The sequence below is a fragment of the Merops nubicus genome, unplaced genomic scaffold (assembly GCF_000691845.1).
Source record: "Merops nubicus isolate BGI_N331 unplaced genomic scaffold, ASM69184v1 scaffold11378, whole genome shotgun sequence".
In the NCBI taxonomy this organism is placed as follows: Eukaryota; Metazoa; Chordata; class Aves; order Coraciiformes; family Meropidae; genus Merops; species Merops nubicus.
Genome location: NW_008625151.1, coordinates 7,586 through 79,674, shown reverse-complemented (window position 1 = coordinate 79,674; position 72,089 = coordinate 7,586). Strand labels below are relative to the sequence as shown.

The window sequence follows — 72,089 nt, the reverse complement described above, 5'->3', positions numbered from 1 at the left end:
GCCTCTTATTCTTTCACAGGATATCAGTCAGAAGAATCTAGCTTCACCTTCTTTACCCCCTCTCCTCTTTTCCACTTTGATAAGATCCCCCTGAGCCATCTCTTCTATGGGTTTAACAACACCAGCTCTCTGTCTCTCATCTGCATCAGATGCTCCTTTCCCTAAATCATCTTCATGTCCTTCACTGAACTCCCTCCAGTATGTCAGTGTCCTTTTTGCATATGGGGGAGCCCAGGACTGGAGTGGAAAAAGGGCAAGGTGCCTCCACCTGATGACAATGCTTTGCCTTATAGAGCCCAGGACACTGTAGTCATCCTCTGCCACAATGGCGCGGTCTTAGCTCATGGTCCACTTGTCCACAAGGGTCACAAGATCTTTTCTGTAAAGCTGATTTTCAGCCGGTTGGACTCCAGCTTGTGCTGGTGAATGAGGTTATTCCATTCCAGATGCAGGACTTTACATTTCCTCTTGTTAGAAATCTTGAGATTCCTATTGACTTATTCCTCCAGACTGTCAAGGCGTCTCTGAAAGGCAGCACAAGCATTTAATGTGCACCCTGCCCTTTTATCCAGATCGTTAAGTGAAGATGTTAAACAGTATTTTGTTCCAGTATCCTGTCCTAGGAGCACACAAATAGTGACTACTCTCCAGCAGGATTTCGTGCTGCTACCCTTTGATCCCAGCAGTTCAGCCAGTCTTCAATCCACCTCACTGTCTGTTTATGTTGTCCAAGCTTCATCAGTTTGTCTATGCAGATATTATGTGAGACAGTGTTGAAAGCTTTGCTAAAGTAAAAATAAACAATATCAGCTGCTCTTTGTTTTTGTCCCTCTTGAAAACAGGAGTGTCTTTGCTGTCTGCCAGGCCTTAGGAATTTCTCCTAAGAAATTTCTCATCACTGGAGATTGCCATTTGGCATCAGAAAGATAGTTGTCTCATACACTCTAAATTATCTATAACAAGGTGTCAAATTCCCAATCCAAAAGAAAATATTTCAGTTTTGACACAAATCTGTATGAATTAACTACCTAAAAAGGCTTCCTAATATTCCATCATTAGGCTAATACAAGCATCTTAAAGATATATATATAGTGTGTGAACAGAGCAAAATACTTTTCTAAGGTAATATCAGTAATAAGTTAATAACTTTTTAATAAATTAATAAATTATTTTCTTCCCCTAAGGTAATATCAGTAATAAGGTAATAACAGCAATATCTTCAGTATAACTGATTTCCAGTTCCTGCATTTTTTTCCATACCTCTGTATCTGTTCATTTTCTGGCTGCTTCCACAATTGGAGTTCAAAAACCATCAATTACTCTGGTGACACCAAGGAAATCAGCAATGATATTGCTAGTCTTTCAGAGAGATATATATTCTTTTCCCTGTTGAAATTCTGTGATTCCAGTAACCCAATAAAATATCCCACCATTAAGAATGGGGACCTGGCTTTGTCAATTATTGTATCTGTATATCAGCTCACTTTGTAAGTTCTACCAGACAAAGTTTTTTAGAATATTTAGGATATATCTCAATAAACACTCAGACACATCATCAAGTTGCTCGACAAATTATCATACAACACAAAATCTTTGTTCGCCAGCTCACTTTTAGACAGAAACAAAGGGAAAGTACTGTGACTTAGCTCAGTCCACAAAGAAAACAGCTTAAACTGAGACTCATGCTATGGGCTAAGACCCACTTACATTTGCTACAGTTCAGCTGTCAGACAATAGCATGTTAATATACCATAACCTGATCTTAAATCGAGGGTAATAGAGCAGCACTAACAATATTGGACCTTCAGCTGTGCAGAAGATAAAAAGCTTTCACTACTGGTTGAAAGTCTTGCTTATTTTTGTGCCTTCTGGAATATTTTGTGGGGAAGGAGGTGTCACCCGAGATCTTTAATTAGCTAGAAGTCAGTAACTAAAGTAATAGCCTGGATTGCCTTCTGTACCACAGAAGAGTAAGATTGATATTGCCTATACTCATGCAAAATATATATATATATAAATATACCCATCTTAGAAATTTACAATGGCTATGTATTGATTTGAGAGAAAATACTGCTCCCAAAAATATTTACTTTCTTACTCTTAGTTCCTTTTCTTTCAGATGCCCATGCAAGCCTTTATGTTGAGGTATTATTGAACTATAGCATCTCTGTGACCTTTCTGGATAACACTGTGTAGTGTTCCCCACAACAGAAAATATTCCATACACGATCAACATGTTGCTAGCACAATGTAAGCCAACAAACACATAATATATGAAGAGTCCTAAAGTCATGAATTGTTACACATATCTAGATCAATGAACCAGTTCAATTAATTCTGAATATTCATTTACCGATTTGAGAGGATACTAAATGTATTAAAACACTTAAGTTCTGTTTGGCTAAAATTTCGCACAGTGGTAGGTTAAACCTTTTCAATGATCTCAGGATTAGCTTTAGCTTTCAAAGCTCATACAAAAGAAAGTTCTACAGTTCTTTCATCTGAGATCTTATTTTCTTTAGGATTATAAGATAATGCATCTGGAGCAACATTCATTCATCCAGGTTTGTGGTTTAGCTGAAAGTCAGTCCAAAGTCCTGTAATCATAAATGACATCTGACTAAACATGCACTTGGGTCAAGTTTAGACCTCAGCCACTATAAAGGGCTGTGGTTAGCTAGCATGCTCAGCTTGAGATCTCCCAAACAGAGGGGTACATGGTCTGTCCACACCAACACAACAAAAGTTGAAGTTATAATATAATGATATTGACTATAACACTGTTCTGTTGAGTAAAAAGCATGAGAAGTGTAAAATGGATGACTGTATCTGTCCAAAATGTAGATTCTGGACTCCCAGTAAATACCTAATGCTGTTACATAACATGCTATTGTTAATTTGTTTGCTGGCTATTTTTCTTTCATGTTGGATTTGATTAATAATTTGGCAAGCCTTTGAAGACACACTATAGTATTTTAAAGCAACATAAAACTACAGTCCTTGCTGTCATTCCTTCTAGGTTAACTATACCACTGATCCCATATCTCAATATTTCCCCTTTATCTAACAAGATTTCAGCTATCACTTCTTCAGTAGTCATATCATACATATCGGTCTTCCATTATGATTTGGGGTTCAGAATCTTAGTATTAACTGAACAAGAAGAAGAAGAAAACATGACATTATATAGCAAAAGAGAAAAAAAAAAAAAAAAGTGCCGTAAGTCCACTACAGAAAGAGTAGAAGAAAAAACTTAGATAATTTTATTTAGGTTTTGTGTTAGTTTGTTTTGTTTTTTTTTTTTTAACAGCTGATTCAGCTTGACTTTGAAGACACTTCTCAAGCTATTTCTACACTTTTCTGCTTCTAATAATGTGCATTTCTTCTGAACATGTATATTTCCTATTCCTTGTACGCTATTTACTCGTCCTACTTTTTAAAAAGTGGTTCTTTGTATTATTATATTTACAACTCTCTCCTACTTCTTCTCCCAGAGCATGTTTTTAACTGCCTCCTCATCCCTTTGGCTCTACACTGAAAGTAACACCTCCACTGTTGATGGCTAGGTCATGTTCTTGTAACTACCCTCAGCTGTTTGTCCAGGTTTTCTTTCTAGAACTTCAATTTGTTTGTTCATTTTTCTATTGGCCACATGTGGAAAAGTCTGTAATCCTGAACAATTCATTTACTAACCATATCATCTTCTGTCTGCATACAATTTTCACTTAGCATTCTTTTACTTTCTTAAAGAGAAGTTTTGAGTTTGTTTTTTGGTTGGTTGTTTTTTTTTATCCATTAAGCATTTCCTCAAGGTTTTTCTGGAAGTTGGTCCAGCACCCATTTATAACAATTTTCAGTACTTTAATATTTGCTAATACTCCAAATAGAGATTCACATGGAATAAGGACTGCCCAGGCAGTGTGATTGAGAATCAGAACTTGTTTTTCCCTTAACTTCTGTTTGAGTTCCTCATTCTGCTGGATGTAAAACAAAGTGAGTTTTGAATGAACCATTTCAAGAAATTTATCTTACCATCTTTGGAAGGAAAAGAATCCAGTCTGCCATATGGGGTAGATGTATAGAGGTATATGGGGCTGGATATTTTAAACTTGAATGATACAGAAGTATATATATTTAGTGAGATAGAAGTCTTCCTTGTAAAAATCGGTAGCTTACAGAGTTAAATACCAGCCATCCAACATTAAGGCTATAAACACATACTTTAGCTCAAATTCTCTATCTTTTCTTGTCAGTATGATTAAAGGCTCAGATTCAATGTAACTGCTGTCTAAGGAACTTTAATTTTACTTTGATGAACTGACAAAAAATAATTTCTTTAATGTTAATCCAAAGGGCACAATGTTACAATGGGTTCCTTGTGATACAAAAACGCATGAAAATCTGTTCTTATCTTCAGAGACCCACACTAGCAGCCACTACAATACCCTGCCAGATACAAAGGTACATGCACTGGATTATCAACACTTGGTAGCTGTTACTATGGTGGAGAGAGAGGCATATATAATTTCTCATAATGATGACCGTAAAATAATAATTGGCTCAGAATCAACTGAGGTAGAACAGGGAGCATATGAAAATAAGTAGGAGAACCTAAGGCCCTGCACATCAAGGACATTATCTCCTATCAGGTGTTGGGGGAGTGTGAGGAGTAGAGGATTTTGATTTCTAGGTTCTACAAAATTCACTGCTTTTGTCTCACTGTTCTGTCAGAGATTGTCTGGACAGATGCACATGCAGCATTAAAATCTTTGTCCAGAGTAGGGCTATACCACTGCAATCATTACGAGGGAATTACAAGTTAGGAAGCTTGTAGCAGAAATGAAAAATGGAGTTTGTCTTCATGATTCTAGGTCAGTGCTATAATATAGGTGTACCTTTCAACCCCCTTTCTACCTTTCCTCCATAAATACACATACATACTCCAGAAAGGTACATAACCTCATTTCCTGTGGATATGTACATAAAAATATAGATAAATATTACATGTGTTATTTGTTTCCTCTGATATTTTCTGCCTTGATTCATTTAAGAAGAAATATAACATGACAGGAGCTGGACTCAAAGGAATTCATCATGTTATACCGTCACTGGAATGAAATGTTTCTTTCTCCTATCCCTGGTTTCCATTTTCATTCAAATTGGACGGAAGAAACAGCCCTAGCAGATTCAGCTCGTCAGCTATATTGCTGGTAAAAATCTGTTTGGAAACCAGATTCCTCCACATGAAAATGTGTGTGTTAATTAGCCCCTTTTGTGTCAGCCTGTTTCTGAGCCAAGTCTGAAGAGTCATTTGAGGGCACTGAATGTCTGTTCTGAAGAGAGGCTTACGTGATTGAGAGTGTCATGACCACTTGAAAAACTTTCTTCAAGGATGAGAACTTTTCTGTTGGCAACATGTTATCAGGAACATCTAGTCCAGAACCATCAAGGATTTTTCTGTTTATTTTAAAAACATACAGACACTACAACTCCTTTTGGTTGTAGTGATACAGGGAATTGAGGGCAGGAGAAAAAATGCTCAGAGGGAGATTGATTTAATGAACTAAATACATTTTATCATGAATAAGTGCCTGGACTTAAGTGCCACAAAATTACCTATCAACTCCTGCTCCATCTGTAATGCTCTTAAGCACAGCACAAAGCCAAGAAATACAGCTATGGCTTATGGATTTCAGTCCCTATGAAGAAGACTGCCAATGATCAACTGAGGGGTGATGGTCAACCTATTAGCAGCAGAAAAAAAAAATAAAGTCATGGGGTATCTGCATGGTACATGCGCATTTTCACTAAATGAGTGGACTTAAATATCTTCCCTTTTTGGCCTTTGTGGGCAACAAGGACAATGCATTCCAAACCATCCTGACTTCATTGGCTCATATAGGGCCCAAATTCTCTGGATTAAACTGGAGTAAGCAAGGAAAAACTAACCAATTTCCTAACAAAACCAGCAAGTTTCTTCATTCCCTTCCCCCACCCTAAGTCCATAAACTCACTCTATCATTCCCACAACTCTTGTCTCAGAGAGGAACAAGGGTTATTTTTTCTTATAACCACCCCAAACTGCATTTCTGAGAGGACACTACTTCCTTCCATTCTCAGCAATTTCAGAGGCTGCCAGAGGCTGCCCCTCTTCCCAGAAGTCACGCACAAAGTCAACAAGCAGTTTACCCTCTAACTGTTTTGATGTTGGCCTGCCTTCCAGCAATTCTCAGTTGGCACATAGTCTCCTGCAGACTATAATCAGCTTGGCACACGTTAAAACAGCCATGCCAGGGCTAGGGCCAGAACGAGTCAAGTCAACTGCTGAGTTGCAGTTACAGTTTGTCTTGTTACAGTTTCAGCAGCACACTCAAGACCAGATTCCCCAACTGTGCACATTGTTTAGCACTTCAAATCTCCTTTATGTGAAGCTGAGAGCACTGTAGTTTTAATGTCAAGAAATAAACCTTGAGAGAGCTCCCCTCCAGCATGGTCTGAATTCTTTACACAGCTTAGATGATCTGCGCTCTTGTCAGCCCACCCCAGTATTCCAAATCATCACCCCTCACATGGCATTGCCCATCCTGCCCCAACGTCATATCAGACTTCTTAACCCCCATAACTCTACACAAGATATGTGCCTTCCAAAACCCTGCTGAACAAACCAAACTCATAAGGCAGGCATTTTTTTCTTTGGAGACAAGATGTTCACAAATAGGATAAGGATGTGATCATGACCTCAGGGAAAAGCAGGAGGAATTGGACTACATCATTCCTTGCTAGGGAAAATATAATGAATCAGAGAGCCAGGTCTACAGTCAGGAGGTTGCAGATAAAGGAAGTGGAGCATCTCTCCTATCTATACGGCCACAGTCCCCTTCCCTCTGAGGCACAAGGACAGCTTTGCTAGACAGGATCACCATTCAGCAAAAGTAAACTGTCAATGCAGACTGAACTGGCTACAGTTAATAAGATTAAACACAGAGCAGCACTACTCCAGCTCAGCTCACTTGTCTGTTTACTGCAATTCTATACATACACAGCACCACGGAGTCCAGTCAAATAATTCTGTGCACATGACCAAGAAAAGAGTGCAGAGGGAGGATCCAGGATATCCTCAACACTGCACAGTAAAGTGACTAGTAGGTACAAGTTTCTCAAATGATTATTGACAGACATGGAGAAGGGGCTCTTCTTGACTCTTGATTTAGTTTTTTGTAAGGTAGGATGTCTTGTTTGCAGCCATATACAAGAACTGTGATAACTAACATTTTAAAATGAATATTCAATGGAGAATTCAACAGTATGTGACAGAGAAGGTTAGTGATACTCACTCTTTGTTCATTTTCTTCCACAAACACTTGTTGATGTTAGGGGAACCTTTTTTTCCTAAACGCTTCAAAAAAAGATTGTCACTACCTGACTCATATTTAAATTTTCTGATTTTCCCTGATCAAACTGCAAAGATTCATTAACACTATGAAAATATCCAAATAAGGCACCCCATCAGGGGCATGAACATGTCACAATGCTTCTGTAAAAGTCAACATTTAATCTGACTGTGGTTAATATGGGTAGCCTTTTTATGTAGATTCTGACTCTATTGGCAAAAAAAAGCATTCTGCCTTTTGTGAGGGGGAGTGTTTGAATTTAACAATGGGGGGGGGGGGAATTGTCTTTCAGGTTTTACTACTTTTTAAGACTTTTTCCTCCATGTAAGGCTAATAACATCTCATTAAACTGGAAAACAGAAGTGACTGTTACACTTAAAAAAAAATGGTTTTGCTGTTTACAGAAATATTCTATTATTTTGGCCTAATGCCCAATATATGTTGACACAGATGGTATATTTCCCTTACCTTGCAAAAGCAATATCTACCAAGATCAAAGTCTTCACTGCACTGGAATAAACAGTGACAGTCCCTGCTCTTCCTACAGGAATTCTGAAGAACTCTGCAGTCCTGAGTGATCCTTATAGCACTCTTCACAGTGGCAGTCCACCTGCTTCATAGGCAATGCCTTTGTGCTTTGAAAGAACCAGAGGAAAAATCAGCAGATACGTAGCAGCTGTTCCACGCAGCTAAATTCCTTTTAGTTACATCATGTGGCAGTACCAAGGACGTTCACAATGCATGCCCAGAATGACCAAGACATAGCTGGCCAGAACTCTTATGCTCTTGGTGCAAAGAGAAACTGGGACTTGACTAGAAAGAGCACTGTCCAAAAGGACACAGTGCTCACAAACGCATGTGCTTTACTTCTGGGCAATAGGTTCACCTCCTTCCACGGAGCTTCCTGCCTTCTTCTCACTCTTCTCCAACCTTGTTAGTCATGACTAATCAGAACATATAGTCACAGAAGGATCAATGGCAATGTTGAAGGGGAACAGTGAGAAGGCTCCTTCATGGAAACCTCATGATGGGCCAGAGTGTTTGCGGTATAGGGCAAAGAAGAGAGCAAATATCCTTTCAGTAGGTGCTACAAGAGACTGTATTGCAAGGACATTCTGTGAACACGAAAGGTGTGATTGCAAATCATTGGATATTCATTGTGGTCTTGTGAATGTCCTCTGCCTGAGGTATCCTTGCTGGGAAAGTCCTCCAGAGCAATGTGAAGGAACTGCATAACTGTAGGAAATATAACTTCCCTACTTTACTTTCTTGAGCTTGTTCTAGTGCAGGAGAGTTTCTGGGCCATTGTACCTTTTCCTAATTTATACAGGGAGGAAAAGTTCCAGAAAAAGATATTCCTTGCAGCTCGTTGTAAAGAGTAAAGATATTTTCCAGATACTACTGCAACAGAGATATATAAATAATGTTTCACCACGTCCTAAGATCCTGATTCCTTTTTTTCCTAAAGTTATAACCTGTAAGATTAATGTTTATTTAACATTATGGACAAGCCTGGACATACCAATCTAAAATAAGTCTAGGTAAATGAGCCCATGTTGCTGATAAGGAATTGAGTATCAAGTTTCTTTTGGAGGAAAGTTTGAAATATAAGCAATTAATAAATAATTGACTGGTTTTGTTGATATAGATCACTTAATCTTACAGTTTATCAGAAGTCAGTCATTTAATAGTATGTGTGAATCTATGTGTGGTTTGCTTTCTTTTTCCTTTTGATACTTTTGGTATTAGTTCAATTTCAGAGTTGCCACTAATTTACTGTAAAAGATCTGTTTGACAATGAGAGAAGAAGTTGCCAGCCATGCCAATTATAGTGATTTTGTGGCATGGGACTTTAGGCCACTGGGAACTAAATGCCCACGCCAGAAAAAGAAAATGCTTTTCTAGAAATCTGTTTTTTTTCACATTCTTACAAGCTATGGTTTGCTAGTATGTTATCTAAAGAAAGATTATGTTTGCATTAGGACTTTTCTGAGTATCTGATATTAAGCAGGAGCAGAGAAGAATTTTTAAAATTTGTTTTTTCCTAGGAAAGTAACATCTGGAACCAATAGTATTTAACTGATTATCATTAACACAATTGTGCTGTGTTCTCAAAAAGCTATTAAAAAGTGTTAACATGGTTACATCATGAACTTCAGCTGGTTCTTATAACACATGAATCAACTCAAACCAGAAGGGCTCATATAATGCATATTTAAAATACTGTATTGTAAATCATGATTTTGAGAACATTTTCATTAATATTAGGATTATTTACCAATTCTAGCAGTTAGTTTGAGAACAGAATTCACTACCCATGTCACACTGAACAGTATTTAAGAATAAATATAAACATGTTTACAGTTCTGTAGGTAGTAAGCCACCAGTCAGTTTGGATTGAATAGACAAAAGCATAATTTTTTTCTTTTCATCAAACCATTCTGTCTCACCTGTTATTCGGATTCTACTTTAAAAAAAAAATAATCACACATTATCAAAATTGAGTACAGAATTCATTACTTTTGAAATAAATTAATAAATATTCATAGTCAGTATGAGCCTTGAAGAGTCTGTAAAAATGTTAAAAATGTCTCCCTGTACAGAACTCCAGTGGAACAGGACAGCTTTTTTTTTTTTCCCCCACTATGCACAGCATGATGTATCAGTGCAAGACAGGAAGGAAAGAAAAACATAGCCATCTGTAACTGCAAGGATAAAATCAGGGACCTAGGACCCATCATTAACATCTGCTAAAACCTTCTCTTTTGGCAGCAACATATGTCTTCACATCTTAATGGAGAATAACAGTATCAGCTAAACCATTTCTTTCAGAAGACAGACCTCCTTGACAAAGCTTCCCAACTAAATCATGAGAACACCTCGGAGAGTCTGTCATATATAGTAGTATGATAAACAAAGGCTATGTGCCTGCTAAGCTACAAAAGGACTTCATGTCTTTTGAATGAAGACTGCTGTAAACTTCTCAACTCACCTGACAACCATGAAAGCCCTGTAGTAGTTAGTACACAATGCATCTGGATCATGCCAAATCTTTTTACATGCAAGATCATGTAACGGTTCCCTCTGGCGTGATATAGACACATTAAAATTATAGGAGGCTGTTTCCCAGGCAATAATCAATGAGGTTCCTGTGACTATGAACAGTGAAACTGAGAAGCACTTCTAAGCTTCCCAGTTGAAGTGCACATCTGTCCACATTCTGAGCCGTGAGTCAAGACCCGAGCATGCACCCTTTGTTGCTGTAATTTCCAAAGAAAAGTGGTGCCTAGGTTGCAGTAAAGTGCAGACAGAGCCTCCAAAACCAACATCCCTGGTAAATACGATACTGACCACAACAATACAGGTTTTCCTGTCTTTGGGCACTATGTGCCATGTGCAGCCATGGAGAAGCAACAGTAATTTTACTAAATGGCAGTGAGGTACCACTTTTGTGGCAGCAGGAGTAAAGTATGAGCAAAAGGAGTGAGTCTTGTGCTCAAAGCCCAAAAAATGATATGTTTGCTGTTCAGATGGATGTTTTCAAGACTGGAAAGTGGTCTTGGAAATGCCAAATGTGCCCATTCATGTAGCCTTGAGCCTGTCCTTTTATTAACCTGTAATTGCACAACCACAGAGTATTCCCCCTGCGTAATTCCTTGTTCATTCAGGGAAAAAAATGAACATACAGTGTGGTCTGATGAAAGGGTTCAGGCGCAACTGTATATCTTTTATTTTTCCTATAACGTGCTGGATTTTTCAAACATAAAATTCTTTTCTTTAGTTTAGAGGGGAGGGCATGTTATTTTTATCTTGTAGCAGTGTTATAGATTCTTCTGATGGAAGAAATACTGGCAATACAGACAAACGTTCCAGTAGAGAACTGTTTCAATATGACTAGCATAATATGTATCACAACAAAAATAGACAGAGAAGGACCTAACATACTTTTGTTTCCATATAAGTAATACATATGGAGAGAGAGTGAATAAGAAGAAAATTATAAGAATTATCATAAAAATTAGAATAAAAGAAACCTAGCACAAGTAGAGTGCTATAATCTTCTACAAAGAGATTCAAAGAGAATTTTTAAAAAAAAAAAAAAAAAAAAAGAAAAAAAAAAGAAATACAACTGATTCTAAGCCACTATGTTCCAAGCTTGCTAGAGTTCATGGTTCCATGGTTAGGACACTCAGTTTTAGTGTTTCTAATACTATATAAAAATATTCCAAGTATACATGACACAAAACTCATTGTGCCTGTTAAAATTTGCTCAAGTTTTGACAGGTTAATTTTGTATCTGCAGTCTTTATGCCAGCTCACATAACAATTGCCTGCACCCCTCTAATATTTTAGGAATAAAATAACACGTCTCCTTCCGCGACCAGCAAAACCACATCAATGCTGAATTCAGCTCTGCCTTGTTCAGCTGAAATATGATCTTGTGTTCACAGCTGATTTAGCTCAGACTTGTGTTTCAGAAAAGAACAGGAGTATATAGATCCGGTGTTAATGACTATAGATATATTTTTTTAAATCTGTTGAAAGTCTGAATCATTCACCAAAAGACAGATAAGTATAAAAAAAACCATAAGCATTGCAAAGTATAGGTTGATACTATGTTTGTGTGTATGTTTTATTTTCTATCAAAAGACAAAAGAAGGAAAATAGAAATTTATAAAGAAAACCTTTTAAGCCAAACAATAAGCAAAGACTTTTTGTTCCACTGATAAAACCTGCTATGGAGTCTACTACACTTTTTGAATCTTAGGGGAGTGTTTTGAAACACTGATGTTGTTTGGAAGCATCTCAAAACTGCAACAATATTCTGTTCTTTACCATAATGATGACGCTGTTACCCATAAAAAAAAAAATGTTTTGGACAGTAACATTTTTCTAATGAAGCAATACTAATCTTTGGTCTAGAAACAATACTATATAACAAAAAAAAATGCAAGTAAAACAATGATTTAGCAAAGTAAAGATGTAGCTGCAAAAGTAGACACAGAAACAAGAAAGTTCTGTTTAAATAAATAACACAGACTATGAAGTAAATGCGTTCTCTTTCTCTTAATCTTTTTTGAGAAAACCTAAAATTCTAAACAATGAAATAACTTGGCTTAAGACTTTTATTTCCCTTTATCATCTAAACTTCTAACCAATGATACTTGTCACAGAACTTGCCCCTCTTTAACAAAGATAAAGCATGTTTTTGTACTTCTTTGCATGTTTTTTTCATGTTATAAACAGTTTCATTTCCATGATTTTTTATTTTTTAAAAAGATCTAATATTCTACAGAAGTAAGAAGGAAAAGAGGTTAAGTTGCAACAGAAAGGGTAAGATTCAAATTGATCTTACCAATTTTAAATGGTAACCACCTATCAGCACCAAAAGAAGTCAAGTCAGCACTGCAGTGGCTCATGAGCACTGAAAAGCAACCTACACATCAGCCTCTTTGCCATCAGGTTTTTTTCTGTATGTAGACATGGCTCAACCATAGGCAGGTTCAGAGACTGGAAAAAAGTTTCACGCTAATGAATCTGCTTTCAGAATCAGAACCCTATTCTGCAAATCAGCCATGTGTACATATTTAGAGTAAAGATCATTCATTAAATTATTCCCTATACATCCCAAGTCATACATAGCTAGCCATTGGTTTCTGCAGCCTCATAGGACATTATTCCCTTTCCAGTTAAGCGTAGAATGTGTTGCGTTGAAAGGGACCTTTAAAGGTCATCTAGTACAACACCCCTGCAGTAAGCAGGGACTTCTTCAACCAGATCAGGTTGCTCAGAGCCCTGACAAGCCTGACCTTGAATGTCTCCAGGGATGGGGCCTCCCCCACTTCTGTAGGCAGTCTGTTCCAGTGTTTCACCACCATCATAGTGAAGAACTTCTTCCTAAGGTCCCATCTAACCCTACCCTGCTTGAACTTAAAACCATTGCCCCTCATCTTATCTCTACACACCCTTGTAAACAATTCTTCTCCAGCTTTCCTGTAGGCCCCATTCAGGTGCTGAAAGACTGTCATAAGTTCCCCCTGGAGCCTTCTCTTCTCCAGACTGAACAACTCCAGCTCGCTTTGCCTGTCCTCACAGGAGAGGTGCTCCAGCCCTCTGATCATTTTTGTGGCCCTCCTTCAGACCTGCTCAAAAAGGTCCATGTCCCTCCTGTGCTGAAGGGTCCAGAGCTGGATACAGTACTCCATATTTCATTGTTTTCAGATATATTACTCCTCACTTACACAAGTTTAAATAACAGCATTGCTTCCTTAAACAGCAGAGTAATGAATTATCAACTTTTTTTAGACTTTAATAGTATCTTATGAAGAACTACCATTCCAGAAGTTCTTTGACAAGAACACTTCTGAATAGTGTAAAAGAAAAAATAAGAAAATAAGTAAAAGGAAGCAACTGTTGGGAATTCTTCCAGCTATGCTTAACACTTTTAGAAGATGACAGAGACAGAATATGCACAGGGCTAATGCAGTAACTTGTCACTTCCTATAAACATACAGAGATGGTTTTTGCCCACAATGATGTTTTCCAAAAAATATATAACATATTCACTCTGCTTTCCCTCTATGAGTCTTAAAGTACATTACAAAACACTTCAGAATTATTATTCATGTTTCACACTTCAGAATTATTATTCCTGTTTCACAGACAAGAAAATACAGAACTGATAAGAGAAATGGCTGAAGTGGCTCACAGCTATCCAGAGGTAGAAATTATAATAAAAACCAAGTTCAACACAATCGTATCTAAGATCTCTTAGAGATTAAAGATTTATCCTTCTTTGTTTTAATGAATTCACATACAGGATGCCCTGAAATCCCAACCCACAGATTCACAAAATCAGTCTCAATAGCCTAAGCCACCACTACCTTTCAGAAACATGAAAACATATCCAATGAGAAAATGTTATCAAAGACAAAGCAGATGAAAATAGGTTAAAAATACTTCAAGCTTACTAAGCAGATATTATTCAGGGCCACAGAATCCATGCATCAGTTTCACTCCTATTTTACTAAATGCAGAGCCTTATTGTGCTATACTCTAGCATACTTTGTATTTCAAGATGAAAAGAGGGAAAGGAAGTCTGATGTAGTCATTTGATCAGAGAATATCATTTAAGATGATAGCTGAAGAGATGTTTGCTGTATCCTAGGGCTATAGTAAAGATTGAGGCCTGAGTTTTAAATAAACAGTTTTAAGTTTTTATTACAGAGAAGAACTCATGAATCAGAACCAATATAGCTTTTATTTGGGGAAACTTTGGGATTCTCTGGGTTCTTCTTAGTTCAGTAGTTAAGTGAATTATTCAGTATTTTCTTAATGAAAGTATAGTTGACAAAAAAATGAAAACAATTAGGTGAGTTTGTTTACAGGTTTGGCTTATTTTCCTCATTAGCTTTTAATGTTTCGAGGAAAGTAAGCCAGAGTATCAGTGTAACTAAAAGATCAAAATAGAGGTGACTAATGTATCTGTAACTTCTATTTGAAAATAGAAATGAAAATGTCAGTGAAGGGGTTTGGTCTTTGAAGGTGCAGAACATATTGGCTTTAGTCCACCAAACACTGTATAAATTTTATGAGATAAGCCCCTTATGTATAGTAAATCATGGGAGTGAAAAGAATTGAACCCAGAAGAAAGTCTAAAACAATGCATTAGGAGCCAGATTAATTTTACATTAAAGAAATTAAAAATGAACTAGGCAAATGTTATTTTTGTTTAGAGATATCTTATTTCTTCTCCAAATAGTGTTTGTTTATAAGTACAGACTTCAGAAAGTATTCCTTATTGTAACTCATACAAAAATTCTTCAGGCCAAGATAAAATAAATAGGCATTTTTTCCCATATGCTCACAGTGTTTGCTTTCTATGGAAATACACAACCTGATCATGACAAAATTGAAAGTATTTAATTTGTTCTCTTTTACTGTTATTTCTGAGTCAGCAAACAAAAAAAAAAAACAAACCACCACCCAAACCATAAGCATTAACATTCATGTGTCTAACTTATGGAAAACACAAAATACCACTAAATATATCTCTAGACTTTATTTTATAAAAATCTTTGATCACAAATTAACCCTGAGATGACTCAGGAAAAAAATGCATACATTCCTGATCTCTACATTTCATCTAAATGTGGAGGTAAAAGTTTATTAAATGAAAGTAATATCTAAGGCCATTTATTTTCCTTCCTGTGACACAGATGTTTAAGCGACTCATGTAAATCATCATCTACAAGTTATACACATAGCACATAGGCTGGTAAGCACCAGCCTATCACAGTTCTCACTTGTTTTGCCTTCTTTCTTTTTATGTGAGCATAGAGCTTATGCAGAGATAATTTTCAGTTTTCTTTCTTTGTTAATTCTGACTTTTTGCTTCTTTTAGGAATAAGAATGAAAGCAACTTTTTTGGACCAAAGACAATCTATTCAGTGCTTAATATTGGGAAAGGGAGAGCAATACTACAGACAGCTGAAATTGGGAATTTCCTGTTTAATGGAAAATTCTGGTATTCTCATTCAGACCAAACTATTTCAAAATTTTCCACAAAACAGAAATTGAAAATAAATTTTAAAAAACTCAAACATTGTTTGAGTTTTTCAGTTATGTCCATTTGATCTTACTTTTCATATTTTGTACTTTTGTTTTACCAGTCATAACTATGTGTCATCTCTTGCCACTTAATAATAATGATTAATTTCCATAATATATTATAATAAATTATTTAAATTGTGAAAACAATATATCCAACTGTTGACACATATTTCATCAGAGTAGGAAAATAAAAAAACTGGGGAATAAAAACCACTAATACAAGGATATTCCAAATGGTAGTTAATTTAACTTATGACAAAAATGAAAAATATAGAGCATTTCATTTTATTCATCACAGCATTTTAACCATACACTTTCTTTGTATCCTAGTTGCAAGCAATAAAGTCCTCACCTTCTCATGGTTTTAGCTAAGCTACTGTTTTCACTCCACACAATGTGAAGTAGTCAGTACTTTCAGTTTACGAGTCTATGATTTAATTCTGACCCATTATTAACACCGATTGTTTCTACCACTACTATCTATAAGCTGTAATTCTGAACTTAGGTTCTCACACATCCATCCTGCTCTTGAAACACTCATGTTTTTCTTGATTAGTGAATATGAAAGGTTTCAATTTATTTGATCATGAAACTTGCACTTTCCCTGTTTTGCCCAAGTGAGAAACCAACTTTAATGACACCACTTTCTCCTTGGTGTCTCCTCAATATTGCTAACAAAAGTTCAAATTGCATGCCCTCATCCTCCCAAACAGATCTGTTACTTGTTTTTCTGTGTAGTGATGCTGCTACTTAGGCCACCATGAGAAAAGGTGTTTGGTGGTTTTTTTAGAGTTGAAATGAATTAATAAAATTTTTTCTTTCTTGATTTCCTAACATTTAACTTCATGAAAGGAATTTCCACCGGATACTTGACTTATTACTAACTTCAACGTAACATTCCATATTAATAAAATACACTCTCACCCCTTTCTCCAATGTTATTTCCTAGAAAAAAAATGCCAAACTTCTCCAATAGTAAACACATAATATTTTACAAAAGATTCACTGGAGACTATGAGTTAAACAATCATTTGTGTGTTTCAGGGAGTAATACTGACATTGTAAATAAAATTTTACCTTATCCAAAAGTAAAGAAGATCATTTATGAAGCAAATAAAAAAAAGACATCTCCAAACAAAAAAAAAGCTTAAGCTGGAAGCTAAGCAAAGTAGAATACAGAAAATACACAATCAGATCATGCTGAAATTCAGTGAAAATTGTTGTGTTCTTCACTTTAAAACCTCTTCACAAATGGATCACAAAAATAGTAAATGACAGAGGAATTCTATTTATGAAGAAGCCAAAGGTAACACTCAGGCCAAAGGCTACACTTACAAGAATCCCAGATCAGCATGCCAAAAGAAGGCCTTATGGTGGAGTTCAGTTACCTGCAGGTGCTGAAGGCCATTTGAGATGCCCTAAAGTACGTAAGAAATCTATATGAGGTCAGTAGATAGGAGAGAGACTTATGGGAAATCAGTATCACTCTTTAGTGTAAGCTGAGGGCATGCATTATATCCCACAGCACTAAAAAATTACACTAGATGCTTAGATTAAGGCAAATTAATAAGGTCTTTAATGTCTAATATCATGACTGGAACTCAAAAAAAGAAGGAAAAAAAAGCTATAAAAAACTCCAGCTCTCATTGGCCTAGAGAACTGAATTCAGTGACCAGTCAGTAAGCTAATGGCACGCTGATAAGACATCAGTCCTTCAAAAGGCTCTTCTGAGAGCACAGGAGACACATTACCCATGTCATTCAATATAGCTCAGTCATCTGTTCATACTGTATGAATCTTACTGCATCTGTGCAGGATGAACATCCTAAAAACAACATAATAAAAGAATTTTGCCTCTGCTATTTTGATATAGCAAAGAACAGCTGCTCACCAGTCACTGTGTTTATTGTCTTCTTCCATCCTGTATTCCACCATGCTCTCAGGCCTGTCACCCTCTCAGGTGATATCTATAGTGGCTCTATCTTGGCTCCAGAAAACATAAGCCAAGTGTAAGAGAAGAAACAACAGATATAAATTAAAAGTAACTGCAAATAGGTAAGAGTGATTTAATATAGAAGAAGGCAAGAGGATAGCATACTGATTGCCTCACTGTAGTTCAGATTTTTTCAGGCAATGTGGCAACCTTCCTACCTTCTATGGAAACAGAGATAATATATTAATTAGGATAATTGATAACATACTTTTGCTAACTGTCTTCTAGGAAATGGAGTTCTCCTTGGGAAAACTGACACATGAGCTTGACAGCATTACAGCATGTCAGTGATATCATAAGAGTGTATGTTGCTGACTGCATGTCCCAGAAAGAAGGATATGTCCATTTGCAGGATATATACAGGAAAGACTTTATCACCCCACTTCAAAGACTATAGGAAAGGTATGAGGTGGCTAACAACAGGAGGAACAAATAGATCAATGTATTCACTCATGGTACACAATGTAGCACAGAAAAGAGCAAGCCAACCAGGAAACCAAGTCATGGGGGAAGAAATAAGCCAGGTCATCGGTCCAATTCCAATTATATAGTAATTGACATAGAAAAGTGTTATTACATACATAATCCTCTTTCTGCCCTGGTCTCAATCCTGTCCCACCATCACTGGGAACTCTACCTGTAGTGACCAGTCAGGTAACCCTTCTACTGTCTAGGGTTTCCTACATACTACACTCACTGCATAAATAAGCATGCCTATTCACTACTAGCAGAGCCAGCTTTTATACTATTAACTTTAAAGGCAGGGCACCTGGTGTTAATGTCTTAATTAGTTTTCACCCAAGGTTGGCCAGACCCTGAGAGAAAACCAAGAGAAAGGTCTCTCTTGCCTGGTTGTGGGCATTATTCATATGTCAACTCTGATTCAGGGCTTGGGATTTAGACCTCAGCATTTCAGAGTATTGAAGTGCAAAAGATGAGCAATAGGACACATAAATTCCTGTTTATCTATTTCACATATCTCGTATATATCTTTGTGGCTATTATATCACCGCAGGTGGTACTTAAGAAGCCAAACAAAGATACATAAATTATTGTCTTTTAAATCACCATAGCTATATACACTCCATTTTTTTTTTTTTTTTTTTTTTTTTTTTTTTTTCTGACCTGGACACTGTTTGTGAGTACTTTGATGACTGTCATACATTCTGTAGTTTACAGGTGCATTTTGTTCAAGGAATGTATGTAATTTCATAAGCACTCAGTCATAAACCAGTAATCATTCAGTATTTTATTCTAAATGGTATCTAAAGTGAAAGCCACTATATTTAACAAGGGAGAAATGAACAAATCTCCATTTGTTAACAGACTACTATATTGGCTAGAATATTATCAGCAGGATAGAAGCTATACTTTAGGAAAGTAGTGATTCCCAGGTCAGTTTGTTCTGAAGAATATGTAATTTTCTAGAAAAAAAGTGGAATTACTTGTGAGTGAGGAAAAGTACTACACTAAGTCTAAAAACCGCTACCAAAATCTCTCTTGAATCCATTCTGTTTTCCTGCTTTTTCACAATACCACTTTAAAACATAGATTCAAAGAAATTTAGGCTGGTTGGATGGAATGATAAGAGTTCAGAATGGTTCCATGGAAAGAAGCAGGATTAGTGCTTGTGTAGAGATGCTACAATTCTCTGGCTACCTTGAAAGCCGAGACTTGCACATTCTACTGCATGTTGCTCTTGTGACCAAGAGCACCCTGGTGAAACCTAGAGGAAAAAAAACAGTGAGGAGGGAAATAAAGATTCAAAGCTCAGGCAGTGTGGAAGTGATGAATGAGCGGACTCCTGTTATTTAGGAGGAAAAAGGTAGAAGTATGCATCCCCATCTGTAGTACTGTAAAAGTCAAAAATAAAGAACCTCAGAGCTCCAACAATTTATCTTCCTACATTCTTCTATTAGGCTGGTGAGATACCGATACATGTGCTATGAGTCGGAGCAGACAATGTCAAGCTATGTGTAGAATCATGCCTCTGTTCAATGGCCTCTGAAATGCAAAGGGAAGAATAAAAGAGACCAGAATATTAAAATATAGTACCTGCAGTAGAAATGTGTGTTAGAATACTTGAAATACAGTATTGCCTGAACTAAATGAGCTTACCTCATAGCTTCCTGTGATTCTGTAATTATGCTACATTAGAAGAAATTGTTTCTAAAGATTAATCAGTTTAGCTACCTATACACCGTTTAAAACTGAACAGAGCAGAGTATTATACATTCATAGAGGATACAAATAACCGAAACTGTCTTTTCTGCCTGGCAAGCACCATATAGTTCAAGGTGGATCTAAATACTGAGAATGGACCTGGACTAACATGATCTCAGTTGCTATTTTCAATAATAAGTTGCACTAGCACCTCAGCATGCAACTCTTTAGTGGAAAGGAACAGGTTCAAAATGCAGTGCTCTGAAACAGCTTTTAAGGAAATCATGCACTCTTTGTCACATATATTTGGTCTCTGGTGCTGCAGTCTTGTTTAATTCTCTACATTTAAATGACACATTCCAAAACCAAAGGGTAACAAGCACAAATTGTATCTATAAAGCAGCATCACAACTTTATTCTCAATAGCTAAATATTGAAATGCAAGCATACATTATAAATAGAAAAACAGCTGGCTTGGAGCACTTTGCAAGCCACTAACACAGTTGAGGGATTTGAATGACATCATAACCCGTGAGAGCATGTTGCTGGCCAGCTGGTGTTATTTATAATATACTCATAATTGAGGAAAAATAAAAATGAAAAAGTTAAGTATTGTAGAACTAACATAGTTGAATTCTCTCTTTCCCGGTGTCATTTAATTTGTTATCAAGAGTAATTATGAAGGTTACTACTAAAAAGGGGGAAAATCACTTTATAATTACAACACCACATTTAAGACAAACGTCGTGGAAGCCCCTCAAACTGGTTACTTGTGTTAGTACATTCATAGTACTGTAAATTCTAGGAAATGGTATGACTTCTCCTGCCTGGCTGATGAAAGATCTCAAAGCTATTTTTCCTTATTTACAAGTAGTGCTCAACAATTCTGTTATTTTTAGCAAATTACAAACTGCTATTTTAGGGTTAATTGCACAAAGAGTTGGAGGTTTTAGTTGTTACTCAGCGTATAGGTGTGCCAACTTTAATAACACAAAGATGCATTAAGAACAAAGTAGATAATCAACTGCCTGTGTTTCTATAGCATATAAATAAAATACCTGTGCCTTTATGCATAAATAAAATGTGTACATATATGCAAAGGTATGCATTTATACAAACACTACCTTTAAGTGCATAGGGTTTTATTTATTTGCAATGCAGACACACATACATATAAATAAAAATACACACATAGCTATCTGAAAGTTAAACAGGATACATTTTCTTATTTTCCATGGCAGCAAAAGCTTTTTTGTCTGCTAACCTCTCAGTCATTAATTCACATTCTTTTAAAGGGAAAAAAATATGCTTCTGTGCTCTAGTTTTAAAATGCAAAGGTATGATGTTATTTGTCACCATGCCCAAAAAAGTCCTTACTCGGTAACTTTGCCAGAAGAGGGAGAGAGAGAGAAGGCAAATGCTCCCCCAGCTGTTTCCTGTCTACAGTGTCTGTGTAATGTAGATAAATGTGAGGATTTTCTCTAAATCCCTCTTCTGTTTGCTAAATCTCACTGTCACTGCTAAAATCAGAGCAGATAGAGCCTGCGCAATGGAATAAAGTCCTCAATATTGAAATGTGACATTGCTCTCAACATCTCACATCTCTCTGGATTTCTTTTTTCTCATCATTACTGCTAACAAATTCATTTCCAGACTTTGCACTTTTAAGAAGCAATGGAAAAAATCAACAGTCTTTCAACACAATTAGTTAAGTGCTGCTTTTGTGATTTCTTGAAGGTAAATCTTTATTACTATTTCAAATATGTTTTTGTTTTATTTTATGGTGTATTGTCTGCTTCTAATTTTAAGAGTATTGTGCAATTTACAATAACAATATTTTAGAACTAGAGAATTATTTATAAATTGCTGAACAAACAATTTTATGTGATCTGGAAAATGGCTGTATGTAAGAGTTGGAATTACATAGATAACTGTAAGGGTAAACTATTGCAGATACATGTCTTAAATTTCACTTCTATTCAGAGAACTTTGCAATATTTCAGTTATGTCATTATTAAATGGTCCGATTACATCATTGCCTATATTGTTAATTAATGCTTCTGAAAACAAGAACTTTTATCTGTTTTCTGCAGGTGCAGGTTTTCACAAGAAAAAAAGGTATTATTCACATGTTAAGTTTCTGCAGTTTTATTATGGACAATTATAGATGAAATGTTTGTGCTTTCATAGGGAAACTTTTAAGGGATGTTGTCACTGCAGCAATTTTATGGCAGCACTGTAACATTTACTCGGTTTTTGGTTTCATAAATTAAAAGTAAATGTGAAGTTCAGTTTGTTTTCTACATTAGAAACCAGCTGCGACTCTTGCTGACCTTGCATATTTGTGTAGCTTAAGCAATTGTACATAAAGAAAATGGAAATTCCCCTACATCTTCATCTCCAAGTTTTTCCTTGCAGGGAGGGCTGTTTCAGGGAAGTTTGCATGTGAAGTTTCATGTTATGACTCTGTAATTTCTACACACTAATAAAAATTGTCTTTAAGTAAATTTGGCTTCAGGAGGTGCACTGACCTCTGTTTCTGTCACTTGGCCCCAGTTCAACTTTCCATTGTCAGAAAATTCACATCCGTCAAGAACTTTTTTTCTCTAATATTTTGCAAAGACACTTATGCAGTTGACAGAATTCTCCTGCTTTGATTGTTTAGGGCCCAATTATTTTTTTAGAGTGTCTTACACTTACAACACACTTATCTCATTCTTTAATGTGATTCAAAACAGGAGGTCTGTAATTGCAATGGATGAAACCATTTTCTTAATGTATAAATGGGCATCCCTTACAATATACTTGAAGGATGAAGATAATTTTTTTTAAAGTATTGAGCAAAGTACTAGGAGACATAAAAGCAATGTGTTAGTTCCTCAGCTGGTGCATCCTGCCCAGCTTCCTTGGAATTAATGGGACATACTGATTTAGATTCGGATGTAGCCCAGGTTCCTTAATCAAAGTTAGCAATATTTAAACCTTGATCTGTTCTAGAGTATATGTGCTTTATTTCTATATTAATTACTAGTGAATACTGTTATTGTATACTAATTACATACTTCTACTATTGCTTGGTAATAAGGTCCTACCTCTATATAGCAAAATGTAATCAAATGTAACTTAATTTTTTTCTACAGTATACACTATCGATAAAAATGTTGCCACCTTTAAGATACTTATAATTATTGTACATGTTCTTGTCCATTAATAAAATGAACAAGCATTGACAAATTCTTATGCACAATGTGTGCCAACTGATTGTTAGATTAAGAGGAATTATTTAAAAGAATTTGGAAGGAGAAGAGATGTAGAGTGTTCATATATGACATTCCTCTGTGGTGCCACTCTTCTGGACTATTAAAAAGAGGAATGCAGCAAAAGCTGGTTATTTTACTGAAAAAAGAGGAAATTCCAGCTGTGAAAATATGGTCAGTCATTCTATACAACTAAAAGAAGTGTTTAACCAGGCTCATCCTGAACCTGTATTCGATTTCCAAATGTAATTAGATGCTTCAATAAACCCCACCCACATGCCAATGACTTTTCTTTTACACTATCAACTTTCTAGTCAAATGTGGGACACTGCAAGTACCCTGCTCGTTTGTAAAGAACCTGAAGCAATATTGGATTACAACTTTGTATTTTCTTAAGAATATTCCCCTCAGACATAAATAGGAACTTTGATTTTATCACAAATGTATTGAATCATCTCATATTATGTTTAATTAAAATGATGAAGCAAAGTTAAAGTTTTAAACTGTGTTTTGGACTTAGTCTTGATGAAGCAGCACTTAATCTAACGTATAATTGATAGAGCCCTAGAAACATGTGAGTCTTTGCCCCAAAGTTTTTACTTGTTTGAAAGTTCTTGACTGTTTTTAAATTTGGACATGAAGTTAGAAATTCTCTGTGGTTTATACTGTGCAGCCTTTTTGGCTTCCACTAAAGGAAAAACAGTAGATAATCTGTTTTGTTGTAGTTCAGTGCTGATATTTATCTGAAAATGCAATCCAGCTGAAAAGTCTTGAAAAATACAGAACTGTTAAATGTCTAAGATTTATGTTTATTTCTGGGCCAAGTGTTATACAGGAACAAATTGTTAAATACATAATGTTCTTGTATTTATAATGTCTCTCAGCCTTCTCAGGCAGTGTGCTAAACAGCTTTTTGCTTTACCTCCTCAGGACTGTGAACCATCTTAAGCAGCAGGTGCATCACATTTATCTTGGAAATTCAAAAATGTGGCAAGGGAAAAATAAAATTGATTTTGATAAGATTTGGAATCACTAAAGGAAATAATGCGTCTTGTTATTGTCATGCATTTATAATCTGATATTCCCCCATCTGCCATTGAAGTCACATCCATGAATTAAAGATTGTCGGGTTTTGCATGGCAAAATTGACTAAAGACTTTTGTGAATGGGAAAATAATTATTCTTTGTTTTTATGCTAGATCATGGGATTTAGATTTGTTTATTATTTTCACAGTGGAAGTATCAGGAAAAAAAAGAAGGATAATTCTGAATTATTTATATATTTGTCTCTTATTCGGCTTTGACTTAGTTGACATATGGGACTTACCCAGCAAGATGCTTAAGATCCCTTGCCAAGAAAATAAGAATTCTTAAAAATTATTGACTAGAGAAGGCTCAATACCCCACTGGATCAGATCCCATATGAACAGACAATAGACAATTTAATTGTTTTTTTTTCAAAAGTTCAGTGAAAAACTAAGATTAAATGGTCCCTGTAACTGTGAAAGAAACTTTAGGCAAGATTAACCATTTTACTCCAATTACTTTGCACTAGTCTGCTAATACAAAGCAGTTTTAAGCCAAGGCTAACTGTATGGTCAAGAAAGATTTGTAACTTTTTACCTGACTTGAATACTAAAGTTAACCTTGAAAGATACTGAAATTAAATGCAGATTTACACCTTTTAAAACTAACATTTTTGGCAAGCGATGTTCATAATATGCATTCAACACATTCTCCACCACAAACTTGGGTCTCCGGATACAAAATATAAATAGCTTTTCCTAGTATTTAAAAAAAAAAAAATGCTATCTTCTTGGATGCTGGGTAATATCTTCGGTTGATATAAATTGATATAAAAGAAAGTGGATAAATGGAACGGTGCAAGTTTACACTCATTGAGGATTGGCCTTTTTTCAACCTTAAGTCCAGGAAAAAGATAGTTTGTAACCAAAAGTAAATGAGAAAAGAATTGTCTCCTCTGTGCACTCTGTGCACCTCATAGCCAAACCTGACTATGAAAATATAAAAGAGGTCTGTGAAAGTATAGCTAGCTCCATCAAGTAAAAATATAAATCCTTAACACTCCCACTGTTACTCCTCTCAATTTTTTGAAAGCTTCCAAGGTTAACTTGCACTAGCAAGTTAACAGGACTGTAAGAACAATTAAATGCAGTCCCCTACCATAGAAGGTCCCACATCAACTCTTGTGTAACTTTGGCAAGCCCAACCTTGAAACTTTTATAGTTTTGTCCTCATATATCCCTTTTTAAGGTGGCTGGAGAACCATGGAGTACTAATTAGGAACTGTTTTCCTGCTGGGCCAAATTTGCTTCCATGCAGTTTACAGACATTTATTCCTGTGCCTGTGATGTTCTTCAGTTTAAAAACCTCTTTTCTGTCATATGCCACCTCCATCTTCCGCAGTGCATTGGCAGGCAACTGTCTTATTCCCTCTTAGCCTATCTGGTCTCAGATAAAACAATTCCTAGTCTTTCCCTGCCTTATTATTCTGGGCTTGCAATTGCCTGTCTAATGCACTTTTCTTTCCTGCAAAAGCAGGAGGAACCATAAATCATAGATACTACAAAGTCCTCTAACTATGTGGAAATGTGAACCAAGAATAGTCACCAGAGGAAGCAATCAGTTTACAAAATACATGGACTAGAGTATGCAGACAATTGCAAAATTATGGTGAGGCAGTTCCTGATACTGTGTTTATTGTCTAACAAATTATAGTACGTATGCATTCTCAACTCACGGGAGTGCAGGAGTCATTTTCTTTAGGACTTGTATTGGGAAATTCTGACACTGCTTTTGCTTCCTTGGCAGGTGAAGATGCACACTGTGTCCTACATTCATTTCTTCTACCTTGGCCTGTGTTTGCTTACCTTAACCAGTTCTGCTGCTGCTGGCCCAGAAACACTCTGTGGTGCTGAGCTGGTTGATGCTCTTCAGTTTGTGTGTGGAGACAGAGGCTTTTATTTCAGTAAGTCAACCCTTTCTCTCATTAAACTGCCAAACTTTTCCAGGTAATCCACTGGAGTTTGCAACTACTCTAAGCAAGTTTAGAAATTATCAAGCTGCCAAGTGTGACCAGTATCCTCTATCTTGGAGATACCCAAGTCTTCAGTGACCATGAATTCTCAGTAAAGAGTGAAGCCATGCCTGTGTTCAGACTGAGTTTCTGACAAATTCTCCTTTTCTAACATTTTAACCATGTTACTGGTTTTAACCCCTTTCTATCTGCTTCTATTCCACCTGCTGTACTGCTGCTTTTTGATGACATGTCACTGAAATTAAATGAATAAAAACTTGTACTAGACCCAGGGTATTTATGAGTATTGCACATACCTGTTACATCAGACTACTCGTGAACAGTTTAAGTACACTTTGTATCAAAAACACACTAAGCTTCAACATCTGATTTGAAAAAAAAAAAAAAAAAAGCTGGAATGCAGCAAGCAGAAAGTTACCACATCCAAGTATCCACATGCCTTGTCAGTTAAATACAGGTGAAGGAAAATTCATGCATGGTGAGGTAATAAAGATTAACACCAGTACAGACAACAGCTAAAATTAAGTCTGCAATACTGTGGATATGGTAGTACTCAACTTCTTGGAGCAAGACCTACATTTCGGAAATGAATGTCACAGCATTTTTCCCTTGCTATGTTTTAGATTGTGCAAAGCAGTAATTAGATAAGTAACTCTTCTCTTACTACTTTCTTACAAGTACTGTCAAGACCAAGAAATACAGAACTTGTAAATAAAAGAAATCTATTTCTAATTTTCACTTATTTGCTACTCAAATAACATAAAGTTAATAAAACTTTTAGCTAGGAATATATTCATTGAAAATACACAAGACTTTGTGCTTTTAAGGCCTCTGAAGTGCATGTTTACTTTTAATAATAATATGTGCTTGTCTGAAGTTCCCTCTCCTTCATGGCCTCAGTTAGCTTTCCAAACAAGAATAAAACTAAGAAAAGGAAATATGGTGTGGTTAGGCTATAAAGACAAGAAATTAAGTGAAGATGTGTTTTTTCTAAATATTTTTGTTCTCTTTGTAAGATCTAGCTTCTTTTTTTTTTTTTTTTTAATCATTTTATCCTGATAATTCTTGCCTTCTAAGCCATCACTGCTGTTTTTCTGGTCTTGCACACCCTGTTCCTATTAATTTCTATTCATGGAGTTATTGCTTTCAATGTTTTCCTCCTCGCTTGCAATAAAAGTAGAATTAGGGAAAATCCAGATTCTTGTGCCTTTAATTTACAAAAAATCCGGATTTCCTCAACATACAAGTTGCAGACACTTTCACTATGTTCTTGGCACTTATTATTGTACTTTACCTTTGAAACTGGGAGCCTTAGTTTCATATATGCAAAGTAATTCACTGAAGAATGCTTCTTTTTTATATTTAACACTTCAGCTGTCATTAATGAGCATCTACTTGAGGCTGCTGTTTAGCTTAGTATTCTGATGCTAAACACAATATTAAAAACCACTGGATCTGTCAAAAAGGAATTTTTCTACCACCTCTCTATGTATTTATTTGAACACCAAAATCTACTGCCTTTATCAGCAGCTGAGTTACACTTCAGGGGTTGAGTGTCTTACAAATACTTTCTCTTTGTGGCTGGGAGGAATGTAAAGGAAAACTTTCACCTCCCTCTCCCCTTTCTGCACCAGAAAACAATGAGACAATATACTGAACCCTTAGAAGAGGATAGCAGTTCTCTTTTACTATACATGTGTCTTAGGCATTTTCCTATTCATTCCTCTCAGCAAAATGTTTGCTGCTTGTTCAGAGATCTATCACACTTGCTTATTGCAAGAGTGGCCATTACTGCCAAGCAATCAGACTTACTGTTGTGTGTACGAATGAAAACTGTTATGTGTAGAGATTGAAAAATTACTCTCTGTTGCTCAAGGTAAGAGGACATGTAACCCTAATCATCAGCAACTACTCTCTTTTTCAATCTCAGTTATTCTACGGCTGAACAATCTGTTTCAAGTCTCTACATTCGTTAAGCTAGATCATCCTTATTTAAAACACCAGGATGGATTTGTGAAGTTGTAAAGGAAATCTTTACCTTTGCAATCTTGAGTTTTATATGCTGTCAGTAAAGATTTTCTCTCTCGTTTTCTTTGTTGTTTTCTTACGTTCTGAGTTTTCACTTGAAATAGTGTAACTTGACATCATGTAGGCCTGCCTTGTTTTGTATGGAAGACTATGGAAGGTTTTACTACTGAATTACACCTTGTTTTAGGAAAGTTTCAATTTCGTTATAAACAAACTGCAACTGCAACATTTAACAGGAATTTTATGAAGTTGATACGTGGTCCTTGGATGTTAAGTAATGTATGCCCTCTACCTGGTTAATTCTGATTCATGAGGCATCAGTTTAATTTGTTTTAGCCTTCTCCCTCTTATTTGTTAGTCTTTAATCTAACATACAGACCTATAGTAAATTAAGTTCAGTAACACTGGTAAAATAACTTGGGATGCTCATATCAAATGTACTACAGAATGCAGCATATTATTGTAAGTTAAAAATGTTGCTCCATTTCCTGGGGCTTTTTAAGAATGCCTCATCATTTGCAGAAGTAAAAAGCCACTGATCTTTTTTCTCTTATTGTAAAGAGCATGTAAATTTAAATTGTCTTTTAAGCCTTCTGTTCTCATCCTCTGGTTTCTTTATATAAAGTGTAATCAATAGTAATGTTTGCCTTTAGCTTACACAGGAAATAGCTATGAAGGTAGGTTTTTCTTCCATCATTCTGTATTTCACTAGAGACTCCAAATACAAAGAATACCTTTTGGCAGAAGTGGAACTCCTGGTTCAGATTCAAGGTCAAGGCTTCTGACTATTCCTTGGGAGTTGTGGGTGGAAATGAAGATAGAAATAGTTGAGTTACTTTCTGTTGAAACTCTGTAGTCTACAACCACAAGGCTATATCTACAGCTAAGACTAGAAAAAAAAAAAAAAAAATCACTTATATTGTCTATTCTGCCCAGCTAGATAGCTATAAAAGGAAGTTCTTTACAGCTTCTGAAGAGACACCTCAGCTGCTTACCACACATAAAGAGAAGTATTTATTTCAAAAGGAAGTCGTATGTGGTTTCTACCACTCCCTTTCTACATCAGGTAGACTGGTAAGGAACGTTTCTTAAAGATTTTTAGTGGAGAACACTGTACAAATCCCAAAACAGGGCATCTGCTTTTTCCTTGGACACATTTAATCCCAGCCAGCATTGACTACTTCCGCAAGAGCTTTTTTCACTCCCACGTTTCACCAGTGAAAAGCAGTTTGTTGCCACCATTTATCTAGCAACACATTTCTACCAAAGCTTCCGCCGCTCCAGTTCCTGTGTGCTAGCTTGTTGTCACAAACCGGTAACTCATTTCCCTAGACATTTTCAGTCATTTTATTTTCTAAAGCCCAGATTAGATGGCAATCCTTGTTTGAAACTGTGGCAATCAATATCACAAATTAACCTCCTGCCGCCCCCTTTTCTGTTAAAAAAAACCTGCTTTGGTCTTATGGTGAATCTTCTGAAGTATTACTTGCATAGAAAAGGAGCTTAATTTAGATACCTGATACAATGGAGTTCCTTTGATATTCTTCAGAGGATGAAGAATGACCTAGCACACGCTTCCACATGTAAAAGAGTGAATCTCCTAAAAGAGTCTTTTCTGGTATCCAGCCTAATGCATACTTTGTCAGCTGTTTTGTGGAGACTCTTTACAGATTTTTGCCACATTTTTTTCCACTCAGGCTATCAGAATTATGTACTGTCCTTGGGAATACCCCAAGCTGTGCACAACCTAAGACTATTGGTTTAGAATAATCAGAAAATCAGGATAAGACAGTGAACATAAATTTGGGTTATCAGAGCTGTCATCAGAACTCACTGCTTTGTAGAACTAAGGTATATATGCAGGAATTGCTGCCTTACAAGTAAGGAAATAAAGGACACAGCAATAGGCAATTACGTTGTGCTTCTTCCATTTCCCTTTAGTTAACAGGTTCTTGTTTACTTCAGAAAGTCTGCTTTTAAGGTGTTATTAAAGTTTCCAGGCCTGTCAAACCTATCAAGATAATTACAAGAGAAGGCATGACACTCAGTTCTTTACTCCATACCTGTAGGAGCTATGAGTCATTAGCTCCTCTCTGTGTCCCTGATTGAAAGGAATGTTAATGTTACAAGCCCAGCAAAGGCATGCTGAAAAGCTGCCATGGACACACACAGCCTGTGGTGTCAAGTGACAAGTCTTACAAATCATTGCAAAGAATTGATGGTCATCTTTGCTGTGTTCACCCGGCAAGATCTGAGAGTGTTTGTAAGTTCCTTGGTATAGCTACATGCCCCATTTGTGGCCAAATTCTGCATCCACAGAACATGATCAGAGGGCTGGCACACTTCCCCTACAAGGACAGACAGAGAGTTGGGATTGTTGAGCCTGGAGAAGACTCCAGGAAGATCTTATTGCATTCTTCCAGTACTTAAAGGGGGCCTACAAAAAAGCTACAGAGGGACTTTTTACAAGGACATGTAGTTATAGGACAAGGTGTGATGGCTTTAAACTGAAGGAGGCTAAATTTAGATTAGATATTAGGAAGAAATTCATTACTGTGAGCATGGTGAGACACTAGCACAGGTTGCCTAGAGAAGTTGTGGATGACCTGTCTCTGGAAGTGTTCATGGCCAGGCTGGACAGGGCTTTTAGCAACCTGGTCTATTGGGAGGTGTCCCGGCCCATTTCAGGAAGATTGGAACTAGGTGATCTTCAAGATCTCTTCCAGCCCAAACCATTGTATGATTCTATGTGCTTTAGTGAGGTCTACAGGGTCAATGCTCAGGGAGCCAGGACAGGCACAGTTATTGATATACCTCTGTAAGAAAAAAAGATAGCTCTGACTTCTCAAATGGTAAGACTATATAGTCCCATAACTGATATGTAAGTTTAGTGAGTGGTCTGTTGTCCCTGGTAATAATAATTTGGAAAGTTCTCTTAAAATAAGCCAGTTTTTGAAAATAATTTGTCCTTTTTTACCACATTCAGAAAGGCTAGGGAGTGTTCATAAAGGCTAACCTTACTTAGGTGAGGTTAATCTTCTTAAGTTACCTCTTTAATAACAGAGATGTTCCACCTTCTTTCTCCATGGAACACATAGTGAGTCTAGGAGGATTTAGCCTCTAAAACACACTAAATTTAGACTCTGCAAACAGGTCTCCTCTACAGCTAGTTCTCAGGTCACCAAGGATTTAATAATATTTCAACATTTTCATTAAGAAGGTCTGTAGTAGTAACAATGATAATTTTAATGAGATGACTGGGTAGAAAGTGTCTACTACAAAAAACAGATAAGTACAGCTTCTCTGGAAGTTCAATTTGTATGTATTCTTATTAGTTGTTAGATGTTAGACATGCTAATGGTTTTTAAGATGTTTGTCTTTATCTATGCACTAGACCAAGTTTCAAATTTGGTATCAAATAGAAGAAAGCTGTTATTTGACATTTGATTCCCTAACTGCTATGTGTGTATTTAATACATTGTTTAGTCTCATGTGGGATAAAGTCACTCAAAGAAGCACTTGGCAAGATCAGCATCAATTCTTGGCATAGTTGCCCCTCTTACTTTTCCACTGAATCTTAAATACCAAAAACAACCCTTCACTGGCTTCCATTCTCACGTATGGTTTATGCAATTGGCCAAAACTTTTGCATAGAGACCTCTTCGTTTGTTCTGGTATTAATAATGGATTTGCAATATTTGATCAACTGCAACAAGAATTGCAAAGCAAATTTTTCAGTTTAGCACAATCACATAGTCTCTTAAAACTTTTTGCACTAAGTACTTGAACATCTGGGGTAATCTATAAGGAGTGTTCATTCAAAAAATGAAGTTCATACAGACGTTACTCCAAAGATTACTCAGCTTGATAGCTCTGATGCATGTTATAAATGCTCTCACACATCTGAAAATCAAAGAGAGATTTAAAGTAATTTTCATTTCAGAGCTTTGCTAAAAGAGGATGGGTCTGAACTTGTTTATTAAACCACACACATACATCAATATTTCTTTATTATACAAGCTTAATTGTTCAAAAATATGACAACAAATGAAAGTGGTAACCAGCAGTTAAGTAATTTCTCAGTCTAGAAATCAAATACCACAAATGTATACTTATTGAAGAATTCATGCTAAATTTATCTCTGGTAATAACCACAGGAACTTCTATGTCAAAAAGAAGAAAAAGCCATTAATTTATACTTTCTTTGTGGTGCTTTTAAACAAGATCACTACAGAAGATATAACCCAAGTACTGGGCCTAACTGTTAAGTAATGACAGGCATATTTCATGTCTGTGTCAGTGAATGAGGTTCTGAGAAGAAGAATTTTAACACTTCCATAGCCTTTGGAGGGGTATACATAATACCAACCAGTGGGCCACTACAACTTATAGTAAATTTTGCATTGTCGCTGTAAGTCAAAGACAAAATTGAATCCAGTTAAATACTAGATGCCTGTTTCAACCAAAAGGCTGTACCTTAGGCACTTGTAAGACATAACTTTCAGAACAATAAAGTAGATTATTTTTCTTACTGTATCAAAGCAAGAAAGGTCAAATGCTATCTTCTTCTGACTTCTTTAAGTGTTAGAAAAATTACATGGGTGAACTTATCTTTTAATGCCTGCACTCCTCAGTAGGAAGGATAAGGCCATTAGCAGGATACACGCGGGAAAGACTTTACCATCCCATTCTAAAACCTATAGGAAAGATATGAGGTAGCTAACAACCAGAGCAATAAATAGATGGATGTATTCACTCATGGTACATGATGTAGCAAAGAAAGGAATGAGCTGAGCTAGAAACCAGGTCATCAGTCAGATTCCAATCATATAATAATTGCCAAGGAAAAGCAACATTACATACATAAGCCTTTTTCTGCCCTGGAATCCTTCCAGTAACTGGAAAACCTACATAGTGCACCCACTATGTAGGTAGACTATACTATTAACTTTAGAGGTGGGACACCTGATGTTAATTCCACAGGCAGGACACCTGATGGTGATTTCCTAATTGGTTTTCATCCCAGGTTGGCCAGACCATGAAAGAAAACCAAGAGCAAAGTCTGTCTTGCCTGGTTGTGGGCATCATCCATATATCAACCCTGATTCAGGACTTGGGTTTTAGACCCCAGCACTTAAGCTTGTCTTGTCAATTTTACCTGAGCAACTTTTAGGTTAAATTTAAGGTTGCCTCTCCAATGCCAGTTTCTGGTAAACTGGTTTGGAATTCCTTAGAAAACATCTTTGGGGTTCATAGTAAATTTAGATTCCTACAAAGTCAGACAAAAGCCTGAGATACTTGCCGTATTTTCTGACTGAATCCCATGTACAGTCAGATTTAACATGTTTTCAGTGGTTTTGCTCTTACAAAACAGAATGGAAGCCGTTTGCCTACCTCATCCTAAACCCTTTACTAGTGAAAGCTGGAATAGTTTTCTTCTATTAAAGAAACAATTTAGGGCCCGTCTCTCTTTTTATTTCTCTGAGTCTACAGCATCTTTATATATTTCCTATCTTACTTTTGAAATTCAGCTGTGATTCCATTTTTCCCATCTATGTAATGTAACTGTTCCAGAGTAAGAGAATATCTCCAGTCAGCAGACCCTTCTGCTTCCTTATGTGCCCATAAAAGTGAGGAATTATTTTCTGTAAAAACCCTTCCATCAGAAAATTATGGCTCATGGCCAAACCTTACATTATATGCATTCTATTTTTTCTTTTTTAAATACAGAAGTATTTGTTTATAGTGTTCATGTCCTTGTGTGTTGGGCAGAAATTTATACCCGGCTGAGTATGCAGAAAAAAGGGGTTGGCTCAGATCATTCTGACTCAATCCAGCTAGCTCAGTGAATAAAATTATTTTCTTTCTGAAAATAAATATTCTAACAGTACTTATTAACTATTTCTGTCTCCAAACAAGTAAGCACTTAAGTAACATCCCTAGCTCTTATAAACAGCAACTTCTAAGGAAAGTAAATACTACTGAATATTGGTTTGATTTCAGAAGAATGTTGATTAATAGCCATATCCTACCAAAGCAATAGATAAAAGCTTAAATTGCACACACAAACTCTATTTCACAACAATGCTGCATTTGGAAGAATATTTTTAAACATATGACTTACGCAAAGACAGAAAAAAGTGTAAGTGTTGTGGGAAAAATGGAAGAGAAGGTGTCATGTGGTACTATGTATAATAAATCTGATTACAACAGTAAGATTATGTTCAGACATATATTAATTATACTGAAGATTTCTTTTAACTCAGCCCCATCAAAAGGATTAGATAAGAGCTTCTACTAGTATAATGAATTTTTTACAATTTTTTTTGGTAAATTTTCACTGATTAATTTAGGTTGCATGAAAGCAAATAAGCACATCTCTTTCAGATTACCACAGCAGATTTAAACCAAATATGTTTCATACATTGAAATTTCTGTAAACAAGTAAGATGTAATAATTTGTTTCTACATCCCCTGAATTCCTGAATTACTAGTCAACAGGTCTTCCATGAAAAAAGTTAGTTTTTCCTACGTATTTCAAGTTTTATGTTTCTTTCCATTAAAGTTTCCAGCCTTTCACAGACATATTTAGTTTGGCAGGAAGAATCTGGTGACTCATAGACTGAAGAGACTTGAGAGCAAGCTACTGAAAATGTATCTAATTTCTTCTTGTGTAATTTGGGAGCAAGCTACTGATAGTATGTCTAATTTTCCTATTTTAATCAGATATATTATTGGCAAATACATGTCTTGAATAAAAGCCATATTTATTCCTGAAATATATAGCTAAGATTAAATACAAAACCATCATATATATTTAGTTTTAGAACACTTCTGTTTTTTTTCTAATTGTTTCTGGCATTTTACTCAAAATCAATGGGCATTGAATGAAAACAGAAGTCCCACTGAAATAATTTGCATAGTTGTAAATAATTTGCAGAGGTACTACTGAAATAATTTGCCTTATGACTGAAATGATTTACATATATTTTGAAATTCAGTAACATCAAAGTATTTCTTACTGATGTTTTTTGGTGCTTTGTTCTTTTTTTCTTTGTTCAAGGTGGGATAGATGTGTGGGAAGAGTAGGTGACGCTATTAATCCTCCATGATTCATATAACAAAGGAGAGAAGTATTAGAAAAGCCCTCATTTGTATTTTATGTTGTTGAGTGTACTGTTCATTTCACCTCTTTTCAGGCAAAAGACTTACATTCAGTTCTTTCTACACAAAATCTGTGACAAACATCATTTTCATTTACCCACATACTAACTGAACTGAATGTTAAAGACTAAATGGAGCTTGATCCAATATAAAGAAGGAGATTCTAGTTCAGATGCATTCCATCTACTTTTGGGCATTTAAATGAGGTATCTGAGTTAGGAGCTTACACAAGCTCATTCTACAATCAATGAGAAGACTAAGAAACTTCCAGAGCTCTCATCAAGTTCTGAATATTACATAGGACATACTTTTCCTTCTCCACTAAAAAGAGCAAGGAAACTATGGCAACTGTATCCTTAAGTTAGTTAACTCTGTTGATTCAAGACCTTCCCTTAAGAGCCCAAATCTTGGTAGGGTGGATCTACTTAAAACCACACAGTGAACTCCAGTGTGGAGGTAAGGATGCACTCATATGGACAACATTTCAGAAAAATGTAAATCCAAGCTTCTTTTTAGCTGTCATGGCATAATAGAGTTAAGGAAAGACACAGCATGTGCCTCATGCAGGTAACACCAGTTTCGGTTCCTCCTTTGGCCTTTAAGAACTCCCAGGCCTTTGACTAAGTGTGAATCCTGTTGAAGAATGCACTCAACTCTGAGACAGTAAAAGTAGAAGGGAAGAGCTTAACTATCTTTTTTTTCTTGATATAATAGGTAGAATATACTTTTATATGCCATAATACGTAACATTCCTTCATGTTTTATTCCTGCATAATGAGACAAGGTGTACTTATCCATGCACAAATAATGAAGCAATTTTTTACATTGCTGTTCGCATGGATCCAGTTCTATTCCTATGAATATACATGGCCCAGAAGTTTTTTTAAGAAATTGAGACAATAATATTATTTAAAACCTAGATTGATCTCTAAATACCAGTCAGTAAGGAATCATTTTCTCCATTAGATTGCTGTGCCATAAAGTATCACTGTGTGTGGAGAAAGGACGTAGAATGATGCTCAAGTACAGTTTTGAGATACTCATTGATACAGCAGGCATGCAGTTTCAAGATACTCAGGCAATCTAAAGATTTAAGAAATAGCTACTGCTGACCGAATGAGCTCATCTATAAAAGCAATAATGTGACTGAAGGCAGAACTCCACCTAAGCTTGTTATCCATTCAGTGATTTGAATCAACAGCACAAAGTCCCTCTACCTTCCTCACTTTAGGTCATCCCTTCATCCAAGGCAATATAAAAACAGTGTAGAACCACTTCAAAGATAACGGCATTCCATGACCTTCTCTAAAGTGATTCCCTTGCAGGGAACAGTAACATCAGTACTTAACATTTCCAAAACAGCTATGGGGGATGGCAACTGTACTATAGGTTACTCAGATCTTGACAAAGCTTTTTTCGTAACTGTATTGTTTTGAAGCTGAGTACAGCACTAATAATCAGAAAGGATTACTTATATTTGTTATTAATAAATACATATACAAGCTAGCTTATTTCAGGTTACTCTGTTAGGAGTGCATGATGTGCATCGTACCGTTCCCAGCTGGTCGGACTTAAGGGAAATGGGGTAGAAATGGGGTAGTCTTTCCACAACATTCTCACTTCACACTTATGTATTGACTTCTGTATTTAAAAGTCATGAAGGACGATCCTGTATGAGATACTCATGTGTAGTCTTCACTCCATTATTTCAGGAATTATATACAGCAGACTTCATACAACGGTTCCAATATACAATAACTGCAAAAAAATAGAGTGGTCAAGATAATAGAGTCATTCAAAAAATCATGGGAAGATATTTTATGTAGAATTTGACTTTTTTCTTTCTTTTCGCAAACATTGGAATGAAATTCTACAACTGCAGCTCTAATGGCATTAAGTCAACTACTACGATTTACGATTTTTGTTACATACTCATTTTAGCTTTTGAAAGCAGTAGGAGTTGATGCAATGAAAAACAAGCATTTCCTCTTATCACTAAGATGAAGACTAACAAAATGAGCATAACTTATAAGTACTGATATTGTCTGCTGCTCTTTTCAAATAGAAATTTATACTCTGATATGATGAAATTCAGTTCTGTGAAAAAAGAACATTTTTTTTTTAATAAATCACACTAGAACTACCATAAAGAATTAAATAACCTGCAACAGATTTTGAATGCAAACCAATTATCTTTGAATTATGAAACAGGTGAAATTATTCTTGTTGGGTTTTTTTAAGATATAATGTTTAAAAAAACCCAAACAACCTTTGTATCTATACTTTCACATGACAGAAAAAAGGGAGATATTGTCCAGGAAAAGCTGATATATAGGATAATAAAGAAGAGACAAAGATGATACCCAAGAAGGGGAAAAATCGTTATATTAATATGCCGGGCTGGCCATGTCCAGGAATTTCTCCACTTCGTAATCCACAATCAGGAGTCCATGGGTTAATAACAGATAACTCAAGGTTATCTGTTAACTTCAATAGTCTCAGTGCACTGAGGATAGTGTGAGTTAATTTGAGGAGTTCTCTATGCTCACTAAAGAAAACATTGATCATTGATTTTCCTAGGTCTTTTGGACATAGGTATTGTTGCACCACAAATATTTTCCCTTGACTGCATTCCTACTGGTTTCTAACGAGTCATCTGTTTTTCCTAAGAACTACCAGCTGGACTTCTGATATTTTTCCTTCTATATTACAAATACAGCAAACAGGTTCTTTTGAACAATCAGTAGATACAGCTTGTGACTGATTTGAAAAAGGTACTTGCACATCGAATAACTCCTCATTTTGAACATTCATTCAAACCAACCTGAAAGGTTTGTGGTCTAATTTTAAAGTTATCTACCATTCATGGTGCAAACTATTAAAAATTATCAATTCTTCATACATAAGTGTTTACTGAAGTGCCTAAACTGGTCTTGATTTTGTGGCAGGTAGACAGTTACATCTAAAAGACTGAGCAGTAACTTTTTAGAAGTCTTTTGTTGTTGTTTTTTAAATTAGTATAATGAAAAGTCAGTGAGACCTTGGAGGCCTCTAATGGCATATGAGGGCAGATTTGAAATGTTTTTAGACACTGAAGAGGTAGATGGACACTCAAGAGCTTTTCCAAAAGGAGTCATGTATCTAATTTCCACTGAAATCAATGATAGGTGGTCCTAGGCATTTTTTTTTTAAAAAACCGTGTAGGCATACACCTGTGTTTTCAGTCACCTCTGCATCTTTGGAAATATGAGTCAGGGTCCCTAGCTACTCATCTAAATTTTGCTTATGGGCCTTACTGACTACCTGTGAAAAAGCTATCACTATTAAAAGCTCCTTAAAATAAGAATTGGCATAATGACTTGGCTTCTTCTCTGACGTTAAACATACTAATACGCTTAGTATGAAATCTTATTTCTAGCATAAATATGTGAGCCATCAGATGAAAGCTAATAATTTCCCAACTGAGCTAAAAATAATGAAGGCTGAGTTTGAATAAATATTCTAAGAAGCATTCTGGAACAGACAGTGGTTAATAAGTACTGTAAATGTTACCTTTCTATTAACTTCATTTCCCAGATGCCAAAGCCTAAACATGGACCACAAGCAATAGGAGATAAAGACTGAACGTGAGAAAAATCATAATAATTGCAGGAAGTTGGTGGCAATGCCCATTTTACTCCTTTCTTTGCCTTCCAACAAGGAAACAAAATAATTAAAAATTTCTTTAACCTCTTCAGGATGTCTTATTTTGGAGTTTCATGTACTTGTGACTTAGACCTAGTCTCCAATACCGTCATACCATCTGATAGCACCTAAATTTATGGCAATATTTCTAAATACACTGTACTATAAGAAGCATGAGAATCTGCAGGGTTTATTAAAAAGTATTAGTTTGTGTAGTGGTGGATAATGCAGGAATGTATGAATTAAATACAGTTTTTAAACATGCTGCAACTCAGAAGAGCTTATGAAAGAACTACTGACTTAAGCTGTGGTCTTAAGAATCCTTTAAAATCAGGAAATGTCAGCCTTAATTTTGGTTACAAGCAATTCACTTTTACACTAGGATAGAGTCCATCACTAAATCACTACAGTCTTTAACAAAAAAAAAAAATTGTATCTGGAATTATGCAGGATGCAAATTTCTTGGGAAAAGGGAAAAATAATTCAAATTCTAGTTTCATTAAGTAATTGGTTGTCTTATGCCTTATTGACTTCCAAGATCCAAACACTGCAGACAATAAAAATAATATTTTCCTCATAAACTCCTCTAGAGTGCTCACATAGAAGTATTTTATTACAGCAGTGAGAAAAATACATGACACCCTACAATTTTTCAGGAAATCATCATCTGTTTATCTGAGCATTTTTGAGTTGTTGTTTTTTTTTTTCCCCTAGTAATTGCATATCCAACTGGAGATGGCAAGAATTTGTTTTTTTGCAAAGTAATTTCAACATTTCTGCTATTACTTACTTCGTATGTCCAAACCAGAACATAAATGTCAATGAATTTAACCTAGAGATAGAGTGAAATCATACCTTCCCTTCATACAAGGGAAACAAGGAAAATGGCAGAAGCAGATTTTAAGACATGCTGCTGCAAGTGTGCTGCTTGTTCAAAAGCACCTTCAGCATGTACCCTATCCTACCTGAGCTAAAAAAGCACTTTTGTTGACAATTCTGGAAACAGATCTTCCTCTATTTTTGTTCATATTTCAAACACCTTTCCAAATAATCATTAGCCTCTTTCTGCTTTCATTGGAGTGACAGAAATTACCTCATCCTTGCGAGCTGTAGAAATTCCAGAGCAGCTGCTGTGCAGGGCAGCAGCAAAGCACTGACCAGGAATAGTTCTTGTTGCCAGTTGGCTGGTAATAGAATTCAGAGCAGAGTAATTTAAAATTTTAAATTACTGAAATCTCTTGGTCAAGAGATCTGATTTTAGACGAAAACATTAAAAACAATAGAGAAAGAACATAAACCCATTTGTTTTCCTTTTCAGTTAATGCAGGAGTTCGTGAAAGGTGGTAGAAAAAAAGCTCTGTATCTGTTCACAAAAGGTTCATGAAGTACTGTGGTTGTGTAAACACCTTTCAGAGTACATGCTAAACCTTCAGCTGGAATAAGTGCTTTCTTATTGTCAGTAACAACAACACCAAAATATGCTTATCCATTCATGGATAGTAAATTGAAATTACCAACTGAAAGAGAATTCATTCAAATAATTTTATAATGTATTATCAGAGAGCATCAGTGCATTTCTCAACAGTCAGTATAAAAACGTAATGCTTTTCACATACCAAGCTTCGTTGCAACGGACAGTAACCTACTAAATCAAAAGTCACTTTATATGTCAGTTTGGTTTTTTTCCTGATTTCTCCACTCTGCATCACCGTATTGTATGCAAAGCTTGGAAAACCAATTCTCTTGAACAACCTAAATAGATAAAAATGATTTTGTTGGTCAAGTCCATCCCAACTGTCTTTTCAGAAAAGGAAACTGACAAAGCTATAATTGCCATACTCACTGTATATATATTGATAACATTTTGATAAAGTTTTTATTTTGCTGTTCCCTATAATCTCAGGAGATGCAGAGATGTCTCAGAAAACTAAGGCCCAATTTGTATCCACAGTAAATTGTTTTCTTGCTGAAACAAGTATAACCATAGAAAACCTGTGGCTGAATTAGGCAGCTGAAATCTGGAAGTCCCATTGTTTCTTATTTTGAACCAGTACAGAAAAATCCACCTTTTTTTTGAACCACCTCTACCTCTTTGGCTTGTGTTATAGCCTTGTGCCATGTTGAAAGCAAGGCCATAATGCCCTTTTAAACCATTGCTTTGAATTCTTTTTAAACACATTTTAACTATAGTTATATAGCTGGTGGCTGCTTGATTTCAGTGCAGCCAGTGAGAAAGCAAGTAATCCAATGACCCCAAGTTCACTGAGATTGCTGGAATATAAAAACAAGGGTTTGGAAGGCCAGTGCTTCAACACATAAAGAAATATATTGAATACTTCAAAAGACATAAAATTCTTAGAACTGTTGGACAGGCTTCTGTGTGTGAACTTTCCTGTCCAAGTGGCATTGCTAAATACCATGGCACCAATCAGAGGGCTGACATCATGTTGTTGTGTAACTCATAACCATAGCAATGTCACTTTAAAAAATGCATTATATGTCCATTCAGCAACTTAAAATCTCCACTGTGTCAGATGTTAAATGAAATCCAATTCAGGAAATTTATTTTGAAACATGAGCTCTTTGTATTTTTTTATATGGGGAAAAGAAAATGTAAAGCTTGTTAAGCCAATGTTAACACTGGAAGCTTGTACTCAAGACAACAGACACCGTAAGACCAGGTTTCATCAGCAGTATAACTTACAGAGATATAGTCTGGTAAGAGAGCGAATCCTGAACATTTTAATGGATAACAATAAACTTGAACTTCTATGTTACAAATGGGCCATGATGCATCTAAATGTGTGCAGTCAATAAGTAGCATAGTACTCCCAAATTGCTGAGTAAACTATCAGTCCAAGTTAGATTAGTATATATCAGGCCTGACAACTATAAGCAACGGAGAACAACGTGTAGCAGAAACTTGGAATGCAATTCTCCCCTTCTTTTCTTCAAAACTACGCAGCCTTCCAAAGAATCATTATCCTCTTTCTGCTCTCACTGAAGTGACAGAAATTGTCTCTTGCGAGCTGCAGAAATTCTGGAGCAGCTGCTGTGCAGGACAGCAGGAAAACACTGACCAGGAACAGTTCTTGTTGCCAAGTGGCTGGTGATAAACAGAATTCACTATTGCCAACTCACAGCGAAGGGAATGACACGTACCCTTTGCCTCAAGTGACATCGGGTGTTATCTGTTACCTGTCCTTTGTAAACCTCAGTATACTGGAGCTGTAAACCAGAGGCACTATGTTGGACTAATTGTCCCTCTATGTGATCACAGTCATCAGCAGCAGTGTAAAGCAGCTGTTGCTCTACTGACACTCCACTGAGCAGACCACTAATACGGTCTTTATGATGCATAAAAATATGAGAGAAAGGCTTACTATACCTTGTAGGCTGCATACTATTCAGTGAGTTTTGAGGCTATGCTTTCACAAGATGGCCACTACAACACTATCATCTGAGGTAGACTGAATTACAGCTTCTTTGGCAAAGATAAAAGGACCTGAATTTCTCTGGTAACAAATAGCAAGACCACCATCTGGTCTTTCAACACTTGGCAATTATAACTGCTACTTAAAGTGCACAAAAATTTTGGATGCAGATTACTACTGGTATCAAACCCACAGTCCCTTGATTTCTTGATATGCTGTATAAGATGATCTTTTTGATATCAAATTTATCATGTGTACAGAAAATGTATTTAGAAAATTTGTAACAATAAAAAGAGATAGTGAAGTGTTGACATGTACATGTCCAACAGTACATAGATAGGTCTAAACGGTCCCTTTCAGTGCAGTCCATGAATCCAGAAATATGATTTCTGAACATGAGAAGCCTGATTAGTGTAAACTCTCTCTCACCTTTAATATTTCAGAAGTGCTTCTGTAGATAGACAATAGATAAAGAATAAAGCAGCTTGGAGAGCTATGACTATTTCTAGCTTTGGGACTAACTAGCTTACACAACCTTGAAAAAACCGATTTTATCTGTATTTGTCTTTCACCACATGTGAAAATGAGGCAATGATGTTTATTCACCTTTTAAATGTTTTTGAAATCCTCTGATTTGGGTAACCCATCCAAATACTATTTTTTAGGACTCACCCATATATAACTCGACTACTGGAAGAGTTAGAATTTTAAGCAAAACAACACATAGCAATAAGGATGATAAGTTATAGGTAATAGTCCATCAGAACTAGGAAGACAGTTCAATAAATACAACAAAAATAGATCTGTTTACATAAGGGATAAAAATTTGCTACTACTTTCAAACTAGAAGTTAATGTATACCATATTACTGCAGAAAATCTCTCAAACTCTTTTTAAATGTTATTGTAACAGTTACATAAAACTTAATGGCAAGTTAAGCAGATCACCCCAACAGGCCCTCTGCTTACTGCATGTACAAGGCACACAGTTCATAGGTTACTTGAGACTCATTCTCCCAGCCAGACGAGTCAAACAATAACACTTCTAGGCGCTCAAACACTTCTCCTTGGATTTCAGCAGAACCAGATGTCAGGCTAACTACACACTGAACAAAAAGAATATTTTGAAAAGAGAATGGCAGCAAAACCATAAGTTCAGCTTGCAGTTTATCTGCAATCCTCCTTGCCTGTCACCTTGACACTAGCTTTCTAATACTACCTGCTTCATCTGAAGATCGGTTCAAAGCTTCAATAAACAGGAAGCTCATTTCTTCATGTGTGCTTTAGATTCCTCTGCCAAACAAACTGATGTGCTGTTTCAATCTTCATTTTACTTTGGGCTGTAAGTTCTGAGTCATCATCATTTAATTTTCTCCAAGCCTTCAGCTCGTGTTTTCTGTTTTTCTTCCTGGATGTGTCATAACAACTGAATTGTACCATCCTAGTAAAACAGTGAAGCCTACCAGACATCTGCCAGCAACAAAATACCATGCTCTTGCTCTAATTCCCCACACATTCCACTTTTCACACCACTTTCCTTGCATCCTCTCAATAGTGGTAGAGCCTAGTAAGCAATTTCTTTTCATTCTCCACAACATTCTGCCAATGTTAACACAGAGATGAGGCAATCTATCAAAAGATTTCCCTCAGAGAAGAGTGCAGTTGCCTTGTATGCTCTTTTCCTAGCCCTGTTTCTATCAATATTCTCATGAGGTTAATTTCCCTGAAGTCAATGACTTCCCTTGTAGGTATGGTATCTCTCAGTTCTGGATCAGCACTGTGCGAGTGAACTGTGAAGGTATTATTTTTCAGAATTACTAAGTAGTTTTGATTTGGGGAAATCAGCTGAGGAAAGTTTTACACTTTCAAATGTAATAGAAACTTTCAAAACTAACAGAAAAATTTCCAGTTTTCTTAAGGTAGGGAAAAGGCAGTTTCCAGTTTTCTTAAGGAGGGGAAAAAAGCCCTTAGTCTGAGCTAAACTGATGATGGCCATCATCACTTTAAAGGACTCAATATTCTAGTATGTCTCTTTTTAAAACAGTCATTATACATCAGAATTGTGTGCAGAAAAAGGAGATAATTAGCAATAAGAGAAAGGTACTAAATAAGGCAAAAAAAAATTTCATCAGGAAAGAAGTAAAAATGACAAATCAAAAGAAAACGTAATTTAAGACAGAGGAAACTTTAAAAGTTGCTAATAAAGTTCTGTATTTGGTAGTTATCTTACCTGAACTAGGACTTTGATTCCTTTGATGGTGAGTCATGTTTGAAACAGGTTTCAAGGACAGCTCTCTTCTCACAAATGCACAGCAAATGCAACAGTGTCCAATTTTTCTTACCAGATCTGATTTGGGCAGTGATTGCACCATGCACTAGTAATTGCATGTCAGTGGACAGCTATACAAGTACCAGTCTTTCAGTCCTGGCTAGCACAGACTGTGAAGCATCTCTATAGAAATACTCACCCCAGGCCATCTAACCACAAAGTAGCCACATGCCATTTAACTTCAATGTCAGCAAAGTCCAAGGGAAAAAAAAAAATGTTTTTAAGAGAAACCTCACCTCAATGTTCAGATGGAGAAGTGTCGGTATCAAACAGCAGGTTCAGTTATGGTAGCAGTAACAGATGACAGCAAATGACAACTCCTTGAAGTTATTGTAAGAGTGGTATATAAAGAGAAACACTTGTAGCAGCCCAACTCTTCAGAGAACTGAACCAGTAAATACTTACACTGGACAGATAGATACCTCTATCTACTTTTACTGGTAGATGCCTCAGAACCTTGAAAATCCACAATTTTTATGTGAATTTCCACACGCAGGACTCAAGTATACATATCTGAAAAAAGGCAATTTCCTTTTATTAGAAAGTGTCAAGCAATTTGAAGTTTAGGCATAGTTACCTGCTCAAACTATTAGTGCCAGTGGTGATATTACGGTGCCAAACAATCATAGTTTATATGTATGATTATCAAGCTTTGTGTTCTGCTGCTCTGTTGATGGTAGTTTTACAGGATATTCAGTTCGTTTTTGCAGAAGTATTTAATTTTCAAACACTTACATGCACTGTGCAACAGGACAAGATGAATTCTTCTTTGGGGGTTGGGCTGCCCCTCACTGATTCCAGCCTGAGCTATAACAGCTGCCATATAGCCCATCCAGAACTAACTCTTCATCCTTATTCTTCTACGTCCATTAAATACAACATTATATAATAGCACCAGAGCACTGAGACAATAATTAATTAGTGAATAGTCCATGAAGAAGTCTAGAGAGGTTTCAGCAATTTCTGTAAGGAAATGAGTCAAAATGAATCTGATCAAGACATGGGACATAGTGCAATAATGTCTGGTTTCTTCTGAATAAAAAGAAAAGACAAGTGTCCTATCCCTTTTAAATAAATATTACATTTTATCTTGACCCACTATGGTGTCTAATGTAAAAATTTACTATCTGAAATAATAAATTAAGAACGTCTGTTCTATTAGGAAACAAACATTGTACTCAATAACTGCATACCAGTTTCAACATTAAAATATTAACAATATGTTTGAATTTTTAAAGACTGCATTTCTTAGCAATTTTACAGCATATCCCTTTGAAAGACCTTGTAGATGCTTGCCAGATGTGATACGATGGTAGAGGAACAGTACAGCAGAGAGCTTATCCTTAGAACACCCCACTCTTTTTCTCTCAAACCAGAGAAATTATTTCTGAATTTCCTAATGATCTTGCAAGATAAAAATTGAAAATTAGTAGAGCTAGAAATTACTATATTAAAAGGAGTATTATATTCTTTAATTCTAGTGCTAAGAACATAAACCTTTCCTAAGTCCTACTTATCAGTACAATGACGTCATATTGGAGTAGGCGAAAAGATAATCTTCCTTGTTGCTGCATAATTGAGGAATGGCAAGGAGTTCTGAGAAATATATTGCATGTCAGTTTAATTACAGCAAATACCAAAAACTCTTTTACACGGGATGGAACATGTTGTGGATTTTTAAAACCATATATTGTTTTCTATATTTCTAGTGTCCTTCCTCCCTACGATGCAAGATGTTCCAAGCATTTTCCAATGTTTCCTCTCTGCTCTTTGCCTTCACTCCACCAGCTGTCACTCCGGTGACATTTCCCAAGCATGAAGCTGACAAAGAACAGGGTAGGGCTTAAGTGCTTAAGCTGTGGAGATCAGTAACAATATTTTAAAATATCAGCGTAAATCAGTGTTTTGGGAACAATTTCTGATATTGTTACTTGAATAGACAACACTGTTTACTATACAACCCCTCACACTGAACACAGTTTGGTTATTTTGGAAACTTTGAAGGTTACTAAACTACAGTATACAACAATTTTGTCTGTAAATTTCCTGGGATTCTACCAGTCATTTCAACCTTCATTTAAACTAGAAATTAAGAAGGCCTACCCTGATTAATTCTAAGAAATTTCTGCACAAGCAATTAAGAAAACTATTATTATTTCTATTATAAGAAAAAAAGGCCAAAGGACAAAGTACAGGACAGATATTTGAGAAGCATTTTACTTTCTGATTTGCGCATCTTCTCTACCAATCTATTTTTCAAATTCCAGAACTGTATTTAAAGGCCAAAATTATCTGAAAATATGGTCTCAAAAAGGTCAAGAGGAGTTATCACATGGGGGTACCTTCCTCCAGCAGTTAAGCTTTCTTCTCACTTTATAGTTCCTGTCTGTTATTTGAGCCAGTGTAGTCCAAGATCCAAATATTGACAGCAAAAACTACTGCAACATGCAGAGCTAGTACAAGCATTTCCTTCGACCTGTAACAATACTGGCCCAGCTACCGAAATCAAATTAACTCAGCTACTCCAACAGCAGAAAGACAAGCTGACATGATTTTCAATAGCTTCCAAAAATCTCACCTACTGCTCATAATCTTAGGAAACATTAAAGATAAGATCTCCGCTATGCCAGCTGGCTTGATTATGGCATTTGCCATTCTCACGTGTGTGTATAAATTGAACAGGGAGTGAATCTTAACATCTCTTGGTTCAGAAATAGTTCCCCAGCATTTCTGTTCTTCTCATATTATGTCATAAGAAAGGGGGAAAATTTCACAAGCCTCTCTGATACTGCTCATGAAGTGACAATATCATGATATGCAGAAGCAATTTCTGTGAAGCAAAGACACAGGGAGACTGTTGTGTCCTGCAGAGCAAGCATGCCCCTACACTGCAGCATGTTGCCACTGCTCTGACTTGTAGGTGCTGCCACAGCGTTAACCAAGTGTGCAGGAGCCCTCTAGTGTAAAAAAGAGACTGAATCTACCACCCCTATTTCGTACATAAACAACACAGCAAAACAGTGACTGCAATGCCACTGTCAGTCTCCAGACGTTCCAGCAAGATATGCTGGCCAGAAGATGCAAGAAGTACAAAATCTCCTGGATCTCACCTGAAGGAAAAAAGGTATATGTACCTACAGCTAGCCTTAGGGAGCGTTACCAATAATGTGATTTCAAGGCTAATCTATGACCAGATAAAACTGGTCTTAATCAGAAAAGAACTCAAAAAACTTGAGAATGAAGCAGAAATAAACTACAGTCTCTGACAGAGAAATATTTTGTTTAAATTTTTCAGTAGAATTTGAACTTAAGACCAATTGATAAAAAAAAAATTTGAAGGACAAATCCCCTTATTTTAACCCCTATGTACTAGGGTAAATTGTATCTATTATGTTCTGATCACGCCAATCTTCTGGAGGCATAGCCAGTTTGCTCTATAATATAAATAATATCCAGGAAATTCCAGTGCTGGGATCTATTCAATAGTGAAATGGCTTCATTACAACAGCTCCATCTTTCTGTCTTGTATGATAAAGAAAAAAAATTCTATACATAGTACCATAGCATGTAATTCATGTAGTATTCACATAATATATACACTTGAAGACACAAGAAACCATTGGAGAGGCAGCATATACCTCAATGCTACCTGTAGTATTCTGTGAAGACACTGCATAGTAGCTTTTGGCAAAAGGTTACAGTCATGCAAGTACAGAGAGACACATAAAGATAGAAAGATAAGGATCCAGTCCCATAAGGATTCATAGTATGCAGCTATTTCCTGGATCAAAACTTTTTGTTCATGCTTTATATCACTAGATTAGAAAAAAAACATTCACGGATGGTGCTTATGTTGACTGTATTTTATTGTCACTAATTCTAAATGAGATTTATATTTCTGGTCTAAACCCAATATTGTTCTGAAGTTGTATAGAGAAAACCATATACAATAGTTTATTTTTGTGTTTTTAGTCTTTGAAGTGATCACAGTTGATTGCATAGCGGTTTTATGATGCTGGTTGGAAAGTCAAAACAATTACGAAGTTTAAATTGACGACAACCTATTTAACGCCCTGCTGTCTAACTGCTAGAGGGATAAACAAAGAATACCTAGACTGTTGGGATGACTTTAGGAAGTTCATTAGAAAAGTTATGAAGTGACATTAGAAGAAGACAAGCAGTAATGCATGAGAGGCATAAGCAACCAACAGATGAGGAGTGATTGCAAATAATTAAGCAAAATCACTAGAGAAGCAGTTTAGATAACCATTTAGAAGCAAAGAATGAAAAACTCAGGCCCATTTTAGACAAGCAGAATTGTGAAAGTGACTTTATTTTATTTCCTTTTAGGATTTTATCCTGGATATGGACCTGAAACTTTTCTGAGTTTCATAAATGGGAAAAATGAGTTTTGCAAAACTGAAGTGTCATCCTGTTTAATGTCCTTACACTGCAAACCTTCCGTGAACTAAACTTGTTCAACTTCTCACTTCCAGAGGAGGCTGCACAGCCTCCTTGGGTTATTTTGGCACCTCCTTTTCTGGCTAGCAAAGAGGAGTTCAGAGGAAAGTGAAATGAAAAACAAGGGGAAAAAAATTAATCCAACTTTCCCAAACCACAGAAAAAATTCAGCTGGTATACACTTTACCCAGTGGTTCAGTGAAAGTAATGGTCACACCTTATCCAAAAATCACTCTCAGTGGAAAGAACTTGAAAAAGTTTTGGTACAGGAGAGCTAAGATAAAGAAATAGTGTACTGCTGGCATCTGCATCCATACTCAAAGTGTATAAATACTAAAAATGTAGAAGGTTGCAAGTATTATCATAATTATGCAACAGCACTTTTGCGAGGCAGAATCAGAGGAAATTGTATAGCTTATTCCACTTTTTAGTGACATTGGAGTGGCTAATAACCAAGTTAATTTGAATATGCTATAAAAGTACCCACCTTTAAACTGCACATCTATACCTGGAAATGACTTTACCTCCCCTGGACATTTGCCCACTACTTTAGTTGTATCAACTTAGAAACAAAGAACTAAAAATTACAAGGTTTTTGGTGTTTTGTTTTGTTTTGTTTTGTTTTTGCGTGGAACTACTGTTTTCTATCTTATTTTATATGGTTTATGTATATCAATATCAGGTTTAATTTTAGGATTATCTACAATTAACTACTTAAGGATAATTATTTGAAAATATATATGATCTTATTAAGTCAAATTTTGGGTATCAACAGATTATGCCTAAACACAATTTTTCCTTTGTACAGCTTGACTCTTAAAGTTATATTTGAATACCAGATTATTAATTTCAAATACAATTAAGTAAATGGTAACTGCAGAACTAAATATCTAAACACAACAAAAATATTTGAAAAAAACTTAACACTGATGCCTATGTTGAAGAAACATCTTCAGAGAAATCAGAATCTATGCTTTCAGATGTTCAAAAACTTTATTCAAAGTCCTCAAGGCTTTGAGATTTATTATAGTTAAAAGAAAAAAAAATGAACAATAGGTGTTGAAGGCTTGTGAATTAAAATGACAAATTGATTTCTAATAACCAATATAGGAATTAAAGAGATTATTTGGAAATGTACTTCATAGGAATTACTTGGTTCTACTTTCTGATACTCTGTGGTACAATGTAAGCCCTCCACTGGCCAAGTATGCTTAAAACAATTTTTTGGGTTTTTTGTTTGTTTGTTTGTTGGTTGGTTGGGGGTTTTTTGTGTTTTTTTGTTTGTTTGTTTGTTTTTTTGTATAACCCTCCTAGCTTCTCAGCAGAGATAGGCTCAGCCTGATCAAATGGAAGTTGTGACGTGCAAAAACACTGGCCCAGTGTTGGGAAGAAATATTTTGTAGGCTGAAGCACATGAGAGTTAGAATTTACAAAGTCATCTTTAAGCTTGTACATTAGTACACCAATAAGAAATTAAAAAATCTACACCATTGTGACTAGACTTCTTCATCTGACTTCTTTTCTGCTGAACTGAATTCCCTTGTTTGGCTAATTGTGGATGCATAAAGTTGTGGCTCAAAACACATCAGTGAGCAGATTAAATTTAAAACCCAGATTAATATTGCCACAACTCTTTTCAAGTCTTGTATGACTTTATGTTTATAAATATACTTGTATGACCCACAGAAGAAACCTAGAGAAACAAAAGGACAGCAAGGCTGCCAGATAAGAGAAGCCATTGAAAAACATCTCTGCTGATGTGGAGGTTTCTATCACTAATCAAGTCTAAACAAGTTGGAAATGAAACAATAAAAGAAAGGAATAATTCTAGTTACTTCAAAAAACTCTTTAAATGGAAATGAACATTTAAAACCTTTCAACTTCCCTGAAAAATCCATTGTAACTTAGCAAGTGAGAAATTTAAAAAAAAAAATCTACTCAGACACCACATTCTCTTTTAAAAACTGTGACTAGAAAAGGCATGATGAACCTTGTAAAAGAAGTATTACTTCCTATTTGCTTCATAAACCACCTTTACTGTCTATAAGCACTTCTCTTTTCAACAATCCTAGAGAAACTGTAGACTTGTTATTTAAGAAGTTATACTGAAACCAATTTCTTCCTGCACTATATCAGTGTCCCTTTATAATCCCTCTGCTGCCTTCAGTAATAACAAGGAGAGCTGGATGGTCAAGGAGAACAAGAGTAGTTTCATTTATTATTCAGCAGTGGCTTCTTTTTCTTTATGTTCCTGTCACTAGAACCGATTCTTCTAGCTCCTACTACAGCATTAAATCACTGAAGAATGGAGTTGCAACTGGTAGAAGACCAGAGTGAGTGAGAGATGAATCACTCAAAATGGTGTATTTTAGCTAGGTTTATTTCTGGTTTTGTTTCCAGACACAATTTACTGTTCCTTTCTCATCCCAGTGATTTCACCCTCATTCCTTAATGACTATGTACTCCACTGGAAAGATTTACTCTCTCTTTTATCTCATTAGACAAGTTTAACATGACCTCAAAGGAGTGTTTCTTTTCAAGATCAGATTTTTAAATGGCTTACTGACTTAAAAATAAGGTTTGAAGAAGACAAGTTATTAGTTAAAGCATTAGCCTGCTGCTTATGTTAATGTGGGTTCAGGTCCTAGCACTGTCACAACTTTATCCTACACAAATAGTTGATAGGTAGATTCCATAAATATTACTCAAATTAAGTACCATCTTTCTCTGCAAAGAGATATTTTAATTTAGAATAAAGTACTGTTTACCATCTGTGAAAATAAAAGAATCTGTCACTTAAATTTTCTGTCTTCATCTCCTTTCTGAATGTTTTGGTTAATTTGTCCTTGCTAACCGGGAATCTTGAAAGTCAATCTTCACAAGAAGTATCCCAATACTGCCAAAAGCAGCAGACAGTCAAAAATTTTCTGGAAATAATTCACATTTAAAATGTTGGCCATAAGAAAACTACATGCTGGGCTTTTATAAAAAGCACTGTCTTCTTACCACACTTAAAGTTATTTTTGAAGTAATTAATGTCATTCTGACTTCAACAGAAAAGTACAATAAGTAACTGAAAGTCTAATCAATATTCAGAAAATACTGCACAGGTACAAGGCTGAATCTTGTTTAATCCTTATGCTGTTGCTCCATCCTTGTTGTACAAGGCTGGACGTTTCTTGTGGACAAAGCCCATGGCAATGATATCAGATCTTACTAAAGAAAGTTTATAGCTCTAGAGCTTAGAGAACATTCAAGTAAATCCACTGAAGTTGACTGCATTAGAAGAACACGAAACTAGTGTGAGAAGTGACCCAGGCCCTTACTGTTACTGTTTCTCCCTCCTGCTTTCTTTTCTATTGTCACACTTGTTTCTAAGAAGAGAATGAAAATTTTCTCCCTCTATAGCAGATGACTGTGGCCTGTGCTCAGCTGCTTACCTGTATCAATTACCTGCTACTGATAGATCAATAGAAATAAAAATTGTAATGTGTGTCAATATGTGCACTCCTGGATAGTGTGAAAGGTGTTAGACAATAGACTCTTAATGTAACAGCTGTTCATACATTCTGTCACAGAATGTTTGGGTTTGGAAAGGGACCTCCTGGAGATCATCGAGTCCAACCCTTTAATCCGATTATCATTCCAAGATGCAGGAACAAGAGTAACATGTTTGAAATTTCTTATTTGCTTTCATTTCCTAGAATACAGCTGAGAAAGCGTACCTGCAGAGATAAAAATCTTGATTACACATTGGAAAGCAACATACTGCTTGTTATATGTTCAGTGGCATTAACCATATAGCAGTCATTCTGCTTCATATCCTATATCACTATTCTTTTATTCTTACCTCCTTCAAGGAATTACATCACATGAATTCCCTGCAAATCTACCTTGCTGCCACTAAGATAGTATTTTCTCAGTGAACTGTAAGATTGGAAGAAAGAGCAAGTGTTCGTTCATTATCAGTCTGATACAAAGCCTACTAAGGGCAAAGGAAGCCTTTTTACTGGTTTTAACAGACCTTGGATCAAGTTATAGAAAAGTAGCTTCTAGCACTCCATTTGTTAGGACATAATCCTGACTGCACTAAAAGATTTCCCAGTGACCTTAGTGATGCTAGGATTTCACCCAATAGTTTGTTTGGTTGTTTGTTTGTTTGTTTGTTTTGGTTTTTTTCATTGTTATTCATTTGGTAACCCAAATAAAAGGCAGTTTTACCTTGGCTATGGGATAAGAAGTGTATGAAAGGTCCTGTCCTAATTGATCATCCTCCCACCATACACAAGGGTAAGCAGTAATTTACTGTGAGAGCATACACGAGAGAGAACGTATTCTCATTATGGATGGATGACTATTACCATTGTCCTCCTTGACATACTATAGGGTGCAATATTGAATGTAGCAATCACCTACTGTTTTTTAATTATCTTGTCCTAAACCCTGATAAACCTGGCTGTTCTTGCATTAGTGAATTTCTTTCCAGTAAAGCATTTCCCTTGCCAAAGTATATATTTTTTGGCAGCATCTGGCACTTTCCAGCACTGGAATCTGACATAGGCCTGTAAATTGTGCTAGGTTGGCAAGGTTTTCACCTTCTAGAGCACTGAATTGGTGTAAAATAATACATTATATTGTTTCCCACTCTTTCTGCCACTTTTTTTCCCTCAAAAGAATTCTAAACTCTGAAATTTCCATTTCATATCCCAGTGCAATACTCACAAACGTATAGGTCTTTCTCTTCACACGTTGCAAATGGCTTAGGAACTACTGTGTGAAGCATAAGGGCTGTATCACATGCTTAGTATACTTAATGGCCTCCAAAGCAGCCACTCCATAAGAAGGGCAGAGTGCAGCTATATATGAGAGGAAATTGTTACAAGTGATGTACTTCAGAAATAAGTTTAGGGGAAGATGATTTTTTTCCAGTTAAATATACAATGAAGAATAAAAATACTTCTGAAAGTATATTTCTGGAGGAAAAAGTTAAGTTCTTCTGTGTGTCACATTAAATACAGACAAATAAAAAATTAAGATATCTTTTGGAATACATCTACATATGTCAGCTAGCTGGCTTTAAAGAAGTGTGATGGTTGTTTTACTCTCCTTTTGAAGCATCAAAGAGTTTTCATTTATTCACAAAGTGCAGCTTCTAAATCTTAATTATTCAGGCAAAACACTCTGTGAAGTCTTGATGTATTTCTTTCATAGATCAGTACTGAATGCCTAAACTTTTCTAGTTTTATTCACCTAGAATTTCAGAGGGAAAAGTTCTTAAAAATAAGCAAACATCATCTTACCTTAGACTCGGTGATTAATGCAATCCAGTATTCCACAAAGAAGTAGCTCTAGTGTAATATCTCAGTGTTAACAAATGCATACACTTTCATAAAGATTTTAGTTGTGCATACTGATAAAGATTATCCTCTATTCTCATGCATATTAAATTAGACTTCAGAGCTAGAGCATCCATTCATTGAGCATTTATAAATGCTAATATATGCTTATTTTGATGAATACAAACAAAACTCAGTCTAAGCATAATTATTTTTTTGGCACTTACAAAACACTGAAGGAAAACAGAAGCTAAGTATTAAATATCGTAGCTTCAAAATGCACAAAACTTCTTTACATGAAAATGAGATTGCCTACTTTGCAATGTTTAAACTGAGGTATTTCTGTTAAGGGACTTGACAACAGTTCACAAGATTTGTTGTTTGCTTGTTTGTTTATTTAACAGTTCACAGAAGTATCAAAATACGAGTATTGCCCGCTAATTGAAAATTGACTCACAATTTTCCAAATACAGATTGGAAATTCCAGAGTAGCCTCAAGAAGGATTACCAGTATAAAATTATACCATTTGTCTAAGATCACAAGGAGATGAAAAGTGATATTGACGATCTCTTATTTTGCATTTGCATTCAATTATAATGCAAAAATAGACAGGAATATGAGCCTGACATACAGAACATGGTCAAAGAGTGATGAAGGTACATAATTAAACAGTAGACCGGCTGGTAGGTTTTTTAGAACAATATATGTCATTATATTTAATTGTTCAAATGGAAATAAAAGAGAACATCTTTGTATTACACCAGTGACATACATTTCATAATTTAGGACAAATCGCTTTCAGTAGAATTAATTTTGTTTGAGGTCACTTACCTAGAAGTTGTGCATGTATTCTTAAGACTAGATCAACTACCTTTATCTGTAGTCAGTGAACGAACCCAGACTCTTTCAAAGGGCAAGGATTCATTTAATTTTAATCAAAGCATTCAAATAATTCCTTATTCAGGAATAAGTCCCTTAAAGAGTACTTTAGCTTTGTGTTTGTCCTGGACTATTTCTCATGTAATTTCTAATGTTAATGCTTCAGTAGTTCTCCATGGAATGACTGGATAGTTTGACAGTTGAAACTTCTAAAGTCCACCTGCACTAGTCCTCCACACATTAAAACTACCAGTAGAGCAGAGCCAAAGTCATTACCAGTATAATATTTTTGGGGGTGGGCGACAGGGTCAGGAACAAAGAAATCAAGAGTAATCAAGCTCTGCTGAATTACTCCATTGACTTTGCATTATTTACAGAGAAGTGTTGTTAGTACAGAAGCCAGCTGTTTAACTATTGGAATTCTGTACCTTGGCCTGCTTTCAGGGGACTTCACAACAGTGTGACTAGACTTTGTATCTGCTTATAGCACATGGAAAGAAACAGTCACATATTTGGTACAGTAGATTAAATGAGAGCCAAAAATTCTATTAGGTAAACTTTGACCTACATGATATGAAACCTCTTCTGAGCTAGAAACTGACCAAAAAAAAGGAAAGAAACCTCCAAGGAAATCAGTGTACGTCAGCAAAAAGGAATGCCTAGGACTGTTATATATCCACAGGCAGTACATTGAAGATTGGGTAAATATAAGGAACTTTTTGATAACTGCTGAAAGGCAGCACTCAACTTGTGTCAGAAAGATAAGGAAAAAAATTATATGGGTGCCCAGTATACCAAAACAGCAGGATCGGTCAGTATTTTAAGGCAATAACATTTTAAAATGTTGTTTGTGTTAAAAATGCTTGAACGTTTGCCTACATCTAGGAGCATACCTTTGTACCTTGATGAACGGGGACCACCTGATCCTGCAGTCCATCTAGAGGAAGATGAGCCAAATACTGATAGTATCTGTAGAAGTGGTAGTAACTTCTGTAATTCTTTGTCTCATCTTTGTCTGTGATAGGATTTTTGTATATCACAGCACCTGAGAGGACAAAAGCGTTTCAAAAATCTGTTGGTTTAAAATTAATTTCAAAATAATAACTACTTCACAATACTAATGTTATTTTTTTATGAAGGATGAGCATTTCCTATGCCATGCAACACATGAATATTTAAGTCTATAAATAAATGTCAAGTTTCACTGCTGGCCACATCGGTGATGTGTTAGCGATTCCATTCCAAACTTGCTACATGTACCATGCAGGATTTTTAAGGAGCTATAAGACATGATATCCTCCTTCATAAAATTATTATTCTGCCAGAAAGACAAACAACTCATACATGTCTTTGGTCTGGCTGCAGTAAAAATAATTTTGAAGTAAACTGAGATTTTCACCTTAAAGATTCTAGGATTTGTTCTATTTATGCATATGATAATGCAGGAGAAATGTTACTACTGATTACTAAATAAAGCAGGCAATACTTCATGAATTATTCAAGTTATTTTGTCAACTTTATAACTAGTTAAATTCAGACACTGAAGGGTAAAATAAGGTCCACGTAATCACACAAAGTGTAGCTAGATGAGAAGAAACCTCAGAGATGACAGCTTCCAACTAGCAAAATATTTGTGTAAGTTCCTGTTTGACTTATTGGGAAGATACCATACACAAACAACTGACTGATGTTATTAAATGTTAGAGTACATGGCTCTAGTTTCTCTCCTTTATGTACCATCAATGAAAAATCAAATGTATTCCTGTTGAAATGACTGTTTACCAAAAGTCATAAATTTTGTACAAGAAATGACACTTATTAACTGGTAGAACACTATATAATTCATTACATGTCACTGTTTTATCTTATGTCTTGATTAAAAAAATTAAGAAAACATAATATTTTTGTAATTGAGATAAATTTAAAATAGCAAAACACAAACAATGCTGTATAAGTACACGCTCAACAGAGACAAATCGGAAGGAATTATTGATTGCTAAAGGAGCTGCAAGATTTTCCAAACATATCAACTGAACAATCAGTTCATCTCTAGATTTAGACATAGCAAAGCTAAATGCTAATAATATTTTTAAAAAAATAAAAATAGAGACCTTGCAAACTTTACATTTTGTTAGACTATTTCTTTTAGAACCCCTTCACAAGTCAATGTATCCCATAAAAAACACCACTATCAGTCATTACATGTTTATAGTCTTGCAACTCATAGAAGGAAAATTTTATCTATCAAGTTCTGTTAACTCATGGAAGCTCCTGGCCAACATATTTCACCTTATTGATTCAAAATTTAGTGATCTAGATGTAATATTATCTATCTAGCATGAATGTCATCAGGAGCTAACATTTGCAAGAGTGTTAGAAGTGCAAAATGTGACTAATCCTGAAATCTTCTGTTAGATTGATAGGATTTTTTTTTTTTTTTTAAATAGGTAACTTCTTTTCTAGTTAGAAAGGTCATGACAAGCCAGTTGAAACTAAACAATGAACTGTCTATCATTATTTTTACTATTGGCAGTAGCTAGGGAATCAACCAAATCTCTATGCTTGTTAGCTGCCTTGGAATATCATTTAAAGGAAAATTCTTGAACAGAAGATTTTAGAGTGTGTCTGCTTATGAAAAATTGGCAGGAGAAAAGAAAGGTAAGCCTAACTAATCAACTATTCGTACCTACAACTCAGCTCAATCTATTAAGAAGAGTTACACTTGCATATCCAGAAGATAATTTGCCTTTCCATGTTTCAATGGGAGCAAGACAAAATATGAAACAGCTCTGGGTGTTTTGTACAGCAATGACACTCCACATATTATCATGATTGTTAAATTTTAAAAATACTACACTAAGACAAGCTGGTTAACAGACTTCAGAAAAATCCCTAACAAAAAGCTTGTACTTTATATTATAACTCAGTGAGTAAAAAGCCTAAAAAAAACCCCACAAAATTCTTTTTCTTAATACATGTAATACTTTTCAGTGACACATAGAAAACAACACATACACATATAGACAAATCAAAATATTACTGTAACTACTCCTGGCTTGCTGTTCTTTTCAGTTGTATGAAACAAGTAATTCAGCAGGCAATGTACAGGATAGAGGCTCTCAGTGAATTACAATATACTAAGTAAGCATATTTTTCTTTTTGTTTAATTTATAGTCCCTGAGAAAAATAAGACATTTAAAAACCTATTGTCTGGGTTTATAAAGCTCACAGGGATAGTTAGTTCTTAGCTGACTGTATTGCTGGCTAAAATGTTAGACATACTATACCACTAGAGGTCTTTTTATTTACGGATGTACTAAGGACTCAAGGGTTCCTCCTCAGTGGACATGAGTTTTAATCACAGAGAACAGCAAAATGCGCTGTTGTCTTCATATTGACAGCTGCTGGACAAGTATATGGATATTAACCTAGAATTTGCTGTATAAGCATTGGAGGCAATTTCCCCAAAAGAAACTGAATTTTCATCTTTTTTGCTATCCTTATCCTTTTTCTAGCCTAAATAATTTCTTAAAATATAATCTCCTGCCAATCTTGGTGCAATTTTCTTCCCCCTCCCCAATATTTTTAGGTTCTTAACCAATGTGGATCATCCTGTAATTGGAAACATTTAATGCTGAAAAAGTCAAAGCAAAAACATTTTATCTTTTCAGAATTGCACTGTCTGAAACCAAATTATACCAGAATTTTAAAACAGATGTAGTAAGTAAACAACTTTTTTATTTTTTTTTGTGAATTTAGTGCTCCTTCATTTCCAGTTAATCATAACAGGGCAACTGCACATCCAAGTGGGTTGTATACAAACACATCCAGGAAATAATGAGTCTGTAGTCTATGCATAGTATGACAGAGAAATCAAGTTTCTAAAAAAATCATAAGTCATTGAAAAATAAAAAAAAAAGTGTAGAGTTCTATGAATGAAAATGTCACTCTACTGGAGCTGAGTGAAAAACGCAAAACATTTGCCCATCAAGTAGTCTCTACAAATGCCCCACACAAACACAAAACACAGGAAAGATCGTGTAATGTCAGTTCCATTTCCTATCTTGTGCAAAGCTTTAGAACACAAAATCTTCTGTTTTTATCTGTTCCATCAACCATCTTCCTATTTTTACTGCATTTCACTGGTTACTTTATTACCTTATTTCCTTCTTCCCACTCGTTTTTGACCTTACAGCCTGTACAAAGATATAATAAATAATGTATTTATTTCTCCTTTGGAATACACTCTGACTTCACATAGCGGCTCACTGTAGACTTTTTTATTAGAAAATACTTGCCTACAACAGAGGCATGATCTATAGTCTTTAAACACCAGCTGCCTCACACAGCTCAACAATCCGTTTTCTTCCAAAAAGGAAAGGTCAAATGTCCTTTACAAGGCTTCTAAATGCCAGATTTCAACTTTCTCCCTCTCCATTTTTAATGCCAGACAGTCTAAGAAAATGTTTTAATAATACTTTTCTAAGAAGATATAATTTTGCTCAAATGTTTAAATAGTAAATCCCTCAGAGAGAGTTCAAAGATGGCCATTTCCAGGAATATTTTTTGACGTTGTATCTGAGAACAGGTTCTTAGACTAAACGCACACAGGCAACCTCTACAACTGTCATTGGTGGTTCAGTTAAAATAATGCAACTTAATATGATTGCTTCTGAGATCTTTGCATTTTCTTTCTAACATAAAAACTTTCCATTTGTGTTTTGACTAGGTAAGCCTACAGGGTATGGATCCAGCAGTAGACGCTTACATCACAAGGGAATAGTGGATGAATGCTGCTTCCAGAGTTGTGACCTGAGGAGGCTGGAGATGTATTGTGCTCCAATAAAGCCACCTAAATCTGCACGCTCTGTACGTGCTCAGCGCCACACTGATATGCCAAAAGCACAAAAGGTAGGCCAGGCTGGAAAAAAAAAAATCATAAAAAAACTCCAAAATGCTACCTAATTTAGGGAAGGAAAATTCTATCAAGGCGACCAAAATAGCAAACAACTGATGTGCTCTGCCTAGTAGGGACACTGAGCTTTAGTAGAGTTTTGGAAAAGAGTTTCTGTGGTAAGAAATAAGTAGGAAATGATGTATTCTATCTCATCTCTAAGAACACCAAATAAAGCATGGAATTGCAAAGTTAGTAGTTGTGAGGCTTCATTCTACAACTGGATAGGAAATGACAAGTAGTCATATCATCCAATCATAAATTACACCTAAGACTTCTTTCAAGAGAGAAACCAAGCACTGAATGTTTTAACAAGCATATATCCAGAACCTCCTCACTCTTCTTTCCTTGTTAGAAAGAGGTAAGGCAAGCGATCAAGAGGGAAAACACAGCTCTTCTACTATTCATTACGATCATTACGTACTTAATTTTAACAATTTAATGTTTATCAGGTATATTCTCTAAGCAGTTCAAATATTCATTGATATTGATTGTAGAGTTGTGGGGTTCAGATATTCAGATTTTTGTTCCTGTCATACTAGATATACTGTATGTATATGTTGTTAAACCTATACATATCATAGAATCATAGATATAGATGCATGGTCCAACCTTTCTTCACAAAAGCACTGTTTAGACAAGATGGCCCAGCACTCTGTCCAGCTGAATCTTAAAAGCATTCAGTGTTGCAGACACTTTTGCTACCTGCATGCCCCAGTAGGAAGGATAAGGCCATTAATAGGGAACATACAGGCCAGACCTTCCATCCCATTCCAAAGTATATAGGAAAAATATGAGGTGGCTAACAAGTGGAGGAATTAATAGATCAATGTACTCACTCATGGTATATAACATAGCAAAGAAAGGAGTGAGCCAAGTCAGAAACCACGTCATGTAGGAAGGAGTAAACCAGGTCATCAGTTTAACTCCAAACATATAGTAATTGCCAAGAAAAAGCATCATTACATACATAATCCTGTTTTCTGTCCTGGTCCTGATATTACCCTCCCATCACTGGGAACTCTTACTTTTAGTGCACAGTCAGGGAGCCCTTTCAATAACCGGAAACCCCACATAATACATCCACTACATAAGTAAACAAGGGGAGCCAGTTTTTATATTATTAACTCCAGAGGCAGGACACCTGATGTTAATTCTAAGGGCAGGGCACCTGGTGGTGATCTCCAGATTGGGTTTCACCCAAGGTTGGCCAGGCCTTGAAAGAAAACCAGGAGAAAGTTCTCTCTTGGCTGGTTGTGGGCATCATCCACATGTTAACTGTGACTCAGGGCTTTAGACCCCAGCACTTCATGGACTCCACCACTTCTCTGAGGGGATTATTCCAGTAGCTGATAGCTCTTGCTGCGAAAAATATTCCTCTTGCTTTCAATCAGAATCTCCCCAGGACTAACTTGTAGCCCTTGGCCCATGCCTTTTACATGTGACTACTTGTAGAAAAGGAGTACATCTTCTTTGTAGCCATCCTTTAGATACTGGAACATGGTGATAAGGTCTCCCCTGAGTCTTTTCTTCTAAAGGCTGAACAAAACCATTTCTCTCAGCCTTTCCTCAAATTGCACACTTCCCAGTCCTTTGATCACCTTTGCAGCCTTTCTCTGGACCATCCCCAGCACGTTCACATCTTTTTTGTACAGCAGGGACTAAAGCTGAACACAGAATTCCAGATGAGTAAAGTGGGATAATGACTTCTTTATCTCTGCTGGTGGTGCCCTTGTTGAAGCAACCCAGCATCCTGTTGGCTTTCTTCGCTGAGCTTGTTCTCCACTGGGACTGCCACGTCCCATTCTGGGAAGAGAGCTGCTTTCCAGCCAGGTAGATCCCGGCCTGTGTTGCACTTCTGGATTATGTTTTCTAAGGTGCAAGACCGTACACTTGTCCTTCTTGAAAGTTCTTGTTAGCCCACTCTTCCAGCCTATCCAGGTCTTCCTTCAGGGTGGCTCTCCCTTCCAAAGTGTACACTTCCCCACTCAGTTTGGTATCATCACCAAACTTCATCAGGGTACACTTGGTCCCATCGTCCAGATAATTTCTGAAGCTATTCAACAGTGTTGGGCCCAGTTATGATCCCAGGGGGACCACAGTTATGACAGGCTGCCATTTTGAAAAAGAGCTATTTACCTCTGGGTACAGCCTATCAGCCAGTTTCCCACCCACCACACAGACCACTTATCCATACTGTAGCATATCAATTTCTGTAGGAGGGGGCTGTGGGGAACCATAATGAAAGCCTTGGAGAAACCCTGGTAGACAATGTCCACCTCTTGCCCTGCATCAGCTGAGCAGGCTGCTTTGTCACAGGAGGTGGTCAGCTTTGTCAAGCACAATCTTCCCTTGGTGAATCTGTTCTGGCTTTTTCTAATCATGTGTTTCTTTTGAATATGATAGCCCCTAGTGGGATTAATTCTGTAACTTTGCAAGGGATTGAAGACTGATAGGCCTATAATTTCCTGGATCCCCCTTTAAGCCTTTCTTGTAGATAGAGTGAGATTAACCATCTTCCAGTCTTCTCAAGCATTCCCTGATCTCCGTGACTCCTCAAGGATTATGGAGAGTGACCTTGCAACAACATCAGCTAGCTCTCATAACACCCTCAGGTGGATAACATCAGGGCCCATCAGTCTGTGGGGGTCAGACTCCTATAATAGTTTATATGCCAACTCTTCCTTCACTGATGGTGGATCTGCATTTGTGTTGACCTGGATTTTCATTACCAAGGCCTGGGGCCCAACAGTGCTGGTAAAGAGAGAGGTGAAGTATGTTTTGAAAACCTCTGCTTTTTCAGCATTGTTGGTGACTAATTCACCTCTCCTGTTTGACAGTGGCAAATATTTTCCTTCTGTTTCTGCTTGTAGTAGATCTCCAAAGAAACCTTTCTTCTAGTTTTTGACACCCCTGGACAATTTAAGTTTGTACTGAGCTTTTGTTTTTCTAACAGAACCTCTGCACACCCTGGCAATGCTTTTGTAATCCTCAACAGGTATTCATCCATTTGTCCACCTTTGGTATGCTTCTCTTTTGGTTTTGAGCCAACACAGAAGCTCTCATTTAAGCCAAGGAGCATCTCTTGCTCCACCTACTTCCCTTACTTTTAGAGAGGACGTACTGGTTTTGTGCTCCCAGGAAGAGCAGTCTTGAAAAACTCCCAGTGCTCACTATCTCCTTTATCCTTTATGGAAGCTTCCCACAGAATCCTTGTCAAAGGAGCTCTGAGTGAGATGAAGTTTGCTCTTCTAAAATCTAAAACCTTTGTCTTAGTACTAACCTTCAGGGTGCTCAGTAGGATCCCAAGCTCCACAATATTCTGATCACTGCAGCTAAAACTTTTCCTAACTGAGATACTGCAAAGCAAGTTTTCTTGGTTTGTGAGTAGCAAGTCTAACAGTTCCTTTTCAGATTTTACCTAATCTTCAAAATATAAATAAATACAAAGTGTGACTAAGAGAGAGAGGGAAGCATTAAGAAAACAGAAAAAGCATTGCATAATACATATCTCAGTAATCTTTCCAGGACTGGCAGGTTCTTTTTTTATTTGCTATCAACTGACAGATACACTTACAGGCCAAAATATGCACAATGCTGCTAACCCTGTTTTCTATTACAGCCATGCCACATTACCCAGCCAATGAGGGAACATTTTAAGTGTAACGGATAAAAGAACTTGGCCTCTCCATTTCAGAATATTATTTTCTCCTATTGCTTACTTTATAGCCTTATTATGTTACTGACCACACTGCCCACAGAACTAAAACGCTTTCAGAGACCCTGGAGAGTTCCTAGCTAAAATATCATGCCTGTTACTACAAACATTAGCCTTCCCATTTATTAACAATAAAGCAAGAGATCTTTTATTAATGCAAATAAGACATTTGAATGTCCATCCTAATAGTGTAAGAATGTTGCTGCAGTGTTTCCCAATACCTTTCCACTTTAGCTAAATGACCTTTACTATCACCGAGGTAGCTGTTATGTTAATGCTGCCTTGTCTCCAAAGTTCCATGCTTAAGGTGATAGGTTAGAATTCTGTGCTTCTCTGTTCATGAACTGACTTATGCAAAGCTAACATTTTGCACCTGTCTTCTTAAAATGCTTATTGTCTTTATCTGGATCTGAATATCAGCCCAGAGAATCTGATAATGAAACCAGCATCACAGATTAAACTTTTTTTTCATTACCTTTTTTTCAAACACTTGAAAAATTAGGCAAGCTTTTCTACACCTGTGCAAATGCAAGTCTGAAAGCCTGATTCAGGCATTCACACTGGTTCTTTTTTTTTCAATGGTCTCAACATCGCGTACTAGAAAAAATGTGTTATGTGGGTCGAAGCATTTGCTGACATACATGTTACTCCTACCACCACCAGTGTCACTTCTTGTCAGTAATGATAAATAATTTTTTCTTGTCAGTAACGATAAATAATAGTTTGTCTCCATGCTCTTACTTGTTGGTGGTATAATTAACTTAAAAATTACTAACACTGCTTGGGTTTTTTTATATTCTGAAAAATAATAATTCAACTCATATCCATGAGAACAAATCCAAACTCAGTGAAAATTAATAAGCTATATCTGAGCTCAAGTTTTGTGATCCTTTGCCAGATTCTGATTGGAAGCAAATGGAAAAGTTATATAAAGAATAGTATTTTATATAGGAAAACATTAAAAAAACTCACAAAACTCTTGTTATGCACCAAATAAGCTTCCATTTTCTTTCTTTTCAACAGAAAAGCAGGTAACATTTTCATTACTTTTTAAATTTTAGAAATTAAATTTCTTTTTTTCTAGGTCTTAAATTACAGATAATGCAGTAGTAGAGGTGTATACACATGCCTCTCAGGGAGGTTTTTTTTTATTTTTATTATAGAGACAATTTCATTTAACTAACAATTTTACTTCTGATGGGGATTATAAATATGGCAAGTCATTTAACAATTCTGCCTCTGGTCTGGTACAGAATGTGCAAAGATTTTGGCTCAGCTAGCACTTACTAGCATGGCAAATAAGGAAATAAAACGGAAAGATATATGCCACACTCATCACTGCTACTGGAAACTGGCCTGTGCATGAAGCAGTGAACTGAGGACATCATTGTTCATTCCAAGGGCCTCTTGATTTGCCTAGCACATCACTCTGTCTCTCTTTGAAAATACAAACTATTTGGCTGCAGCTCCTGGAGTGAACCCACACTTTTTATCGTCCTAAAGTCTTTATTCAACAAAAACATGACACAACTAATACAACAAATATGGATAACATAGTACCACTCAGCAATTTTGGAAACCTCTGACCACTGGGTACCAAAGCCCAGGAGACTCCATAAATACTGCAGTTACACCTCTAAAGTTCCCTGGCCACTATACATCCTGCTTTGGCAAATGTCCTTGTTCTAAATGAAAGAAAATCTTCGGTACCTACTGTATGTCTAAGCCCATCCAGGTTCCAGTATGCAGATGTTTCCTCTGCCAAGATCAACAATGACAGCAATCAAAGTGTTTATGCCTAGGATAACAAGGAATTTAGTGTACAGAAGTTTTGTGCAGTTAAGTTCTCTGTGAACTGGCGGAAGGGTTCTAACAATTCCAGCATTCAGGATAACTGTTCTCCCACTAGTATAAGTTTTGTAGTCACACCACATATTAAAACCTATATGGAATAATTATTTTTTCTACACCTTCAGGAAGTGCATTTGAAGAATACAAGTAGAGGGAATACAGGAAACAGAAACTACAGAATGTAAGAACATACCATCCACAAGAATGAAGAATGAATGTGCCATCTGCAGGATACTTTGCTGTAAATAAATTATTTGTTAAACATTGGAAGACAAAAAAAAAACAAACTATGGTTTAATAAGCTTGATGCAATCTCAACCAATGGGCATTCTCCCAATGAACAATGCAACTAAACATTCCAATATTAAGTCTTTAGAAAACAGAACATTTTAACCAGCCCAGAGCTAAAATATTCTGTAGTTGATATATTACTGTTTGTTAACCTGTTTTAAACGTCCTGCACAAAATCTCTTAAAGTCCTGTGCCCCTCAAAAGCCTACAAATTTATGGGCCTTTGATGGATCCAATTGCACTAAATTAACCTATGAACACTGGCTGCTGGAGTCATTCATCAGCCTTGTCTAAGTGGTGTTTTTTTTTATTTGCACTTCTATATAAGCAACAGGCTGTTTGTTTTACAGTGTGTGATAACACTGTTTGTCTACCCCTTCATATTTGCACAGTTTGACATTCCCAGTAACAGCAGCAGTAAGGTAACATATACAGTTTTAAATATCCATTAATTCCATCTGTGGCATTTTGACAGAATATGGGTTATAGATGCATTTGTTTTAAGACAGTTTTATTCTTCCTTCTCTTGCAAAGATGCAGTTTATTGCAATTTGTGAGACAAAAGATTTCTGAAAGCAGTTAAAGAGTAAATAGGTTCTCAAACCATTAATGATTCTTCCAGGTAATTATTTTGCAACAGTATAGGTAACTTCTTTCTTCCTCCATTTAATGCAGTATGTAAAATTTAGCATATCAATAATACACATATATCAAACAGTATGTAAAAATCTGTTTTATAGTACAACGGTGCTATTTTATAGTTTGTTATATGAAAGGGTCTGGCCAAGACAGTAATAGATAAAAGCAAATATGGAAAGATCAAGCCAAAGATGAAATAACAAAATGGTTTTTCTAAATATTCAGTTTAAATGAGCTAAAGTAGCTTCAGATTCCAGCATGGAAATAACTTTCTCATCTTCAAAAGAAAATTGAGCTACTTGTTTCCTTTTAGATGTCTGAATGGTGGCGTTTTTACTTAAAGTTACACGGAGCATAAAGTCATAGATTCCTAGGCCCAGAGAAGACAATTTGAAAAATAGCCCTCTAATGACTTCAAAGGGCACATCAGAGACTACAACCTTCTGAAATATCAGCATTCTGTAGAAATCTAACAGAGGTTTACTCAAGTTCTCTGCCACTTTAATTCTTCCTACAATTAGTCAGATGTGTCTAAAGTAACTGCTAATTAGGTTGCTGCACCTCTCTGTAAATCAGAAAAAAACTAATCTGATCTCCAAACTACAGTGTAGAAAGAGTCCTCAAAAATTTTGAGATAAACCAGAACATCCTTCAAACTGTTACTTAGAGTGGCCTTTCATGCACTCTTGTGGGACATACATTTCTGGATAATCTCTGCCATGTCATCTTGATACTGCTCTGATTCCACCTTGAATACCACTATGTCCTATGATCCATTTCTATAAATCAGCTCAGTGTGAGATCAGCCATATGGTACAGGGGGATAGATAGCCAACAGTGTTTCAAGGTGAGAAACAAACTTCTCTGGGTGAGAAGGGAAGGCGGGGGAGAATACAATGTTCCATTCAGTCCAGGATTGCAATTTAGTGCCACATGATTTCTTTGCCCTATCACACTACATGCAGTAAGCTTAGACAAGGGATGAAGTATCCTTTAGTCAGCCCCAAAGAGAGCATGAAGGATGGTGTATGAAGGTAGCAATTAAAGAGATGTTAGATTAGATCTGCAAATGAAGTATCTCATTTTCAAGGCTGAAATCTGACTTTCTACTACATCCATGGGAGTAGATTACTGAACTATTGATTAAAACACAAGAGAAGAATCTCTGCAGACTGCATATTGTACAGCTTCTCAACAGTTTCTTGTGAAACAGACAGGAAAGGCAGGTCAACAAATTATTATAGTTCCTTTTTTATTCCCACAGAAAATCTGGAGTTCATATTTTTTCCAGGGAAAGTACAAGGTATTCCTATGCAATTCCTTAAACCCCCTGCTGTCAGTGAGGTGCATGTTTACATGCACAATAGGCTGCCATCACTATGTAAAAGCAGAACAGTAAATGAATAAAAAGAATGTCACAGCTGTCACTATCTGAGACAGTCCTGTTGGAAAGGAAGAAAGTACAGAGAAACAGATGGGAAAATTAACCTAAATTATTTACCATTGATTCAATAAATAGGTAGCAATTCTGTTATCTATCACAGCTCTTACAGGCCTTTTTTTAGCAGAGGAAATGGAGAGGAAACTATTTTTCCTTCAGTGGCTGCTTAGAATTCTGAAATGCATTCTAAGAGTAAGCTATTATTTTGATGTCACAAACATACTACAGAGTTTCATTTCATGTCCCATGAAATCTTCTGTTCCCGGCCTCCTCTGAAGTTCTGAGGGGAGGAGGGAGGAAAAGGTGTGAGTGCAATAAGCAATTTGCAGATCTCTATGGTGGCAAGTTTCTTTATAGATAACATTTTACTGACACACTGTTAATATAACTGAAGAACCATACATCACTGTATTATTTAATTCCTGTAAATCAGTTCAAATTTTGGTCTTAGGATTCATGCAATAAGATTCATGCCACTATATTTCTCCTGTTGACAAATTATAATTAGAAAAAGTCACTCACAGACAGCAATATCTAACATCAGAATTTGAGAACTGTCTAAAAAATTTAGAACCATTCTTCAAAGAAACTACAATAAATGCTGAATGGCTACAAGCTTCAAAGGCAACACTCTGCTTTACTAGAGAAGAAATGATTTTACAAAATGCAGAGTAGCTCCACCACCACAGAGGTGAGAAATGCATGGATAGTAAATACATACTTGTATAAGAAATCTCCAAGTCATATGGCAGGGAACACATGATATACCCATCAGCATGAAAGACTAAGGGCTGCATTAGTTTAGTAATCTCAATAATTCTGCTACTTAAAGAAGCTGAAGCATGAGCCAAAACATCTCCCTCCCAAAGCGCAAACTAGTCTGACTTGAAAAACTTCTAATTAGAGAAACTAAAGGGTTCATATGGGTTTTCAGAAACACTCCAGATATTGAGGAACACAGCTTCCAATGCATGCCATTGGTTCTCATAAATCACTTAAATATTAAATAAAATCCCACTCCTTATCCTTCCATATCATGTAAATAACATGACAGAAGTCACAGATTTTTTCATTCCAGAATAGACATAAACCTTCAATTATTATGCAGACTGTCACTGAAGTGCAGAAGTTAAAAAGTTAATTAAGCTTCATTATTTTCAGTTACTTCAAAAAGGAGATCTGCAGATCTAAGCCAACAGAAGTTAGTATAACTCCTTCATCAAGGTAGCAAAATTTGAGCATCATCTCCATAGTGACAATAATTAAATGTTAAACAATTATATGTAAAATTAATAAATTCTATATTCTGCTCAAAATATACTTACAATCCTACACGTGCATTTCTGTGAAAGATTTGGATCATTTGTGCCATTCAGTTAAAAGAGAAAAGAAAATCAGACAATGGGATATTACATTCTGTTCCTGTAGGGAGATTAAAGTAGCCACCATTTGCCCTAGGCAGATTACAGTGTCAATTCCTTTTTTAAGATTAAAGGGTAAATCAGTGGTAGGCTTTCTTTACAAAAGTAAATTCAAAACACAACTAATAGCTGTGTTCAGTTGCCCCATGAGCTGGTTGTTGACATAGTGTCAGTGGTTAAAGTTGATTAATGAAGACTCCAATGCAAGAGCATAATAAGACAAGCTCATAAAAGTGTGTACATATTTGCTTTACCTGTTACTGATTTGGCCAACAATGCCAAAGTGGTGCTATTGTTTTGTTTAAGAAAGTACTTGACTAAAATATAAAAGAAAGCATAAATATTTTTTTAATGTATGAAAATGACAATTATATAGGTATGGTTATTAAAGTAGAAATAAAACTAGCCATAGCTTTTCAACTTTTTGTCACTCAGCAGCAGCAAAAAAATCTTAAATCAACAAAAATAGGGCAGGAATAAGAGTCAAAATGCTACCAAAAAATCATAGACTTGAAATGTGATTCTGAACCTTTACTCCAAGTCAGAAAATCAGTTAGAGTCAGGGAACAATGGCTACAACTAAAAGCCTGTTCAGCTTAATGTGAGTCCTATGTCCTACCAAAGACTTTTAAACCACACTCACTCAATGTAGACTTTGGCTGAAAGTCAGTGGCAAGATATAATCTAAGATTTTCATTAAACGAGTTTTTATTTTTACCTGATTACCTTCTCACTCATGGCATGCCCCCAAAAGTCAATATTCCTTAAAATAAAAGCACAGAGAAATGTACCTGATTTTAATAAGAGATGGAAAAAACCCAATATTCCTAACATGAAAATGATGCTGGTTTTAATTCTTGTGATTTTCAAATTGTGAGAAAAAGTTGAAATATATGGCTAACAGTCTGTGAATTTTTTTCTTACTTTATGTGGTCACTATGAACATCCTAATGTGCAAAATTTCACATTTCATTGTTTTGTTTTGAAATGATCGTAAGTTAAGCCCAAATAGAGATTCTTGGAACCTATAGGCTAGATAGAATACTTATGTTCTGATAAAGATATAATCAATATATTTAAAATGTTTTATTTTTAGTCTGAAAAGGAATAGTACTAATTTATTTGGGGACTCAACCTATAATGGTCCCTCTTTTAAGGATACTGTTCAGTGCAAACAAGTCTTCCAAACACCAAACTTCTATTCAAAGCAAACATTCATTCCTCCCTCCCTGTCCCTCCAGAAAACATAGTTAAAACAGTATTACAACATAATTCTATTGTTTGCCTGTTTGTATTGGTGGGGAGTGTTTTGTTTTAATTCACTTTGTTTTGATATGGGGGGAGGGGTAAGGAGGAGGAGATGAAGCTTTCGGATGATTGAGATTTTTTTACTCTTGGGTACAATCCAGCAAAAATAAAGAATTTGCCTTGATGAGATCACTAATTATCCAGTTCATGTGTAGAAGTAGCATTAAGCAAAGCAACTAAAGTTGTCTTGAAAGAAGTTAAAAAAGTGATTATCAAAGTTTTTACTCGTTCTAATCCTGTGCTATACATTTTGCTTCTTACAGCATTGGAATATACTACTGGACTATAACTGTCCAAACACACAGTATCTGATATATATAAATCTTATTTGATTTTTTACATGAAGGGTGTTACGGGCATATCTGGAACTTGATTACATGTAGTACAGAATAGAGATACCAGCCTAGCAGAGACCAAAACAAGGACTTCCCTGATGCTTACGTTAGGAAATCTAATACTAGTTGCATAAAGGGTGTGTGTATGTATATATAGATATATACATAGAGACCTTTGTATGTATATATGTATATATATAATGTTTTAATACATGTATGTGTGTGTGCGCGTGTGTGTGCATGTGTATATTATGCTTTTCTTATTTTGCCTGTCAAGTAAAATTTTAAACTTCTTGATTTTCACACATTATTTCTCATGGATTATATGAAATTCTAAAGAA

At 36.0% G+C, this 72,089-nt stretch overlaps 1 protein-coding gene across 1 annotated transcript; it reads left to right on the top strand.

Annotated features, from left to right (window-relative positions):
* The first annotated feature begins 21,588 nt into the window (after nt 1–21,588).
* IGF1 (insulin-like growth factor 1 (somatomedin C)) lies at nt 21,589–66,862 on the top strand. The gene is made up of 4 exons (XM_008945582.1): nt 21,589–21,897; nt 26,250–26,406; nt 60,520–60,701; nt 66,439–66,862. Exons 1-4 carry the CDS (start codon nt 21,835–21,837, stop codon nt 66,496–66,498), a joined length of 462 nt encoding a protein of 153 aa, XP_008943830.1. The 5' UTR covers nt 21,589–21,834; the 3' UTR covers nt 66,499–66,862.
* The last annotated feature ends 5,227 nt before the right edge of the window (nt 66,863–72,089 follow it).

Excerpts from the sequence above, each read along its gene's own strand:
- IGF1 (XM_008945582.1), top strand. The coding sequence starts at position 21,835 with ATGGAAAAAATCAACAGTCTTTCAACACAATTAGTTAAGTGCTGCTTT. Across the intron at positions 26,407-60,519 it reads AGACAGAGGCTTTTATTTCA|GTAAGCCTACAGGGTATGGA; the intron begins GTAAGTCAACCC and ends TGTTTTGACTAG. Across the intron at positions 60,702-66,438 it reads ATATGCCAAAAGCACAAAAG|GAAGTGCATTTGAAGAATAC; the intron begins GTAGGCCAGGCT and ends CTACACCTTCAG.